A 55,999-nucleotide genomic window follows, 5' to 3' on the forward strand; every position below is an offset into this window, starting at 1 on the left:
CCGCCGCCCCGCGCGCGGGAGCTGCTTCGCGCGCCCAGCCAGCTGCCCCTCCCGCGCGAGCCGCCTCCCGCGCCCCGCAGCGCCGCCCGCGCGCCCCACCTCCCGCGGCCCGCCGCCCCTCCCGCGCCCCGCCGGCCGCGGCCCGCCGCTGTGACAGTTCATGTGCTTGTAAGCTAGGCACATAAATTGCTAGTGTGAAGTATGTGTTTGTTAGTGTAAAGCTGGTGTGTGTTTGTGTGAAGTTTTTGAAAATTTAAAGTGCAAGTAAAAAGGGGGTATTTTTGTAATTACAGAAAAACCTAGGGTTGTTTTTGCAAAATTTATTTGGAGAAGGATAATTTCGAAATAAGTGAAAGGTGGTTTTGATAAACATGTTTTTTTCTTATGTTATCCCTTGTAAAAAAATGTATATTTATTTGAAAGTTGTATTTGAAATGTGTGTGTTGAAGTGTGTAAAAATTTTGGGTAAAGCGGTGAAAATAAGGGTGTTTATGTAATTTTATAAAAGTACAAGTCCTTTTATGCAAATGTTTGATTTACAAAAGTAACTTTCAAATTTACTCAGGACTAAAGTGTAAAAGTGCAAGTCATCATGACATGTCTATACAATCATTATGACGAGTCTATCCCGTCGTCATGACGTGTCATAAATGCTTGCATTTAGGTCCTGAATTTTATAAAGTTTCATTCTTTAGGACAAAAGCAATTCAAATCCGACTTTTGTTCAAAGATTCACGTGTAAAATATATAAGTTTTGAGTTTTTGAACTTGAGCCCTAAAGCAATGTTGTAGAGTTTGAAAAACTCTCCAATTTTCGTTTTGGGCATTCCTTCATTCGGATTTTAGATTGATGGGAAATTTTGTTTTACAACTAGGTCCCTGCAGTTCACTGATTTTACGTATAAGCCCTTAGGAAATACCATCTGTCCTCCTCTCCTCTTCCTTATCCTGGCGTTCCCCTTCTTTTTCTTTTCCCTCCACCGACGGCAGCTCTGTCATATCCCTGTTCTTCCCCTCTCTCTCTCTCTCTCTCTCTCTTTCTCCCTGCTTTTTTCCCCTTTCTGTCTCCTCAGTACAGGCACCAGAGCGAACGGGCGGCCCCACGCGGGGCGCTGCGAGGCCGGCGGCGTGGCTCGGCGCAGGTGCGCGCGCGAGCGCGCGGCTCGGGCGGCCGGCCGCGGGAGGAGCGGCGGCTCGCGGCTAGCGCGGGACGCGCGGCTGGCGAGCAGCCCCTGGCGGCGCCACGCGCGTGTGCAGAGCTGGCGGCGCCTAGCGGCTCAGGCGCGCGCAAGCGGGCGGCTGGCGGCAGCGGCGTTGGGGCGAGCGGAGGACTGGCGCGGGGGAGCGGCTCGGCTGGGCGCGCAGGCGGCGCGTGAGTGGGCCGGGAGCAGGCGATGCGGGTCGGGCGCGTGCGCGCAAGCGAGCGTGCGGCTCGGCCAGGTGCAGGCGGCGGAGCGCTGGCGCGCAGCGCGTGAGCGCGAGCAAGCGGCGGCGTGCGGGACGCGCGCGAGCGCGGCAGGTGCGGGACCCGGGCGGAAGCAAGCAGCCCGGAGCGAGCAGTGGCGCGCGGAGTGGCCCAGGCGCGCGGGTGGAGCAACGCGTGCGCGGTGGAGCAGCAACGCGGGAAGGCGCGGTTGATGACGGCGCAGGAGTGTGAACGCGCGAGCGGCTAGCAGTGCAGGCACGCGGCGCAGACGCAGGTGGAGCTGCGGCCGTAGCGTGGCAGCGTGTAAGCAGAAGAAGGGTGGCCGCAGCAGGCGTGACGCGGGCCAAGAACGCACGCGATTCGGGCGTGCACGGAAGCGACGTGGCAAGACCAGAGTAAGCGCGGATACGGCAACAGAAGCAGGAGGAGCTATGCAGAGCGACGACGTGCAGGGCGGCGATGCCGTGACCGAATTGGTGTACAGGAAAGTCGCTCGCAGTGCGGGAGGTGAGGCCGTCGAGGCGAAGGCAACGGATGAAGTCTGGTGGCACTGCAGACTGCTCGTGGAGAGTTTAGAGGTGGCCAGGTGCGAGCAGACCTCGGTCCTCGCGGAGGCGGAGAAGCGCTTATGGCACGGCAAGTCGGAAGGAGAAGTTGTGGAGCGAGGGCGGCAATCGAGCGTGACGAGCTCGGAGGAGCCTCGATGCAACCAAGCATGGCAGTTCTACAGGGAGCTACGCGGGTGTGCCGGCCGGGTATCAGTGGCACACGTGCGTGAGCAAAAGAAGGTTTAGCTCGTGAGCAGTTTGACCCTGGAGGTTCGCGGAGGAGTTGTCCTAGCGAACCAATCCGGCTCTGTCGTCTCGTCCCAGGGTCCACGACATCCAACAGTTCTTATCCCTCGTGGCTCGCTCAACCGCTATCACCACGAGTCACCACGAAAACTACTCCTTCGGCCATCTTCCACCCACGGCAACCCTGCCCGGCAAACTTCTTCGTCACCCACGGAATCTCGTCATTGTCGAGCTCATCTTATCGCCGATTCTGTTCACCGCGGGAATTCAATTTCCGCCCATTCTCTCCTCTACAACCAAGGCTACCCCAAGGTTTGCCCTGATTCACTGAATCTTCTTAATGCCGGCGACTCCTTTGCCGGAATATCGTCGTTAACTTTCTGTTATCTGTTTTCCCGGACCAGGGACTTAATTGCTTCGTTTTAGAAAGTTCTAGGGTGTTTTCTGTAAGATTTCCAGAGTCTTCTTTATTTCAAATCCGTGAACCTCTATATTTCATAGATTTTCGTAAGAAGTTCATAAAAGTACAAAATCAGTTTTGTTTGAAACCATAGGTCAAAATCTACAAGTTTTATGTTGTGATCTTGAGTTGAAGTCTTTGATGTGTGGTCTAGGTCATATATTAGGGAATGAATGTTTTATTGTGTCTTATAATGTATGCTTGTATTATAGCTGAAAAGTAAGTCATAGAATATATGTCTTAAATAGAGAGGTGTGATATCTAGTTAATCCTATCTCCCTGGTGCTCATATCCTTGCCGTGAAGACGTTATCCTTGTCTTGATTGCCGTTTCCGTAAAATTCTCTTCGTATAAAGATCTTTGTTAATTCATGTGCATCTGTTGCTTAGCTTATACATCTCTGCAGCTGCATTTCAACATCAGCTTTTGGTTCAGCTGCTAAGCATCCGTTTCCTTAAGTCTATGATGTTCCTGTGTAACAGCTGTCAGTCGATACTTCTACCATCGGCTGGTTAGCTGATACGGTTGTTACCTTTCTAGTATCGGCTACCGCCGATACCACTCTTTTGTTCTATCCTACATCGGCTGCACATAGTCGATGCATCGAAGATGCACCCACAATTTTAGGGTTCTTTCCATCGGCCGACCCAAGCCGATTTTGGTTGCTTTTCCATGTCGGTCAAACACGGCCGATCAATCCTTAGTTTCCCCATCCATATCCACACACTTCTATCAGTCGATTTATCGACTGAGAGGTCAGTTTTATACTTATCGGTCACATACCCTTAACCACACTCCAATCGGCTATATGTCACTCAATTGTTGTATTGACGTAATCGAGCCGATACAACCACACCTAGTTACCTAGGATAACACTTAAGCACATCTCAGTTAGGACACAGCTGCTTTAGGAATCATCCCTCTATTGAAGTAATCGATGCTTTCATCGATCAATTAGGGACCCGATGCACCTCTCAGTCAGCTACCCAGACCAAAGTACACAACCCTAGGTCAGTAAGCTAACACATTAGACATGCCTCTGTTAGGCACGACCAAAGCACATCAATCGGCTAAACCCTTATTGTTCCAATCGGCTCTGTTGTAATCTTCAACAAGTAGCCAATTCTAATCAGTTGTCCAACTAAAGCCCTGTCTAAATTAGTTTCTGATCTTTTTGGTTGTTATCTGAGTAGTATGTTAAATGAGTGTTAGATTGCAACTTTATCGTGGAGTTTTATGTGCACACTTTGAATGTAGTATTGCATTGCATGTAGATACGACTGCTTCTGCAACGGTACCTACGAGATCTCCCAGGAGTCTACAGAGGATATTCCTTAAGACCAAGCAAATGTCACCAAGGGATATCGGAAGCCCCGAACCAAGTTCGGAAGATAACAACACTAACATCTCTGACTTCAGTCCCACCAGTAAAGGCAAGCCCCGGTGCATAACCCAGAATTTTAAATTACTACATTATGCAATCTTATACTTATATTATACCTTGCATTAAGTCTAAGAGTTGAGATGAAACCCTAGATGCATGAATCCCAGGAACCAATGTATTGCACCTGAGTTCACATCGAATAAATGCTCTGCTAATAGGACCGATAGAAGTTGGGTGATTTCCTGTCACTCGCGCGATATAGGAGTTGTAATGTTTACATTCCTGTTATCACTGTAAGGATGACGGACGGGAGTTTTGTGAGGTATCATGGTTGAGGTGATACCCCGTCTGTGTTGTTGAAATTGATAAGGTCGCGGTGTGTGCCGATCGGGGTTAAGTGTTTGAAAGTACTAACCACATGCCGTAAGTTTTGGGTAAGCGGTAAGCCTAGTAGCCAATCGGCCCGAGGAGTGGACATACCTCCCACCACTCGTCTTGCTTCTTCTGGTTACTTATGTTCGACGTGTGGGAATACGTGTTGCAAGGGCAACCAGGAGTACGGGTTTTGTAGTCGCGCTACAGACGTACGTCCTGCACTTTAGAAGTACGTATGGTCCTGCAGTTGCTTGTGGTGGACCTGTCCACGAGTCGGAATGAAAGGCAAACGGTTGCTTCGGAACAATCGTTGGATGTTCCAAGCGTGTGAGTTAGGTTTACCTTGCAAGGTTAAATTCGATTCAGAATCGTCCGCTTCTCACGATGATTGAGACTGCTTGACCCCTTTATCACACAGAGTAACAAGAGCAACTATATGATGAGTAATACTGATGGTTGAGATAAAGAGCTCTACCTTGCTTGCTTAGTTATAAGTGCTTATCTAGAATGGATAATCACATAGAACTTGAAAGCTAAAAGTTGAAAATAAGGATCTACTCTTAGTTGCTTTTCAGCTGAAACTAAACCCAGAACTATTATAAGCCTTCATAAGTCTAGTTATGGGCTAAAGTATACCCAATCCCGGGTAAGCCTTGCTGAGTATTAGTATACTCAGCCTTGCTAGCTATATGTTTTGCAGATAATGTCTGGAAAACCCTACTCTTCTCTGCCTTGGCCCTGTGCTCTCCCAGAAGGTTGGTCCGTGGAATGGGATCCGTCCTCGGCCAACATTGATGATGCCGAGTGATGTCGTGCCCGGGCTTAGCATGACATCCGTCTTGTCGACGTGCTGTAGATCATCGCGTATGTTTTCCGCTGCTAAAAATCATAGCTTAAACAGTTTGTATTGTTTTCTCTAAGTTCGAAACTTTGTACTACTTTTATAAACTCTTGTAATGTAATTCCCTGTTATGTAAATTGTGATGGTGATTGTATCTCTGGACTCACCTTCGTGTGAGGTAACCTTATTTGATCCTGTGTATCGGTGGTTTATCGGGACGTTACCCGACAGGCCAAGGCATTATACCGTTTGAAGCGCGTTGGAGCCCTCGGGAGTGGACTCGCGTACTTGAGCCGGTATAATTCAGGTTGGCTCTGCCACAGCCACCCCTCCCGCGCCCCGCCGCCCCGCGCGCGGGATCCGCCTCGCGCGCCCAGCCAGCCGCCCCTCCCGTGCGAGCCGCCTCCCGCGCCGCCCGCGCGCCCCACCTCCCGCGGCCCGCCGCCCCTCCCGCTCGGAATCGGTGGTCCTCTCGCGGCCCGGTGGCCCGCCCGCGCGAGCCTCCTCCCTCGTCGTGCACTGCTCGGGAGCCCATTGCTCCCGGCGCCCCTCCTCCCGCGCTGCTCGGCTGCCGCTGCCCATCGTCCCGCGCTTCTCAGCCTGGTGCCGCCCCTCCTCCCGCACTATGGACTTCGAGGACTGGTTACAGCAAACGGAGATGGAGCAAGATGAACATAATGGAGATGGAGCTAGACGATCTGGAGGACTTCACCCTCCTGACGATGTCCATGGGGGGTCCCCAGGTGCCTCGCGAAAGGGTGCCTCGCCAAATCGTGCCTCGTGATCACCATGAAGGATACCGTCGGATATGGGCAGACTCCTTCGCTCTCCAGCCGGTGTATGGCGACCGGCTGTTTCGACAACGTTGCGTCGCATGCATGTGTAACATAATGTGTCTGCGGTTTCATGGCGAGTGAACTAATACTTCCTGTCTTTGACTCCGCAGCTTCCGTATGCGACGGCATGTGTTCCTTCGGATTGTCGACGTGGTGCAGAGTGTGGATCCTTATTTCATCCAGCGTCCGGACTGCACAGGCCTTATGGGAATATCTGCCTTGCAGAAGTGCGTGGCCGCCATTCGCATCCTGTCTTACGGATTACCAGCCAATGCGGTCGACGAGTATGTGCGTATCGGTCCCTCGACAGCTCAAGAGGCCTTGAAGCATTTCTGTCGAGCAGTCATCGATGCATTTGGTGGATACTATCTGCGAGCGCCAAATGAAGAGGATGTCCGCTGCCTCGTCGAGGAAGGTGAACAACGGGGATTCCCGGGAATGCTTGGCAGCATAGACTGCATGCATTGGACGTGGCATAATTGCCCATCATCGTGGAAGGGCATGTTCACCGGCCGTGGGAAGTCACCTTCTATGATTCTAGAGGCTGTGGCGTCCAGGAACCTATGGATTTGGCATGCTTACTTTGGAATGCCAGGTAGCTGCAACGACATCAACGTTCTTAACAGATCGAGTCTCTTTGACCGCTTCACGCAGGGGACCTCGACGCCGGTGAACTTCACAGTCAATGGGCATTCATACAACATGGGATATTACCTGGCAGATGGAATCTACCCAGACTGGCCCGCATTTGTGAAGACCGTCCGTCAGCCGATGGAGATGAAGACTCGCCTCTTCGCCGCAAAACAGGAGGGTGCTCAGAAGGATATTGAGAGAGCATTTGGTGTGCTTCAGGCCCGGTGGGCAGTGATTCGTGGGCCGGCCTATCCATGGGACAGGGACGAGGTGCGGGATATGATGACCGCATGCATAATTATGCATAACATGATCATCGAGGACGAGGGTGACAGGGCAACGAACACCATCTTTGAAAATCCCGGGCAGCATGTCGACCTATCAACGGGGAACTTGGGGGACCGACATGCTTTTGTTCAAGCACATCACCGGCTACAAGATCGTGATGTCCATTTTCGCCTGCAGTCGGACCTAATTGTGCATAATTGGAACCTACATGGGTCGAGGGTTACCAGTGCGACGGATGTGCCACATGTGTGACCCCATGCACGGCACACCCAATTACATGAGCTAAGAAGGTATGCAGTTGCTTTTCCATCTTTTGTTGGGGCTATGATCGTAATGTGCTGTTTGTTTATTGCTCTGATTTTAAAGGTTGCTAATGGTAATGGGAAGGCTGGGCCATCTGCATCTTCAGTTCAGGAATATGTGGATATGGGTTTCCCGGAGGAGATGGTTCTGAAGGCCATGAAGGATAATGGTAGTTTTTAATAACCCATTCCATCTCATTTATTTATGTTATTGGTGATTTTACATACTCTATTCGACTGCTGCTTTTGCTTTCAGGGGATAACGGGGCAGATTCATTAATTGTACTTCTTCTTACGTACAAGGTATTCATCTACACGCCTGCTTTTATTTGAGGTTCTGTGTTCAGAAGCATTCCTATTTCACTGTAATATTGAACTTGTCTTGTACTTTGCAGCCTTGGGCATGTAATTGTCTGTGTCTACAATTTAGTTGTATTAGACCGCAGCTGGGGTTCTCATCTTTTATCCCTTGCAATCTTTTTCTCAATCAAACAGCTGTTTGTTTTCCTGACTTGTCCATATTTATGATGATTCATGAATTCTATTTTTGTACTTTGGTTGTTAATGTTGCTAGTTTATGTAGATGCATCAACTGTATTCTCAGTGCTTTCCTGTGCTTTTTGTACAGTTTTTCTTACATGAGATGTCGCAGATCGAAGAGAAAGTTGATTACTTGGTGAAAATGGGATTTCCAGAAGATGAGGTCAACGTGGCTGTTACTAGATGCGGTATGCTCTCTCTAACCTCCGTATGCCTAAGATTCTTCAGCAAAACAAGCAACTTTTTTTTAGAGACCATGTTCCTAAGGTTAATCTCCAACCTTGAAACTACTTTGGGCAGGATGCATCTATTTCTGTTTTGGTTGATTCAATCTATGCCTCGCAAACAACAGGTGGTTACTTTGCCAATTCTTCTGACCATGAGGTGCCTTTTGGTTTAACTGTCAATTTAAATATGCAAAAATGTGCAGTTCTAATGTAATGGGCTGACAATGTAATTCTGCAGGATAATTCCTATGGAGGGAGAAAGAAAGAAGGCCCATGGAAGGGAACAAAAGAAAGAGAAAGAGGTTTGGAGATCAAGCACAAGGAAGTAGAGGGCCCTTAATGATGAGCTCATGCGTCTCCCAAAACCAATGGTTGGTTATAACTTGCCAAACTTGCCAATGGTTGGGATGAAATATCAAGATTCCTCTATGATGTTAGGATTTTGGATGCTGCGAAGGATATCATGGCTCGTCCGTAGTTTCTGTGTATCTTTGTTGTCTTGTTCCAGAATTTTAGCATTTTTCTTTTTTGTGAATTGGGAATGCTTACTTCCCCTATAATGAAATTATGCAGCTGTACGCCTGTACCAATGCAGTAGGTTCCTGGTGCGTGATGCCCTAACATGTCAAATGGAGCAAACATAGTCATTCAAAATTTTGTCACTTGGCAGAGGTGACTGAAACAAACCATGGCACCCTTCAACTTGCCACTTGGCAGCTAGTCAAAATGGTGTAACTAATTTGGTGCCCGATGACTAAGGTTGTACTGGAGCAAACATCTCAATCAATTGCACAAAAGGGTTTTTTTTCTTAGTCTTGAGACTGCGCTTTTGGCAGTCAAAATCACTAGGAAAATGAAGAGCTTTGTCATCATGTGATTCAGGCATCCACAGCATTCAAGAAAACAAAGACCGCGGAACATAGTTACTAGCATGAAAACTTATTTACTGGCTACCACAGGACAAACTTACATGAAAACCAAAGCTGACGAAGACCAAAGAACGTCCATGTCTACCAAAGCATCCGCAGTTATAGCGACCGAGGATCTTGGAATTGCTCTCACATCAATCTAATTTCATTCTCGCTTCAAGTAAACTAAGACAAGGGCGGCCAGCCCGCCACGCCGACTGACTTTCTTCAAATTTACTTCTCCCGATTCAGACACCTTTCCTTACTTTTGTCAAGTCACTAGTCGCTCTGCATTGGTGCAACCACATGACAGCCTGCTCACCTAACCCAACTTCATTTGAGGTCCAAGTTTAACCTTGTCCAATTCAGGTCTGGACGCAAGCATACACTTGACTGCATGTACATTCCCTCGTGGCCTCATGTTGCATCCTAATGGTCACGCCTGAATGAAGCAACTGATGGTAGGAGCCAAATTATCTTCAGCAGGCAGGACAAAAAAACAAAAACAAAAAACTGATGAGTATATAGAACTAGGCAACAAGCCCACAAGGAAAGGTTACTTAATGTGATGGACCAGATCGTCAAGGCCGAACTGATTTAATAGGCAGTGTATTTATTTTCTTTTGGATGGCATGAACGAATCATTATCATTCAGTGGGATCAGCAGTGTGACAGCAACAGGAAATGAAGGATTGAAGATGATGACAGAAAAAACTGGGGCATGCGGACCAAGGAAGATATGCAGTTCCATTCATTTGAAAGATTAATACCACCTAATTTTGATGCTTTTGATTTGGGAAGGTGAACAGCAAAATACTGTCAAATGCCATTCAATGTTTTAACGTACTTTGTAACCATGGGAAACACAAATAAGCATCAGTATGCATTGCATTTAAGATTCTGGTGAACAATGCCATACAAGGCGCAAACAGTGGAAAAGAGAATGCTATCAGCATGCCAAAGAAAGTGAAGTGAATGGTGGTACTATAACAGATCACTGAAGAAGACATAACAAACAGAAGAACTAATTGCAGGAAAAAACTAACAAGAAATGCAATTGTACCCTGGTAATATCTAATGCAGATGACACGAGTAGTGGTAAGTCAGTCAGTGACAACAGAACTAGAGGGTGTGGTTCTCAGAATAGCATGTATAATTGCAGCAGAAAGCAACATGGCACTATGGCAGTATGTTAGAAGCAAACGTACAATAATTACAGCAAGTCGGTGGTAACTAGTTCAAAATGGGCACTACAATTGGATTTGATCTAAAGGTAAAGCTGCAAAACACACACTTGGACATGGCTTTCCTACGTATGGGGAGCTGCCAGCCTTTCTTTTAGGCTTACTGATCAAGCCACCAGTTATTAAATCAATCAGGCAGCATTGTTGGCATCATGCATGGAAAAACATCTCAACACAAAGCAGATTTTTCCTTCTATATTTGATACACAGAAACTACGGACGAGCCACTGAGGGTGAGGAGCTTGTGTCCTGAATTTGGGCACACAAGCAGAATCTCAAATTTCCAACACACAGTTCATTTAAACAATAGTTCTTGCAGTTCATACAACACTCAGCACTAAAAGTTCTCAAACATGTAGCAATAGTTCTACGATCAGGAATACACGCAAAGTTCCGCAATCGTACACAAAGTTCTCAAATAATACAAACAACGCAGAGTTGGGAAGGCCGATACCAGTCAGGGAGGAGGCAACGAGTACTTTGCAAGGATCTGCTCCTGCTGTCGCTTGTAGAACAGCCGTAGCGCTAGCGAGCATTTGTCGAGCTCTATACTAAGAATACGTTCCTCTTCCGCGCGTTCTTCCTTGGCGGCCCGAGACCGCTCCATCTCCATCCGACTCTCCCAGTCATTCTTCTCCATCTCCAGCCGCCTCTCCTCAAGCGCCAGACGACGTTCCTCCAGCTCCCTTTCCGTAGTCATCTTCTTCTCCTGCAGCACAGCCATCGTGGCGTGGTGGCTGGCCATCTCAGCATGACTCTCCTTTATTAATGACAGCTTGTTGCCCCATAGATCATTCATTTGTGAAATGTATTCCGACGAGGACGACGATGTGGCGGCCTTTTTCCTCGCTGCTTTAGTGGCATCCCTCCCAATCGGCCTCTTGCTCCCGCTGGAGGCCGGGACATCAGACTCGGCTGGACTGCCCACTTCGTTGGCACCGCCAGCTGCTGCATCGGAGGAGTCGTCGTCGAGCACATGTACCTTGGGGTGAGCCCCAATGCACGCCTCCCACTTTGGCTCATCCTTCAATAACTTCCAGGAGTGCATCTGGGTGAAAGGCTTCTGCAATGCCCCAGCATACCGAGCCATTGCCTCCGTCGTCTGCAGATGCTCAGAATAGACAAAAATGAGGTGTATCAATTGTATAAATTGGATATCTCTATATAAGTAAAATCCAGGTCCATGTTGTCCATGAATGCAACCGTAGAGAAGTTGAGAAGCATGTCAAGTACCTTGTCCGCGTCCGACATGCCGCTGGGATTCAAACGCAGAACACTACTGTAGAACTCGGAAAACTTGGTGCAGCACTCTTTGATGTAGTCCCAACGAGTCGTGAGCGACTTCTGAGATCTCTCCGGGTAAACCCCTCGAGATGAGTTGTAGCCTTTCATGATCTGTAACCAAAACCCTTCTTTCCGCTGCCCGGTATTGACAACCGGGTCAGTACTTATGTTTAGCCACCACTTTGTCAGGTTTACGTCTTCTTCGGGATTGAAATTGGGAAGCTTGACCTTCGGACCACTTTTCCCAGCATCGGGGTCGCCCACTCGGACACTCGGACCTTCACTGAACTGCTGCATTGGGGGTCCTGCTGGAGGCGGCATGGTTGGTGGAGCAGGGTAAAAATAAGGAGGTACTGGTGGCGGCATGGTTGGTGGAGCAGGGTAAAAATAAGGAGGTACTGGTGGCGGCATTCCGTATGGATGGAACGATCCCATCCATTGCTGCCGAGAGGCAGCATTGGCAGCAGCTTCAACCTCCTCTCTCTCGTCATTGTTGCTGCATCCTTGCATCGCGTAATTGGTCACGCGGTCCATGACCCTACAAATCACAAAGCACAAAAAGTTGTGTGAAGAAGGGTTTATGGCGACTGAAACACCTTGCAAACATATGTGCGGACAGCAAGTTGTGTGACTTACAGTACAAAAGAGATATATATGGCAAAATAATAATGATACCTCTTTTGGTCATCGGATATGAGTAGGTTTGCACACTGCACTCTTTAGTAACAAACATGCCCAGCTACCTCTTTGTTTCATGTTATTACGCCATGTTAATTACTGCCTAAAACATAGTCATTCGGTTTAGAGGCTTAGAGCAATATGATTAGGGTACCTTACTAATGTCAGTGTTTCCTTCAGTCTAGATTTAGAGGTTAGTGCATATTTCACAAGTCAGTGCCTATATTTATGAAGTTTGATACTTCTTTTTCAGATCATTTCTTGCTAATATAAGAGAAGTTCATTTCTGTCAGGTTGTTTTTGCTGCATTCAGCTGTTTGTTCTCCAAGGATTTGTAAGGGTCAGTTCATCTCTTGCTACCCTAGTATTTGTGTTTTACGTCGTTGTGCTGCATTTGTGTACTGCACAGAAAGGGCCCTATGTAGCATGCTTCTTTTCTTATCTTTCTAGGTGACTCTCCCTAACTTATCTATTTATCTGCTCATCTTACATCTCTAGGTCTTATCTATAGACATTCTTTCTCTTATGTACTTATCTTATTTTTTTTCAAATAAGGCATTTGGCCATATGTGGCTACAGTCAATCTATCAATGCCTCTATTTCATTTTCATGCTTTATGCTGCAGTCTACTGCTAATCCTAGCGAATTTAAAGATAAAGCTGCTAATTCTGCAACCAAGACAAAAGATTATCACAAGAAAAAGATTTGTCTTCTGAACAAAATTTCATTTTTCATAACATGTTAAATAATAACCTGATATCTAGCATATTTATTTTCCAGGTATCGCCTTTCACCTAACAAGAAAACAGCAAGGAAGCTGCTGCTCGAGGAAGAAACTGGAAGCGAAGACGGTGGCTGTGAGCATGATACTCCAAAGCCTAGGTATCTTCTTACTACAAACTACAAAGGAAACAGATAGACCAACTAGACCATTGCTGCACTTGATCATAAAGCAATATCTCTATTAGCTGTCATCAAGTTAGACATTTGCTAGATATTTGTTCAGTTCAGAGATCCTGAAATCCCCCCCCCCCCCCCCCAACAAAAAAATGCTTGGTTCTTTCAAAATGCAAGTTTGCTCTTTAGTTGAACTAAACACTAAAGACTAAGCAGAGGCTAGGTAGGTTCCTGAATATTAATTTGAAGCTCAATATGATGTTCCATTCTAACGTAAAAAGTACTAGCAAGGTTAAAACACAGCTTGAAATAATTCTCTCTCTCTCTCTAAAGCGTCTGCTTTCTTGGATTGATCGTATCTAGCACTAAAACTGTGCCCATGCCTCCATGGAAAGCAGATGGACTGGATCAACCAAACAAGTCTCACCATTTTATTCAGGCATGTAACCTTATAAATACAGGATGGACAGCAAGGAATGTTGGTAGAGTGCCTAGTCAGTGTGCAACCCTATCTTGTCACAACCAATTGATGATGCTTTTAATCAGTTGGCAATCAATTTCAAGCAATCCATCAAGGACAAAGTAATGGACAGACTATCTAAACAACACCATGCATGCATGTAGACAAGCTCAGCATCTGGTGTTGCAAGAACGACAAAGTGAGGTTCCATCGCATCCCAGCATTGTTGATTGGTGAACAATTTCATCACTTCAGAAAAGTACGAGAGGTATACCTTCCCCTCCAGCGCCGCTTCGAGGAAGACGGGATGTCGGCGGATCTGGAGATGAACCGCCGTCGAGGGTGTGCCGACCGCCGCCTCTTTCGTCTCCCTTCGCCGCTGCCCCCTCCCTTTGCAGATGACGGCCGAGAGTCCCTCTCGCCTTCCCCTCGGCCGGCCCCGAAGGAGGAACTGTCGCACTCCTCCAGCCGGTCGCCATACACCGGCTCGGGAGCGAAGCAGTCTGCCCATATCCGACGGTATCCTTCATGGTGATCACGAGGCACGATTTGGCGAGGCACCCTTTCGCGAGGCACCTGGGGACCCCACATGGACATCGTCAGGAGGGTGAAGTCCTCCAGATCGTCTAGCTCCATCTCCATTTGTCGCTGATGTTCATCTCGCTCCATCTCCGTTTGTTGTAACCAGTCCTCGAAGTCCATAGTGTGGGAGGAGGGGCGGCACCAGGCCGAGAAGCGCGGGACGATGGGCAGCGGCAGCCGAGCAGCGCGGGAGGAGGGGCGCCGGGAGCAATGGGCGCCCGAGCAGCGCACGACGAGGGAGGCGGCTCGCGCGGGCGGGCCACCGGGCCGCGAGAGGACCACCGATTCCGCGCGGGAGGCGGCTCGCGCGGGCGGACCACCGGGCCGCGAGAGGACCACCGATTCCGCGCGGGCGCGTGGCGGGACGGGCGGCTGGACGCGCGAGGCGGCTCCCGCGCGCGGGGGGGGTGCGTGTCGCGGGAGGGGCGGCGGGCCGCGGGAGGTGGGGCGCGCGGGCGGCGCTGCGGGGCGCGGGAGGCGGGAGGCGGGAGGCGGCTCGCGCGGGCGGGACGGCTGGCTGGGCGCGCGAGGCGGCTCCCGCGCGCGGGGCGGCGGGGCGCGGGAGGGGCGGCGGGGCGCGGGAGGGGCGGCGGGCCGCGGGAGGTGGGGCGCGCGGGCAAGATGAGAGGGTGGGAGCGTGCGCTATATTAATTTCAGCTTCCGGATATGAATGCACGCATGTATGCTGAGTGCTTAACTTGCTTCTTGTGATTGGTTCTCTTGTAATCAATGACAGCCAGCTATAGCAGCTGTATGCCTCGGTAAGCTGGTCCGCCCAACATTTTGGCCAAAATGAATGCTAATATGCCTCACAAATCGGTCCGGAGGGAGCATAGGAGAGTAAAATGGAAGGCTTCTGTAAAACTACACTAACAAGTTTTTTCCAAGTGGGGAATAGAGAGGCCAGAGAAATTCAGAGTTTCAGACAACTGGATGACGTTCACAAACCAGACCAAGATAATCAGAGCCTATCAGCTTCCACACAGCCTTGATCTTACACGATACAACTAATAACTCTATCTCATCAGCATCTTTGATCGTCCGCAAAAAGGAGAAAAACAAAATTGTTGGCATCCTTATCAGACAGTCCTGAGATGCTACCAACATACAAAGGTTCGTCAGGACCCTTATTTTTGTTATCAGACCAATTCATACCAACGTACTTCTGCTCTCTGCTGAATTTCTCTAATCTCTATTCCTCTTTCAAGACAAACCCTGCAGCCCAATTCATCATGGAACCAAACGGCAAAAGCCTTCCTGTCTTGTCTGAAACTCTGAATCGATCAGCCGGCACTGAGCAGAATGACGGCCAGTCCGCCCGCTGTGCTAATCCGGGGCTCCTCTGTAACCATGAAAGGTTCACGTACGGATTCGTAACGTGCGCCGGCCATCCCCTGCTCCAGTCCTCCGGCGGCCGCCGAGCATCGCCACGCCAACTCAAGCCCCGAGCACCGGTTCGCAGCCAGCACCGGGAGTTACGCGCCCTTGAAATCAGATAACGGCGAGGCGTGATACCGACGTGTACGTACCGGTAGGGGGTCTTGAATCCGGTAGGGGAGCGGGCGACGACGAGGCGGCCGTCGCCGGACGGGAAGGGGAGCCCATCAGCCGCGGGGGAGAGCGCCGAGGCAGGAAAGGTCAGCGACAGGAACTATTTCAAAAATATGCCACCCAGGTAAGGGTCTTTATGTAAATATTCGGATCGCGATTATTAATCACGATCCGAATGAGGGGGTTATTTGTAAATATTTGGATCGATATGTTACAAATAGACCCTTATTCGGATCGCGATTACCAATCGCGATCCAATCTAGGGGTTTTATGCAATATTTTCATCCCCATTTTAGGGGGTTTTCTGGAAAGGTAGCCTGCTGCTGTCGGATCGGAAGTGTGCGGCTCGGATGGGAGGGGTTCAGGATCTCCGCCGCCGCCGGCCGCCACCTCGACCTCACCACGGCCATGGAGGCTCCGGCCACTAAGAACCACCTCGGCGCTAAGACCGGACCTTCTCCATGCCCAGCGGCCAGAGAACCTCGGCGTTCCACCATCCCCAAATCGCCCATTACTGAAACGAGAAGAAGGTAGGAGACGAAATGGAGGCGGCGGCGGGCCGCAACTGGCCACCCCGTTCAAACCACATCTGATCTCTGAATTGGAATTCGAGGAGGGCCTCACAATTTATAAAGTCGACGGATCAACCTTAGTGAATACTATAAATTTCATTGTTGTCGGTATTGACTTGTAGAATGGGATTCTCTCTTTATTCTCGTAAGACTTGAACCTAACGAAAATAAGGTCGGGGACCATCGTGGATGCAGGCCTCCTGCTGGACATCCTCCCTGGCGGCCACCTGCAGCCTGCTCCACCACCACGATGCATGTTCCTCATCTGGATTCAGCAACCTACTGATTTGCTCTGACCCACCGAATCAGTTCATCAACTGATCAGCACTCTTGGTGAGCAGGCGGGTCAGAGAGCGCCTAGGCGCGGTTCTGATTGGAGTTCGACAGGATTTGGGACTATGGGAGATTGGAGGAAGCTCTGTCTGTCGCGGGCCAAAATCAAACCACAAAGCAAAACAACCGACCAAACATGCCTTCGCTTCTATGGTTTTGTAGCCCCACTTGAACATATTCAACTTTGGAGCATGCTCGGTGGATGCTCTACCCAAGCCAAAATCAAGCCTTGAACAAAGAATTTACCCGTCGTTTAGATTGAGACTGAAATTTGGCCGTGCTAGTAGACTTGGTTCACCAAAACTACTGCCTGTTTAGCCGGCCGTATTCGACCCGGGCAACGCACTCGAATTAGCTCACCCAAAATTTAAAAAAATACAGAATGGTGATGGAGCATGCAACTACTAATTGTAAATAGCCCTAATAATGTTGAAAATAGGTACAAATACTTTGGATTTAGTACAAACTAATAGAAGATGTACCAAAGAAATGAGTAATATCTGCATTGCTGTTCTAAGGATGAATAATAGAAGATTTACCAAAGAAATGAATAATAGAAGATGCACATATTAAAAATCTTGCATCTGAAAACCATAAAAGAAGCTCAAATAACAAGCATTCAGAAAAAGAAACAAGTAGAACACCAGCATATCGTTACTGTTCCATGTTCAGTCTCAATAAAGAGCTTGAGTGCATTGCCAGCCTTATTTGAAGACTAGAGATAGTAGGATCCTTGATGGGAGCAAGAGTGGAATAAGAGAGTCTTTGATATGGTGACCCGGATAGGAACTCATCATTATTCAGCGCGCTACATAGAAGCAATGGTTTTCCCCGTGAGGAGAAACCTTATCTCCAAATAGAACAGACTAACAGAGCCTCTGTATAAATATCATGGATATGACCTATGCTGTCCAGTGCCTACTAGAGGTGGCTGAACCTAAAGACCAAAAGAGAGAGAGAAAAGAGACGAGTAGGTACATCCTGCACACCATGGTTTGAGGTTTGGACACACCTAGGAATTTTCTGGAGTCAAATGACATATCAACATCATAAGATACCTTTCGCAAAATTTATTCAGCAAGCAATTCATCTTGCGAGGGCTAGATTTTGACCATGTACAGCACGACATATAGATTACCAAAGTAAACGCACATGATTAAGTTCATAAAAAAAAGATTCTGAACATGGAATGGACAGACAAATTAGATTCTGAACATGGACATAAAAACTAGATCTGCAACGTGGATTCGAATCAAGCTGAAACACAACACATTAATCAAAGCGAGCGAAAAAGCCAGGGTAGCCTTGCAAAGAAAAGGCAAATCGGCCACGCAAATCAATTCCAACCAACAACGTTCAAAAGCGAACGAATCACCAGCCCGCTTAAGGCGGTAAAGGCCCGACGTGTTTGCTGGGCCATGTCGATCGTGGGCTAAAAACGGCCTCGTTAGTCCTGTGGACTCGGTCCATACTACATCAGTTCAGCCCATGAGCTTCACCATGGCGACCGGGTTCCTTTTCCCATTTTCCGGCACAAGTTCGACCATGTAGCAGCCCAGAGAGGAAAAAAAAAGTTGGGTCGAAACATTCGACCTGACAACGTGAGAACAATTCACCTTTGTGCAAAAGCTCTGTGGCTCGTAAAGCTTCTTCAATCGACTACTCACCACACCGCACACGTCGCCATCGCAAGTTGATAAGGCGGCGACAGATCGACGACAAAAAAAAAAGACAACTGAAGATGATCAACAAAGCACAAAGCACACCATATATACTGCACGTACAGACCGGCCATAAACAAGCATTGGTCACGGTCCCAAAGGTGCCTACCATCGATCCCCAACAAACATCTCCCACCCAACCCATGTAACAACAAACACGAACACCACACACTCCCCTGCAGCTAGCCCTACAATAATCGGCCCTGCAGGGTTTTCTTTTTTTTTTTAATCGTCCTTAGCTTAACCCAAGGCTACACAATCACTGGTGCAGAAAAATAACTTAATCCTATCATCATCGTCGCCATCGTCGGAGAAGGAAAGGCCTAAGCGGGTGCTAATGATAATTAAGCAGCCTCAGAATGGCCGGCGGGCTCTCTTCTTTACTACGGCGAAGAGGCCGGCCGGTTTCCTTCCCCGAACGCAACGCAGACCGATGGATCCTCGTCGTCGAGCGGCGGCGCGGGGCCGGCCCGGCTAGAACTGGCCGCCCTCGAAAGTCTGGCCGAACTGCCAGCCGGCCGGCGCGGCGTTGTTGCTGGTGACGCAGCGGCCGTCGCTGGCGGTGACCTTGAAGGAGAGGGCCTGGCCGTCGAGCAGCGAGTTGCTCTGCCAGTTCTGGCCCCAGTTGCGGGACATGGCCTGCCACCCGGTGGAGGAGCCCTTGATGGACACGGACTGCACGTCGCCGGCGCCGGCCACGTTGGTCACCAGCACCAGGTTGAAGTAGGAGTGGCCGTTGATGGTGAACCGGATCCCGCCCTTCTTCACGCACGGCACCCTGCAGCAGCGCGCCAGAGGTATCGATCAGTAAAAAAAACTGCAGTGAAAAAGTTATCCAGTTCATAAAAAAAAAGGTTCATCCCGGACACGACACGGCATGACATGAGAGGCGAAGCGTTGCTGTCGCCGATCGAGTGCGATGCTTGCAACTTGCAGAAATCACAATCAAATTGTAGCATAGCCCACGTAACATGGCATGCAAGCCGGCCGTGGTGAGGGCGTGAGGCCCAGGCTCCATCCGTTTGCTGGTCCGAAGAACTTAACCGACACCCGCACGGGGCGCACAAGAAGAAGCTAGTAAGTCTGGACCCACGTACCTCCTGTACGCGACGGGCACGATGCCGGCGCGGTACTGCGCGATCTGGAGGAAGGCCGGCTCGGCCATGTCGAAGTGCGGGCGCGGCGGGTTGCACCAGCCGCCGTCGTCGCTGGGGAGGCCGTAGTTGGGCGGGCAGAAGTTGGTGGCCGTCACGGTGATGGTGCCCGGCAGGCACGACTGCCCCGCGTTGTCGCACCGGAGCTCGAAGCACTGCCCGCACGAGGCGCCGTCGTTGAACAGCGCTGTGCTCAGCGCCGCCGTGTTGGTGCCGTACCCGGTGCTGTACAGGTTCCCGTACCCGCACGCCCCGCCTGCAAATTCCAATCAGTGTCAGTTCAACGGCGCCGCCGGCCTAGGTACGAACGACGATGATGAGTCTCTGCTTGTTCTAACAACGCAGCTCGACCAACCGACTCACCCATTGTGCCGGACGCGTCGCCGCCGCCGTAGAACGTGGCGTGGGCGCTCTGCCACCCGCCGTAGTCGCCGGCAGCCCGGCGGGCGAGGAAGCAGAAGGTCGAGCAGAGCAGGAGGAAGAAGACATTGGCGGTCGCCATTGCAGCACACACACTGCTTCTCGAGCTAAAGCGAGCTCGAGCTGCTGATTAGGGATCGAGAGTTGCTTGGCTGTGAAGGGAGCGGCGCGCCGAGGCCAGCTACTTATAGGCCCAACCCAACCAACGGCCAGTGCTCCCGGCAGTTGGAATCGTTAGCAACTTTCGTGGAGGGCCAGGGGAAACCGAGACAAAAGAGAGAGAGGCCAGGGAGGTGGTGGGGGACGACTGGGCGGAGCGGCCGCCGACCACGCGAGGCCCGGTGCACGACGGCGGTTAGCGCATACGAATCAGGCGCACATGCGAGTGCCCGTCGTCTCCGCGCGCAACTAGCCAACTAGGGACCAAACTGCTCGCTCGCGTGTGCGCAGGACAGACCGGGGGTTGCCCGGGCCCGGCGTGCTCGCGTGCCCACATGGATGGATGGCTCCCGGCCGGCGTCAGCCGTGGGTCTGGGCTTATTTGGCCAGTGGCGAGCAGAGAGGGGAAAAAAGAGAAAACAATGAAATGTGCGGCGGATGGGTACGTCTATCCATTTCAGGACGCTGCTCGGATCATGAATTGTTCGAGAGATCATCGCAGGGCGCACGCACGTTCTCCTGGCCCTGATTGCCATGAGTCCCGGGCTCCCGGCTGCACTGCATCATGGCCTGTCTGCTGTGGATTCATGTGTATGCCATGCGCGCACGTCAGTAGTGCTCAGTGTGCAGTGGATGCTGCGCATGGTTTCGATGTGCAAGGTCGTATGTATGGCTAGGTCAAAAGGTAAGAAAAACCTGCGATGCAATTTGCTCAGGATGCTCATCAGCCAAGTTGCGTGTAGAGTAGCAATGCTAGCTAGCAGCGAAAAGACGGCGAATGCGAACCAACCAAACCGTTTGAGCGCTGCACATGCTCAGGGATCAGATGCCTGATTGCCCTCCCTTTTCAACGGCGGTGAAAGCTCCCTGAGATATTCGAAACTTGCGTTCTTCAGTTAAGCACCTTTATTTGGGCGAACTCATCAGTTAAGCACTTTTTAGCTGTGCTGTGCATAATCTCCAAAAGCTGCTGGATGGTCGATTTCCGAGAGGATTTAGCTGTACGTTCGCCTTCTCATGGGTTGTAATCAAGCAGTTAAAACTGAACTGATTCGTCGATCAGCATAAAGTAATCTTCCTGATGACTCCCGTTCGTCGCGCGTAGTATGAACACTAGCAGCTAGTGTCACAGCCGTTTATAGCCGAAACGATCAGACTAACCACCGGAATCTTCAGGCAGCAGGCGCATAAACAACTTATGTTCCTTACCAAATACTCAGCGCTACGTGCGAAAACGTCGCTCATCCCAATGATTAGCAGTTGAGATTACAGTGTCGTTAACCGGGAGCCTCTCTGCCCCTCGTCGGCGCGTGAAGAGCGCTCACATGCTCGCATGAGCGCCTCGACATGGCCACGTAGCTAGGGCGTCGGTGGAGCATGACTGCATGACCCCGGAGATAGTTTAAGCCCAAGTCCTGAGACAAACCTGCAGGTACACTGCATGCGCGCGCAGGCTAAGTCCAAGATTTCGTCTGATCCGGCTGACGCCGAGGAGCAGATCGAGTCGCTTCAGCGATCCCCGCCATGTGGGCTGCGGCGGCTCCTGCAGGACAGGTGGTCGCAGCAGCGCATCTCTTGCTTCATCAGACTTATCCCCCAAGAGGCCAAGACCTGCTCAGACATGGAGCTGCCAAAAATAAAACTAGCTCCAACCAAGTCAGCATCGGCACAGACATTTGCCATGTTTTCTGGCTGATTTGAGTTCAAGCGCATCTTTTTCTCCGGGCACCAACCAAAAACGTGACATGCTTAATGCCAATGCCTCCCTTTCTTTCTTGTTTGTACAGACAGAACGGTTGAAGCAGGCATCAAATAAATGCGTACTGAGCACATTTGAAGCTCAGACTTTAGAGAAACAGCTGACGGGTCATTCTTGCCGGGAGAGCAGGCAGGCATTGAGAATTCAGACGTTTCTCCTTTTTTCAGAGCACGGGAACAGCGGTCAGTGGATGTTCAGCTGGTGGAACGCATTCACGCGAGAGACAAGAAAGTTCATCGGGTTAGCTTCCCTGTCATGCTCCGCGCCTTTAAAACGCGATATGAGCATCGTCACATGCGCGGCGAGGCTGCTAATGCTAGCAGCTTCACGCTTTCGCAAAAGCAACAGTCTCTTCCGGGCCTGGTGGACCATCCCTTTCGAGTCCCCACGCCATGTTAGTTGCACATGGGGAGGGAGGGAGGGAGGGGCGGAGGGCTGGCCATGGCCAGTGGCCACCCGGAGATCACGGGCAGGCGGGCCCTGTCATCAGCGCTGATTCTGAATTGCCTGGTTCGCCTTCCCTTGGAAGCATTCTACGCAGCAGCTAGTCCCCCCGGCACCGTAAGCTGAGTTCTCTGAAACGGGAAAAGGTGATTTCCCTGACGAGTTTGGATTAGCTTCGGTTGTGTCGTGATTTTTACTTTTGACGGCTGTTGCCTTCTAAATTAAGGTTAGCTTAACTCTGTTGTGCGTGCGCAACTGCATGAGCAAAGGGTGTATTTTGGTTTTCCCTTTTTTTCCCAACCTTATTAATAACCTCATAGTCCAAAGTAGCATGAACGGCACAATGTATTTGAGCATCCTTTTTATCTCTCTCCGTGTGTTCCTCAAAAACAAATTAAAATGGTTCATCCTTAGCGGTAGATGAGAACAAAACCGGATGGAGGCGTCCACGTCCGGTAGCGGCGATGTGATGGCTGCACGAGGGAGTGAGGGGGGAACCCATGTGGGGAGCACACCAAAAATAGATCGCAGGATCGTCCCCTGACAGCGACCCGATCGAGCTCCGGAACTCATCAGGTCGCCCCGCGCGGCCCCACGCGAAAAGAGAGAGATCTCTGTAAATCCGGGAGAAGGCAACAACCTGCCCACTGTAGTGTAGAGTAGAGAGAATCCCGTAGCAGGATCGGCTACCGGTGTCGCGGATTCGCAGATCGGCTCCTGTAATCCATGCATGATAGTAGCGTCTTCCTTCGCCAAACCCCTCGACGTGCGGTGAGAGATCGTAGCTGCAGAAAGGCCATCATGGTCTGCTGCTGCCATTGCTAACAGTTGGGTGATCGCGTGCCCAGCTTGATGGCTGCTGTCTCCTCATGATGGCCGGAGGAGCTATGGAGAATCATGGTCGCTTCCGCGACAGGCGTTAGGGGTACCGAGCGCATGCATGCAGGCGTCGTCCTACCGCCGGCGTTAGGGGAACTCATCAAACGCCTTGGAGGAGAGACCAAGAAAAAAAAGCGAGATCAGGGCCGCCCCGGTTGTGGATACCGACGGCGAGCCGGAGGGAGGGAAAGCGCGATCGAACCGACAGCGACGGGGCGCGCGCGCCCCCGGCCATGTCACGCAAGAGTGGGTGGGTCACCGCCGCGCGGCCGCGGGTAACGAACCACCGGGCCTCCCTCCCGTTCGTTAATGGCGCGCGAGGCCCCCCAACCGAACCGACGTGCAAGGCATTGCCGCTCCCGCGTCGCTCTCCGGCGCGAAACCCTGCCTGCCAGTCGAGGCGGGCGGGGCTTCGTGGCGCGTCCCGTCGCGCGCCAGTTCGGCCCCGTGCCGGTGCCGGTGGTTAGCTGCCGCCTGCACGCTACCCCCGTCCCGTCGGTCGCCGGTCCTCTAGAATAGACTCTCGATCGGCCGGTCGCCCGCCCGACGGCCAGAGAGGTCGCGGTTGCGCGGCTGTTGCGGCCATGTGCCCGCGGCGCGTGCCGAGGCGACACCGCCGTCGCCGTCAGGTCACGCGTCGCTGGCTGCTGTAGAGGGCCGATGGGGAGGGAGGCGTGCCGGCGTGGCCCGGCCCGTCTGGGTGCCGGTCCTACTGCGTGCAGGGTGCTGCGAGCGCCGCGCGGTGCGCCCGGCGTTTCGACGCGTCTCGGCGACCCTGTTCGTAGTTGATACTGCACTTTTTCGTGGGCTCCCGCAAAGAGTTTCTCGAGGAGCCCAATTGCTTTTTTCGTAGAGACTAACTTTTGAAACGAATAAGCCCAGTTTCCCGCAGAAAAAGGCCGAAGGCGTAGCAAATCTACTGGCGGAAAGGCGCGAGCTGCTTTGAAGGAAAGCTTCTAGCCCAATAATCCCGAACCGGGCCAATCGCGCACTAGACAACGGGCCGGGCCTCTGGTTCTGGAGAACTGCGGGCCGGCTGGGCATTTGTCCTAAGTGCCCACTTAGCGGCGCAGTAGGCCGTAGGCCCGTAACACGCAGCTCACCGGGCTCCAGCCCAGTGTGCCAGATCATATCTGGATCAGCCAACATGACGTGATTCCGGTGTGGCTTTAGCTGTTCTGCACAAATCTGGGTACTGTAGCGTGAAATAATTTTCTAAACTTAATCCAAAATATATTAGAAGCCGGTTAAAATCAGTTATTTTTACTTCATCGAGTTTGACCGTTTTGGAAGAAAGCTCTCCCAAACATCTCCTTCTAATCCTCGAAAAACAAACACCACCTCGCGCTCTCCAACCATCCGTGCAGCGGTGCAGAGGCTACAGTGCCGGCTGGATCGTCAGGATCGAACACCCCCGATCGCCTCGAAATGAATGGCGGTGCAGTGGGGGCAGTTAATTCTCCCACCCCAGCCAGCTGCCAACGACCTTCGAACCACTGCCATCAGTGCCATGTGTGGTGCTTGCACAATTCCGTCAGAAATCGCCATTTGCGTCCACAGCTCCTCGACGAGGAAGAAGATTAGAGGCCCTGCCCAGGGCCAGCGGGCTTTCGGAAGCTACTAGAGAGAGATCGGCGCGGCGCGAGGGCAAGTAGAAGTAGGTCCGGGGGCATTGACGGCGCCTGCCTGCCGCACGTCCTCCGCCGACGGAGGCAGAGGCAGAGGCAGGCGCTGTAAATGGCGACGCAGCGGAGTGGCTCTCACATGGCTCCATAAATCGCCGGCCCGTCCGCCCTCCTGCAATCCTGCAGCGGCCTGCCGCCGACGACGCATGCCATGGGGATGGGGCCGCGGATCCAAGCCGCAGCAGCGAGCAGCGTCCGCCCAGCCTCGCCTGCGACTCCATTTACGCTCGAGCGCAGAGATGATATATATATGCAGGTGTTGGAAACTTGTCCGCCACCCACACTGCGGATCGGACTCGCTAGCTGCGCGGATTAGCGATGGATGGTTGGGACCAGATCGCTAAACCCTAAACCCTGGTGGTCGTCGTTTATTTAGATCGGGTAAATCAGTACGTGGTTGATGCCCGTGGTAAAACAAACGCAACACAGAAGGACCGAGCGTTTCTACAAACAGACATGGTCCACAAGTCGAAAGGATTTAGTTTACCCCTCCCCACGAAAAGGTTCCTATCCACGAGTAGTCGAAAAGGATGCGACAGGCTGAGCCACGCACTGACGCCATGTACAGTGCACCGTGGGTACGGGTTACGGGGGCCGTATGGGTTTACCAGTGACACCCACATGGACGGTCTGCATGAGCCAGGAGCTGCTCTCTTGCCCAATCCATGGCAGCCAAGTAGCCGAGCTGGCCAATCCAGACCGGGCTCTGGCTATGGCTGCCTGGCTCGCTCAGTCGAGAGTGTGTGGATTATTGTCAAACATGTACGTTGGATTCCTTGTAATCTTTCAGACTTTCACGGTGCTGTTTTCTGAAATCTTTTCGAAGCAAATAGTAGGTGGTCAGGAGCTATTTGAGCTGGCCGAAATTAACCCATGACCAGGCGAAGCACTGAAAGATGCTACAGCTTCTCGTAGTAATTTACCCCAGCGATGCATCTACCAGCGAACCACGTCTTTAACTCCTCCCCTGAATGCACTCAACCACCCCCGTAATAGTAACATTCCCCCTCCGCTATATAAACCCCTCCACGGAAACCCTCGTCTCCCCCACACCACCAACCAGCGAATCACAGACCACGCACCACTGCACTCAGGCCATCTTCTTCTTCTCGTACGAGTAGAGAGGTAGCTAGCAGGCATGGCTGGTCCGAGGCTCGCGACGCTGGCGCTGGCCGTGCTCCTGGCGGCGGCCGTGGCGGCTCCCCCGGCGGCGGTGCGCGCGGCCCTGTCGTGCAGCACCGTGTACAACACCCTGATGCCGTGCCTGCCGTACGTGCAGATGGGCGGCGCGATGCCCCCGCAGCCGTGCTGCGGCGGCATCCGCAGCCTGCTGGCGCAGGCCAACAACACCCCCGACCGCCGCACCATCTGCGGCTGCCTCAAGAACGTCGCCAACGGCGCCTCCGGCGGACCCTACGTCACCCGCGCCGCCGCCCTGCCGAGCAAGTGCGGCGTCTCCCTGCCCTACAAGATCAGCACCGATGTCAACTGCAACACGTACGTGCCGCCGCCCGGGCACGATGCCCGCTAGCTGCTCTCTACGCTTTGATGTTCTCATCGACTCATCTCCTGCCCGTCCTGTGTTCTTCTGCGTTTCTGACGTGCTGTGACTGTCCATTTTTTCTTTTCTTCCTTCTTGTCTGTGCATGCAGGATTAACTGAGGCGTCCCGTGCGAGGAAATTCATGGCGGAGAATAAATGAAGTGCTGCTAGTATTTAAGAAGCTAGAACGGACTAGTAGATCGAGAGGTGTGCTTGTCTCTAGTCGTCGTCGTTGATGGTGTTTAGGAATCGTCTGAAGAAGTTCCTCCTGGTGTCTCGTGGATGTTCGCGCGAGCAGAGTACTAGTCATGATTGTCATGAACCTGTGTGTGCGCTTCTGTGCACCGTGCCTATGTATTTCCTCGTGAAACTACCTATTGTTGCAGTTTCATCGCCGTGTGCTTTGTTTACGTGTGACTCTAGAAAACACCCCCATGAAACTGAACTATGTTATTGGCATGGTCCATTTCAAATTTTCAATTTGCCATAGTTAGAACACAACGGGAACACAAGGTCCTCCGATGACTGGGAAACTCGCTAACCTTAATGTGAACTTCCTGTGGTAGAAGCTGCAAAGGACAAACTTCAAGTACCCTTTCTTGGTGAACCGGTGCTCCACGAAGCTAACAGTCATCTTCTTCCCGAACCCCAAGGACGCCGACTTCCTGGACGAGGAGTTGGAGAAGCAGCTTCGACTTCCAAAGCCATTTGGGCCGGCCGTGTCACGGGAGCTTTCCGTCAGCCGATGTCAAATTTCAAATCCACAGACGTCGTCCTGTTTCCGGATCGAAGGCGTTGCGCTGCCGGCCGAGGCGTGTCGCTCTACGAACCATGCAGGCCGGAGCTGCTTCTTGATTATGAAATTTGAGATGGCCTGCCTTTTCTTTTTGAATTTCTAGACAGCAGACGGCTAGTTTCTGTGCATGCCTCTAGCGGACTCCCAAGGCAGCACGACCGCTCCCGTTGCTGAATCTACGCTCGGCCGTAAGTTTCAAAACTTACAGCCGATCCAACTTCGTAAGAGTTATTCTATAACGGAAAACACTCTCCCCCAGCATAATTTCCTCCCTTTTTATTTTTCCTTTTCTTTGCCTAGCTCCTGTCGGTGACTAAGTTTGTTTCCAAAAATTTTCTTCCAAATTAGATATTAATTTTTGGAAGAATTTCTGATTTTTTATTCTACAAAAGTTATTACTAAAAACTTTGTCTACCAAGTTTGATCTTAAGTTCTGCTTTCAATTTTTTTGCTTCTGAATTTTTGTTCCCAAAATTTGTTCTCCAAAATTTGTTCTTAAATTTTGTTTTTCAAATTTTTTTCACCTGAAATTTTGTTCCAATTTTTTTAAATTTCATTGAAAGTTGGTTTCAAAAATTTTCCCAAACTTTTTCCCTATTTTTTTTACAATTTTTTTATTTCTAAGCTTTTATATAATTTTTCTCTTTCTACAATTTTTATCTTTGCGATTTGATCAAACTTTGTGTATATAAATGTTTGTATGTAATTTTTGTGTATATAATCTTTTATCAAATTAGAAAGGGAGAAAGGGACATACGGACGGTAGTTTGGTCGGCCTGTCGGAAATCGATCGTACGGAATGCTCCGTACGGTCGCCCGTAAATTAGGGTGCCCCACGACCGCTCGCCCAGGTTCTTTCCTTCACGGCATCCAATCCTGAAGAAGTTGAAGCCGTGAACCGCCGGTGCCGCTCGGTACACCATCCTCTGCCCCAGGTTGGGCCTTTTCATTTCGTTACTTGTTACAGTCCTGGGCTTTTGTTTTGCTTTGTTGCTGTTTTAGAATTTGGGCTTCCATTCGTTTTCGGCCCAGTTTGTCCCTCTTTGCTGCTGCTGATTCTGGCGCGTCAACACGTTCAGCGAAGGATCCCTAAGAAAAGAACAAGTTGGGTTTACACCTTTGAATCTAATTTACAACCTTAAACTATAAAACCAGATAAAAAAGATCATCCAAATGTTGAAACCGGGCAAATTTGGCCTTTAGGGTGGTTTTGAAGTTGGTTTTGTATCTTTTCAAAAAAAATTTAAAAAGTCTAATTAGATAAAAAAATCAAAACTAATTTATTTTAAATCAGAAAAATACGAAACTAGTACAAAAATTTTTCTAAAAATATAACCTATCTATTATTTCTCTATTTTAATCTTATTTATTAAAAATAATAGATATAACTACAAGCAACCAAATACTATGAATATAAAAAATAGATCCGAATAATTGGCAAGTATAGTGCCAATAGATAGGTTACATTTTTAGAAAAATTTTGAATCTCATTTCATATTTTTTGGATTTGAAATGGATCAATTATGAACTTTTTAGTTTAAATTTGAATATTTTTAATTTTCATAAAATGAAAAATCATCTTCAAAACCACCTAAGGGCCAAATTTGTCCGATTTTGACAGTTGGATGGTCTCTCTTATCCGATTTTGTAGTTTAAAGTAGAAAAATAGGATTTTTACGATAATTAAAAAATGTAAACCGAACTTTTTTAAAAAAAAACGTTTAGCGAAGGACAGTTACAGGGCGGGGTCGACGAGCGCTGATCAGATGAGTCTTATCTCCGCCTGCGGCTACAAAATGCTCGTCCTCCTGTGCTGTTCCTCGCCACTGTCGCAGCAACAAGCACCTAGGCCCAACAGGCAGGGCCACCATAGACCTGCAAGCGAGCCCCCAAGAGTGTCCTGTCCATCGAGTGTTTAACCATCGAGTGCCTGAACACTATCAATGATATACGTACATGGCACCTCTACGTTCCGTCGTCTACAAAATGGACCTTCGAGATTTAAGTAGGCGACTGTTTAACAAAACCATGATTTAACTATGTGGCATTCTCCTCAGATGGTGATAATAAATATTTATATATTTACATCAGCTCACATCCAATAGATTTAATTTATAGCATGATAGTATCAACCAATTTCATGCGAGCATCAATTTCAGGGTAACAAAAGTGGCAATTTCTATTCATAGCGCGCGTAGCAGCGTGCTGTGGCGTCGCAGGAGGTCTTTAGCCCCCCGCCCCCGCCGCCGCCACCCCCCCCCCCCCCCGCCCGCAATTCCTTTCGAGTTTGGACGGCGTGTCCGTGCAGTTTTTTTAGAGGTGTCCCGACGGGCTCGTGTCGGTTAAGGCCCGGTCCAGGAAGGCGCATAGTTTGGCTGGCGCAGATTTTTCTTCGGTAAGGTTCAAGTTAGACTAAAAGTGAGAACATTCTGAAATTTAAGAAAAGTCAACATTTTTCGAAAAACTTTCAATTGTTTTCAAACAAATATGAAATGTTTCAAACATTCGGAACATTCTGAAGTGTTTACAAAACTTTTAGAAAAGCTCGAAACTTTTTTTGGGAAACAACATTTTTTCAGGACACTTTTAATTGTTTTCAAACAAATCTGAAATGTTTCAAACATTCGGAACATTATGAAGTGTTTACTAAATTTTAGAAAAATGCGAAATATTTTTTGGAATTATTTGGTCAACATTTTTTTTTGAAACACTTTTAATTGTTTTCAAACAAATTTGAAATGTTTCAAACATTCGGAACATTCTGAAGTGTTTACTAACTTTTGGAAAAGTGTGAAATATTTTTTGGGAACTATTTGGCCAACATTTTTTCGGAACACTTTTCACTGTTTTCAAATAGTTCTGAAATGATTGAAACATTCGGAACATTCTAAAGTGTTTACTAACTTTTAGAAAAGTGCGAAATATTTTTTGGGAACTATTTGGTCAGCATTTTTTTCGGAAAACTTTTAATTGTTTTCAAACAGTTATGAAATGATCGAAACATTCAGAACATTTTGAAGTGTTTAAAAAACTTTTAGAAAAGCATGCAGCAAATGGCAGCGCGGGTTAGCTTTTGGTCAACGGCTTAATGGGCCTCCAGTTAGCTTCCGCGTCCGCACGCGCGCGCCGCGCCCTCAGCAAATTCGTTCTGCGATTGAATCGACCTAAATCGCTTAACGCGACAAGTAGACGCCCCCAACAAAAGTAGTACACGTCCACGCGAACTTTAGATCCTGTTTGGATTGGAGGATTTTTAAAGGAAAAGTGGAGGAATCTGAAACGGAGGAAAGGAAAAATCCTCAATTCCTTTCCTCTGCAAGCCTGTAGCAGACCAACCATTTCACAGGAAATAAAACATCCACTCCAATCCCTTGTTTTTCTTCCCTTCGCGTATGCCCGAGGCAGCGCACGCAAAGAACATCAGAAAAATCGAGCTGAGCCGCTGGAGAAGAACATGTTCCTTGCTGATATCTAGATGTCTCCAACTTCTTCCGTCTAGAGTAGACCCTTGCTATCGCTCTCCCATTGGTGGCCGCCTACCGGCGCTGGCGTGCTCTCACTGAAGCTCGCCGCTGTGGACCTGTGGTGCTTATGCTACCTGCCTACCTTGCTCCGCTCAAGGCCAGCTGCTTGGCTTCTTCATCGGAAGGGGAGAGAACGAACGAAGGAAGAGAATGAGAATGAGTGGACCAGAATGAGAGCAAGAGACGGGTTGTGAAGTTTTTCCTTGTTAGCCAACGCTGATGATGGGTCCTAGTTCATTGGGTCCCTATGTCAGCAGCTCAATAGATGAGAGATGCACATGGCGATAGCAGGTTGCCGGGTTTTTTTCCCTCCATTTGCGGGATCCACATGAGCTCGAGTTTCCTAGGTTCTTATTCCTGCGTTCCAAACACCAATTTCTATATTTCCGTCACGATTTCCTTTCCTCTGTTTTGCCAATACACGCAAACCTTATTCCTTCGTTTTTTTTTCCATTCCTCTGTTTTTCATTCCTTTGTTCCAAATAGGCGCTAAGATGAACTCGGTGATGTCATGACAGCATCAACCAACTTCGTGCGAGCACCAACTTTAGACCAACAACAGTAGTACACGCCCGCGCAGGTCAAGATAAACTCGGAGATAGAATGATAGCATCAACTTCGTCGTCCCGAATCTAATCTAGCTGCTGATGCTATCATAATAGATTCGTAGATCAAATTTAAGTTAGTACTTAAGTGTGAACTACGAATCTATCAGTCTCTACTTACTGCTAAAAGAAAGATCCAAACAAAGAAACAAGAGCAGAGGCGGATCCAGCGTGAAGGAAGGGGCCCCGCCCCTATGATACATTCGACGGATGGTGCGGACGGCACACCGTGAATGAGCTCTGGAGCTAGTGGAGGTGGAGCTCGGCCATGTCGTGGAGGCGCTGAGCGTAGCGTGGCATCATGCGTGCATTAACCGTGTAGGGATCCCTGCGGAGCAAAGGAGCTGGAGAAGACGAAGGAGAGCACTGGTTGATCAACTCTGCGGAAGTACTGGACGTTTCGGCTCAGCCAATACAAATACGGCGCACCGGACGTGTAGACCCTCAGTGGCCAGCGGCCAGCGCGGTGACTTGTCCAGGTACTCCATTCCAAATAGGTACTCATCCCATTTGGTTGCTTGGGTGAGAGCCATTCCTATGAACGCTGGCACTCAAACACCGGAATCCTCGTCAGGCAGAAGAGTCTCCCTGATCGCGCCGGAGCATACCAAACACTGGGACCTTCTCTTCGCCCACCTGGGCTGCTTGTTCATTACGGCCCAATTCAATACGGCCTATCACCATGTGAAGGTTAGGTGAATCGGGTCTCTATGAGCCAATTTCAGAAAAACAGCGGCTCTGAACATTTTATGCTCTTTTATACGAATAAAGAAAGGGAGTGTCTACATGTCACCTGGTTGATTTTGTGTTATGTTTTCAATCACTTTTTGCACCAACAGGATGTTGACATGCGAGCAGTAGCCTAGGAAGGAAAAAATGATTGATACACACAACTAATATCACTCGGAAAATCTGGAACAAACTGCATTGCAAAACTGATTGATAATGAGCACGAATATCCTTCACATTATTTTGTGCACATCTAACTGTCCCCACTGATTCATGAATGAGCTGGTCACGTGCTGAAAGTGCATCTAGGTCTAATGACCTATTTTGGTGATTAATAACAACCTAAATAAGTATCTAATGTTTCATTTGAGTATAATGAGCAGGGGTCAAAGAAACCAAAAAGAAGAAAAGAAAAGAAGTGAATCTCGACGATCATTCAAAGTTGGAGAACGGTACCGGATCAAGAAAACAGTTGCAAGCAGAGAAAATTATTTGTTTTATATTTTTATTAAGTTTAAGTATACCGTACTATCAAGGGGGATGTGAAAAGTGTGTGGAAGATCACCAATAAATCAAATCCGGAGTGTAAGTTCTGTAGGAATTTATGCAAATGCGAGAGCTCCTGGCGGACAGTCCGCCAGGTCGCTAAATCAGCCTAAGTCCGAGAGCTCCTGGCGGACTGTCCGCCATCCGTCAGGTCACTAAAAACTGCCTAACGGCTAGTTTCCAGTGAGACCAAATAAATACCCCACGACCCCCAAACAAGAAATATCTCTTGCCTAACCAGTGAAACCGAGTCTCAAGCACATCTTAAGCACTCTAAAGCTTCCCAAAGTGAAACTCTAACTTCTCCACTCCAAATCCTTGGTCTAGGGTTGGGTTTGAGCAAGATTCAAGCAAGATTGAGTTCTTTCCAAGAGATTCACCTCTCTTGGGAATCTCTTGGCACTCTCCATCGCTTTCCACATCTATTATTCTTGGAGCTTGGCTCCTAGACGGTTAGAGGTGCTCAAGAACAACCAACTCGTGGTGTGGTTGTCTTGAGAAGTTTGTATTACCCTCGTTGCTAGTGAAAAGCTCAAGTTTGACCTTTGTGGTTGCTTGAGAGAGGAAAGGGTTAAGAGGAACCCGGTCCTTTGTGGACTCCTCAACGGGGACGTAGAATCCTTGAGTGGATTCGAACCTCGGGTGCAAATCTTGTGTCTCTTGTGCTTAATTATCTTACTTCATTCTTGTGTTTTTGTTATTCTTACCGATGTCTAGTATTCTTGCCCGATCTACTCGTGTACTTACTTTGTGCTAGATTGCTTCCGCATTTAGTGTTCCTCACTTGTATTAGAGTCTTTCTATTCAAATAGATTTTGGAATACAAGTTTTATTCTTTGAAAGATTGCATTTCTTTCCCGAGACCTCCCAGCGGACGTTGGAAGTGCCCAGCGGACACTCCCAGCGGACAGTCCGCCAGGCAGCCTCGGGCTGAGTTTTTGTGTGCAGGTTTTAAGCGACGATCGCCTATTCACCCCCTCTAGACGTACTTTTCACATGCCCCCTCCCTGTGAAAGTGAATGGAAAGATGAATAAGCGAATTCATCTAGAAGTTCCTAAACTGAACACTGACTATAAAAGTATGGAAATTAATAAAATATGTAAAAGATACACTGAAATTAACCAAAAGAAACTGATTGAATAGCATAGATGACATATGAGCATACTGATTATATTTTTAGAAGAATAATCCATTATACAAAGAAATAGATTATCCCCTAGCTAGAGAACTGGAACCAAGCATGGAGGCATGAAGCAAAGGAACTAAGCATGATGCTAGTTAATGTCACACATTATTCAGTTAATCAACCTTGACATTAAGGTGGAGACATGAAAATGAAAACTAAATAGATGAACACTGAATATTCAGTTAATGAACCTTGACACTAAGGTGGAGACATGAAAATGAAAACTAAATAGATGAGCACTGAATATTCAGTTGATGTCACAAATGATATAGCACTGACTAAATTGGATAATGAATAAGACTAAGATGGTGGAGACAGAACACTGAATAAGATTAAAATTGACGGAATATGGTACTCAAAGTTGAACCATAACACTGATCAATTAACTGAACCACCTTTAGTACTGGATGATCCATGTAGTTAATATATGTGGTAGGGTTGTAGGGACTACAAACTAAACAATGAATTAGATCTAAACAATATTAACTGAAAATGAAACTCAAAATTGATAACACTTGACCAAGCATAGGTGATAGGTGTAATAGAAGTGGTTTGATACAGAGCATAGCAGCTTCAAATATATGGTACTCTAAATCATCACTCAGGATACAAGAGGAGACCAAACTAATTATCATAGGAGTTGTGCCAAGAAAGAAATCCCCAAATTAGAGTTTAGACAAGGTAGATTGTATTGCATACATGGATCAATTCTCCAAAGCCAGTACACGTGTTAAGGATGTATTTAATCAGTTAGTAAAACCTTCGGCCCATGATGGTCTCCGCGACGGCCTCCACGCATGTCACCGCCGCAGCAGCTTGACCATAGTCGCTTGCTCGCTTGCTTGCCCCTGGTGATTCCTATGCTCCGGCTCCTCACTTTCTCCTCACTTTGCGGCGGGCGCTGAGTAGGAGGACTTGTTTTACCTCCCAGCCGCCGCACCAGCAAACGAATCACGAATGGCCGACACGGAAGGATCGGCTGAAAGGGCCCCTCCCCGCGCCTCCTGGCCAAGAGCGTCCATTGCCAATCGGACGCCCCTTTTTTTGGCAGATTGCGAGGTCGTGGTTCGAGGGGATAATTCCCGACGCGATTGATTTGCCGCCGGAAAAGCAGATCGACGGTGCCGCGACGGGACCCGGGACGGGAAGTCGAGTCCGGGAGTGAGGTTTCTGTTGGCTCGATCGATCGGCCGGCGACGAGACGGCCACCGATGGCCGATCCGCAGCCACAAGCTGCGGCCTGCGCGCTGCGCCACAAGCTCGTTGAGCTCGTCGCCTCTGGTAATCCGAGCGACCGGCCTCTGATCGACTGATCATCCTGGTGGATCCCGCTACTCCGCTAGCGCTTCGAGTCGAGCCTATCTCGATTCCGAGCACAAAGGAGCTGGGGGGCCTAGCTCTGTCTCGCTCCCCATTTGTGCAGAGTAGAACATTCTGTAGAGGACGGATGCGACCTGCTTCCGCGTGATCCTTGAACACACTCTCTGCGGATTGCGAAACGGGAATGGATTCCTCGATCAAGCACTCACCTAGCTCCTTTTCGCTTCTTTTTTTTTCCCCCAAGTCGATCGATCGGTTGGCGTGTCGACACCATCGTTTAGTTTGCTGCTACAAAGTACAAACCATCGGCCTCTCTTTTTTCACTTCTCCACTAGGTCAGGTGGCACGTTCAACGCCAGCGCGAGGCCGATCTCAGCACAGTAAAAAGTTCACGCAACACAGACTGGGTACTTTACGCCAACTGCACTTGCTGAGGTGCGAGGCTTCGATCCCGTGGCGGCTTCTGAATTGCTGGCACGGATCCTGACGCGTAAGAGGCATCGCCTTCTGCAGGGCGCGGCCAACGGAACGGGCACACATCCAACGTAGCGCGCGTAATCCCCTCCTGGAGGCGGGGCCCGCCTCTTTGGCCTGGTGCACGCAGGATATTTTCCACTTTATTACCCCTGGGAAAGGGGAACAGCAATAGCAAGATACAAAACGCCCCGGGCCCACCAATAAATATCTCGCCGGTGGCTCGGAAAACCGCGCACGGCATGCATGACGTAGCATCTGCGCAGAGCTTACACGCGACAAAAAGGAGACAGTAACGGCACAACACGGCAGCACTAGTACATAGGATTAGGAAAGCTTAGTGTGGGTCAGTGGGGGATCTGCATCCTTGTTAAACTAGAATTTGGTGATCAGCTGATCCTTATCGGAGAACGGGGATGCTCCTGAGATTATCCCTGATGCATGCATGCACGGTTACTCCACACAGAGTTGAAACTGGAGCTGAAAACTTGGGTGCTTGATGAGAAAACCACACACAAGCTAAGCCGCAGATGACGACAGGTGCTAAGGAACCTCGTTCCATCGTATTGGGCTGGAAAAAATAAATCTGATCGCAAATTGCTGACACCATCTTATAATACAACGTACCTGCCATGTCCAAACACATTCTGCGTAAGCTATGCCTGGACAAGAGGAGGCAGACTAACGAATGAGCTACCAGGAGCAAGTTGATAAGTCCAAGGGCACTGTTTCAGCTTTCACCAGCACCACCAAACCAAAGCCACCTTTGAAAAGGAACGGTGCCATCACAAAAATGACAGTACCATCAGTGGTTGGCGTCCATGTCCATGCACGGCTTTTCAACCTCGCAATCGGAGCTGCACATTTGCAAGGGCTCCGGATTAGTTAAACGGGACACACACTGACACACAACATCTACCTGACCAGATAAACTATATGCAGATCACGACAGGAGGTTGCTGATCCTTTTGAAACCTTTACTGCGCACCCGTTTAATCTGGAAGCTAGGAAAGGAGGAGTTCGTGCTGCACTGACGGCGCTTTTGTGGCTCTAATTAGTTGGGGGCGTGTTCAGATGAGCACGCACTACGGCTGCGTGCGTGTGCGGCCATTTCTGTATTGGCGCTTTGCCATCGGACAGTGACAGCCTGAGCTAACGTAGAGTAGTTGAGACCAGAGATAAGGCTGCGGCTGGGCTGGGCTGTCTCCGGAAAAGCATCCTGTTGCTGCCTGAAGCGGCTGATGGCACCGCCTGTCACAGGCGTACGTATTGGTTGATAAGCAAAGGTTACCCTTTTCTTTTCCCTCTTAGTGCGCCTCCTAGGGTCTAACTGTTTAAGGATAGATTAGACTATACTTTACGGTAGATCGGCGGAGTGTCAGGGGCTGATACGGTGATGCAATGCACGCGCACTACGCAGAGTTAACCTTCGATGAAAGGAACTGCTACGGAGCTGACAGGAGCATAAGGCACGGCGCAGTGCGGGTTGCGGCCGTCTTTGGCCTGTTCTGAATCCTGATATTTGCAACTTTTTTTAACATTTACAAAAGGTACATATTTAACTGGCACACCGGATTTCTCATATGAAAAGAAAGATTGCAGGTTCGGAGGATTTTTTCACTAGATAGCGGCGCCCATCCATGAACTTCCAAAATGGTTGCTCGAGCCTCTACACTACACTACACACGTCAGCAATTCAGCAAATGTTTGCGTGCAGGACTTGCAAGTGCAAGCCAACACCCCGCCGCTCCGCGACAGTACAGCCGAGCGGAGGCCGACACGCCGGAGCCCGGCCGGGCCGCCAGCCAAAGCAAACCAAAAGAGCACGCGCGGGTTTGCATCACCGCACGCGCGTGGCTAGCGCCAGGTGCACGCGCGGCGAGCGCATCGGACACAGATATTTCTCATGTGAGGCGCGAGCTTTCGGGTGCCCCCACCGTAACGTGACCCGGTGCCGACCGGCCCTCCGCCCCAACCGCCGCCGGGCGGCCCTGCTCCGCGATCCTCCCCGGTCCCCGCCTATAAAATCTTCCTCCCACGGCCGCTTCCGCCGGGGAGCTTTCCACTTCACGTCCGGCCCTACCTGCAGCAGCCGGCCCGGTTCGTCGCGCGCCACGCGAGACCGATCAAAAGGCCGGCTCGATCACACTGATCACAAGCATCAAACTTTTCCGGGCCAAGACGGATAGATACGGAGCGGGTGCTAAAGCGAAGCGAGAGCGCTCTCCACTGGTGGAGTGGTGGTGACCGCCTATCGTGGTGGCTGGAGCAGCATCACCTGTACCGCCGGCGCGTGATTGCACCACGAGCCGTGTTGGCGGAGACGGAAGGTGAAGAGGGAGAGGAGGGTGGTGGACTGGTGGATGTCCGGAGATCGAGCGGCGGCGTCCATGGGCGTGCACGGGCGGTCGATGGGCTGGTACCTGGGCCCGCCGGAGTCGCCGGCGCCCGGGAGCGCCGTCGCGGGGGCGCAGCACGCGCTGAGCAGCAGCCCGGGGAGCGGCGACGCCAGCTTCGACACCAACATGGTCATCATCCTCGCCGCGCTGCTCTTCGCGCTCCTCTTCGCGCTCGGGCTCAACCAGCTGGCGCGGTGCCTCATCCGCTGGGCGCGCCGCGCGTCGGAGGCGGAGGCCGGCGCCGGGGCCGGCGGCAGGGGGAGAGGGCTCAAGAGGCGCGCGCTCCGGAGCATCCCCGTGGAGGTGTACGGCGCGTGCGGCGCCGACGGGGCCGCGGCCGTCGCCGCCGACGTCTGCGCCATCTGCCTCGGCGAGTTCGCGGACGGCGAGAAGGTGCGCGTCCTGCCGCGCTGCGCCCACGGCTTCCACGTCCGCTGCGTCGACACCTGGCTCCTCTCGCACGACTCCTGCCCCACGTGCCGCGGCACCGTGCTCGAAGCCGCCGAACCCGGCAAAGCCAAGGCCGCGTCCTCCGCCGCCGGGGGGAGCCGGCGGCAGGGCAGCGAGGCTGCTGCTATCGCGGTGGTCATCGGATGACATGGACAGGAGGGGCCCGCCTGCCGATTGTTAGCGGGGCCACAGGTATGCGAGCTTCTTTTGTTCCGTGGCCGTGAGATATTTTGCGATCAGAGGCCGATCCGTGGGCCCTGTACCAGTTGTTTATAGTACTCCTAGTTTCCTAGGTCGCACTCGAGTGAAGATTGCATGTCGTTCCATTATCCGTTCGGCATGTCCTCTGCTCTGCTCCTGTGCAGTTGCGCTTGCCTTCCTCCTGGCGGTCGCCCCGGTTTGTACATAGAGAAAGTTTCTTGTACGCCATGCGAAATGATAGCTACCTATCGTCAAGAAATCTGAGTTTCCTTCCATGGCATTCCCTCGCCTGCCCACTCCCGTTACGTTTGCCGAACGATGTCTCTGTAATGGCGATTTTGGCCGTGTACGGTGAATCCACTGACGAACTGAACCCAGCCAGCCTCCACCCCCTACGCACCAATTCAATCGTCATCCCAGATCTTCCCAAAGCATTAATTGATGTAACCTTCTTCGTGCAAGCTTCGAGGTTTCCTCCGGCGGTGGGCTCGCGCCTACCGGCATGGCAGCGGAGTGCAGAGACATGACGAGTCCTTTGCAGCGGCGGTCTCCTACGACCTACGGTCCCTCGCATACTCAGGCAGAGGCAGTGGCTGCAGAAGAATTAGCCAAAAATTTGTTCCATGCTATCTTAAGGGCGAAACTGTTTTTCCCGGTGACGGACATAGTTTGCTATCATGTAAAGGAGCGCAAAGTTAACAGATGTCGATGAAGGGAAGAGAAGTTCTTAAGTGGCATATAAAATGATAGCTAGAGTAGCTGTTTAGTATATAAGGAATTTACTAGTTTTTATTGATTTTATTACTCGGGTAATATTTTTTCGTGACCTTCACTCTGATTTTGTCGTTGCATCTTCATCGTCTTCTCAACATGTCGGGTTTTCAGGCTTTTGGGGAGGTGATCCGACGGATGGGAACTGTTGGGGACCCGTGGGCCGAGGCGTTGGTGCGGGGACTGGTGGAGGCTCTCGTGGGCCGTGTTATGTTTCGGCCTCTGCTTCAGATTTGTATCTATCTCATAAACTTCTTTTAGGGGAAAAGAGGGTTCAAGCCCATGGGTCGGCCCAATTACTAAATTCGCCTATGGAGATCCAGCAGGGATCGATCGCCCAGCAGAGAACTGAAAAGTGCTGCAGAGTCATGCACGGGCTAGTTTCGGCCCATTGAGTTTCAGTGAAGTTGGAATGCAAACTCGATCCATGGTCATCCCAGTCCCGCTCGAGCCAAAACCTTTCAGCGGTTGGCTATTTCTCTCACGGTTGGTTGCAGCTTGAGGTGCGCCGTTATTCGCGAGATTCGTCGGTCTCGGTCATCAGTCGCTCAGTCAATCGTCCAGTTTCTCGGTTCTCCTGCGAAGAAGGGAAGACGGCTACCGTCTCATGCTACCGCTACACCGGTCTTCCGCTGAGACCAAACGGCCAATCTCATGTAATTATATAGACCATTCTTACAACTGAGGTGTTTGGTTTCAGGGTGTTTATCATAAACCTCACCAATAAATCTCTAATAAGCTTTTTTTATTCAAATATAAGCGCTTATAGGTGAGATTTATACACATAAGTCCCTCCAAGGGATATTTATGCAACTTATTTTCTGTAGACTCTATCAAAATATCCATTCTTTCCTTCAACTACTCTTATCTCCCTCACCTACCCCGCATCCCGCACACTCGCGCTTGCAGCGTCTCCACCCCTCGCGCTCGCAGGTCCTCCGCCTCGGTCTGTTTGCCGGCCGCGCGCGGTCCCACATCTCCCTTCCTGGCAGCCCTTGTCGCTGCGCTCCAGCTGCCGCCGCGCTCACCCGTCCCTGCGCGCCGCCGTAGAGCTCCCTCACCGCTGCGGTCCTCCCGGCACTGCGCGCCCCCATCCCCGCCCCTGCTTGCCGCCTTCAACCTCATTGGGAGATGGACAGAGATGGGCATGACGGCTACCCGGACAACCTTTTGCAGCCTGATCCCGCCACTTGCTTCGATTTGTTCTCTCAGGCGGTTTTCTCGGATCCGGTCATCCATGATCCCCAGAGAGGTATGGCGGCGCTGGATCTCAACTCCCAAATGGATTTTCCTTACATGGATCAATACCAACAAATCCACCAGCCCACACTGGGAAGTGGAGGTGCCACCATGAAGATCCCGTCAGTGCGCCCGCAATGCGCTGCTCGATCTGCTCAAGGTGGTCGTGGAGGAGGTCAGGTTGGTGAGGGTATCGCAAGGTCCCGGGATTTCGGAGCTCATCCACGTGGACATGGTATTGGCGGGCGTGGAGTGGACTCATGTGGATCCGTTCATGGATCCCGTGTAGGACTTCGCGCTGCTCGATCTGGTTCGGACAGTGCCGGACCTGCCGGCAGCAACGCTGCTGATGATTGGGATGGCGATGATGATGACTTGGAAGAAGTTGCCCAAGGGAGCTCCAATGTAAGTTTGTCCTTCACTTCACATTAATACTTGATGCAGTTGGTTGTTTCATGCTTGCTGTAGATTGTTTGATCCATGTAGTAGGTTATTTGATGCTTGGATTAGTTTGTTTGATGCATGCAGTAGGTTGTTTGGTCCCTACAGTGATTGGTGATATTCAGTTTTTTAAGTTGTTCATGGAGGGATATTAATCTTTACACCTTGCGTGAATTGTAGTGTTACCAAATAGAGGCAGGGAATTGGAATAATGGCACTATGAGTGGAAGAGGATATAAGATTGTGTCTGACAAATATTATGCAAGAACTGGTTTGAGGTATGATAACAACTCAGGAACCGTGTTAGTATACTCAAACAATTCTACCTATTCTGAAAGATGTGTAACAACTTTAATGATATTAACGGTGGTCTTAGCGGGGAAGTAATAGCCAGTCATCACTGGTGTAAGACCAACCTTTAAGGTAAATCATTTGTTTGCCTGTTCAAAGTATTTTTATTACGATGAATTACATTTCCCTAATTGTGAACTTGTTTGTCATACTACATGGCAAGTAAAATAAAGCTGAGTTGAGAAAGCTAATCCATGTGGAGGCTAATTATTGCTCTCATCTTGAGATCATGTTCAAGAATGTGGCTATTGATAGAACCACCTCATACATACCAAGAGAGGAAGATGAGGAGGAGGAAGAAAAAAAAGAGAATGATAAGTTTGATACTCCTATGAGTTCAGGGAGCAAGAGGAGATCAACCAGTACTAGCACAATAGCTTCAAGTTCTCGAAGAAAAAAGCAAAAGGAGATTTTATGAATATGATGAGCACAATGATGAATAAGTGGGGAAGTGTAGAGAAAGGGACCATGCTGTGAATTTAATTTGTTTATATGGTTATAAAATTAATTTGTTTATATGGTTGTGAATATTTTTTGTTTGTTGCTTATTTAGTTTTTAAATGGTTTCATGTTATTGTTGGATTAATATATTTTTATTGTAGAATGATGCCGAAAGAAATTCTGAAACTGATGGAAATTGTGAAGCAGCTCGTTTAATTAAAGAGCCGCCGTTCACACGGCCGATTCGCAGCCTGCGTGCGTGTAAATCGTCTGGTGATCGCCCACGTGATGCTTTGCAAGTGACTATGATCGTGTGGAAGTCGATGGCAGGACTGCACGCCTGCACTGTCGCTCCGGCAGCCGGGCCAAACAGGCAAACGCAGGTAGCAGAGCCAGAATTATGGAGTGACCAGGCCGGTTTCGTTTCAAACTTGGCATGGATACCGCATCGGTGCCTGTTGACCCCAAGGACTAGGATTTGGACCTTGGACCACGGTTTCCAGCTCGTGATTATCCGCACCTTATATCTTTTAATTATCGCAAGCACGCAGCGGGCATCCAAACGTGGCCGTCAGAGCCGCGCGCGCGCACAATGATGATTCTGAACTTGGCTGGAACGGCGCAGGTCCAGTATGGTATCCCTGGTCATCAGAAACCCAAGGCAGAGAAGGCCTGCTACGAATTTCGCAACATGCCAGAGCGTGGAGGAGGTTGCGAACTGGATTGCCGCTAGTACTGTTTGTGAGCCCGCTACACGGCAGAGAACGCCGCCACGGGCGAGAGGACCCAGAGCGGCACGTGTCGCTGCTGCCTGGGCAGACCGCGGCCACGGAAGGCGACTTGCTATCGGAATGTAGAATACCGGGGGGCGTGCTGCATCGCTCTCTTCCCGAGCCTTCCGAAGCCCCGCTACGCTGCCAAGGGAACGGTTCGACGGGCCGTTACTGTCAGGCGGGCGGCAGTGGTGCGGGCGGGAAGGCGCAGCGGGTGACTTGACGGCCACGCCGCCGGGAACGCCCCGCCCGCACCCTTGTTTCTGTCGCCTGCCGCCGGCGACGAATCCAACGGGGCGGCGGATGCGCGATCGGGACCCGGAAGCCGCGCTGGCCGCCAGGCGGAGGGAGGCGGGCCATTCCGCTGCTGCGACTGCGAGCCCGCGACGTCTGGACGCGCCCCGTCCCTTGTTGCGTAACGCACGGGAGCTCCAGGAATCGTCTGCCTCCCGCCCAGGGCTCTGACCCCTGCCTGACCCGGCTCGGCCGATGATGCAATGGCATTTGGCAGCGCCCGCGCGCCGACGGCTTGCGGGCTCCGGGAGCGCCAACGCCAAGAGGAACCATGTGAAAAGGGGTCAGGTTCCCGAGACGGCCACGGGAACGGTGCGACGGCGACGCTCGTGAGTTCTGTGACGCCGAGCGGTCGGGCGGCGCCACACTATACTGCTCTAGCCGCAGACAGAACAAGTGGCCGTGGCCGTGAGAGGCACACGACCGGAAATATCTTTTAGCGGCAGGTGACACGCGATGCACGTACGTTCTCGTTTGGACGGGAAATGCACGTCGTACCGGTACATACGGTGCGTGCTAGAAGATGTGATCATGTGAATGGAAACCGAGGCAGGCGTTGAGAACACCGGACATTCTTTTGGAAAGTACAGTACCACTCCTGCTCCTGCAAACTGCAAAGAAAGGACAAAAATAAAGTACACACTTTGGGTGCTCCTGTAATCTAATCGAAACTACTGGTTGTAAAGGGACCGGAGCTTGGGGCGTGTCCAACAGTTTGTCTCTCATATACTTATCGTCTGCGATTATATTCCCGCCAATAATATACAGTCTCTTCTTCTTCTTCTTCCGCAACATTTGAAAAATCGAAGCCTCGCAATTTCAAAAGTTTAATAATATTAGATAATGCATACATTTCCTAATAGTCTGACAGACATCACCCGTAAACTAGTGTAGTCTTCCCTTTTTAGATACTAGACGTTCAATTTAGTTATTACTCGTAGATAGTTTTTTTTGTTTATTCTCATCGCCAAGTAAACAAAATTTAATGCAGATGTCTACGAATCCATATGTTTCAACAGTCAACACAGCCTGATTGGTCGCACCAACCAGATCCAATCGGACACGACCAACCAGGATGCGTCACAGTCGCGCGCTCCTGCCCCGCCACGGCACGCCTCGAGATTCGTGCGGGCGCCTGGAAGCCCCGGATGATTGCCCAATCATGGCGTCCCCGCCAGGCAGCTCCATCAATGCTCGGGCGCGTGGTCCTCACCCTTCGCTCCCCCTCGAGCTTTACTCCCGACCGACCGGTGGCGCTGGGCCGATCACCGCCGTCGGTCGCTGTTCGGACGGTCGGGATGCGGTCAAGCGCCTAAACCCTATCGCCCCCTTCCCTTTCTTTGACTCCAGCTACGCCCTTGGAAAACTAGAAAATCCCTTGTCTAGTTATTTTTTTCTCGTCTTTGACCGGCCTGTCAACATCCGCGTGGGCCCCGCTGCCACCGCGACATATCTATGACTATGCGGCATGGTAGAGCTGCATGCCCGTTCCTCCCCCTTTGACTAATTTATGAGGAGGGGCCTTCCGCATGCGCGCATTTGCATCGCGATCCTTGGATAGTACTTCTCGCCGGTCACGCACTTCACTTGGACTTTTTCTGTGGGACTGCCCCCTGGAAAATTCTACTCTGACAACCACTGCTACGTTTTCCTTGCAGAAATTTCTGCCGAAACCATTAGGATACTCTTCGCAGTTCTGTCAAAACCGGAATTCAAATTTGCGCTAGATTTTGCGGCTGTGCCGGTCTGACCACAATTTCCATTTAGGTTCTGTTCGTATTTTGTCGAAAAAACACCAGTACAATCTGAAACACGTGGCTGATTTCGGTTGGTCTGCCTGGTGTCGTACGGTTTCGGGGCCACCATTTTTTAGCTGCACCTGCACTGCAAACTGGCTGCTGCACAGCAGTCTTCAACACTCAACTAAGCACAAGGCAGCTGGTAAAACCTAATATGTAGCTGCTGGTAAGCTCACTCTTAATCCTATTCAACGCCAATGTCGGGCTGGTACCATTCGATTAATAAGGGAAAACAATAACTAACTTTAGAACGATAAGACCAGCACTTCACGCTGTTCTGGTATGGTATCTTAAGAGTAGATTTTCCAGGTCATCAGTGCATGATTTTTCTAGAAGGATAGCTGTGTGTTCCAAGGCTTGGATTCTTCCGTTCAATTCAACAAGAGGGGCATAGCGGCGCGGCAATGACTTCGAGAGATGCCTGCACGCGATCCTTTTCATAGACGGCCAAGTAATCCAGTCCTCCGACGTCAACAGTGCCTTTTTCTTTAGTACTCACGTCAGTCGAGAAGAACGTGGCTGTGCTAATAAGAATGTAAAGCGAGAGGAATGATCAAAATTCTCATTTGAACAAGGAGGGATGAGCTAGTGTACTTTTGCTAGTTCCTCCGTTGTTTTGTTTATTAGAAGGGAGAAGAGGCGATTAAGCATTGAGATGTCAATTTTCAAAGCCGCCCCGGTTGCACTTTTGCCTTAACCATCTCTAAGAAACAAAAGGAAGACTGAGAGAAAAGACTTGATAATTGCCTAGGTAATCTTATGAATTCCGAAAAAAGCAAGGTCCATCCAATATAGCGGCACCAATTTTTCCAAGAAGGAAAATAAACGTAGGAAAAAAAACTAAATCCTTAGTGCTTGTTGTATAACCTTAGAACTTGGACCAATACCTTCGTGTTTGCAAGGAATTAAAACTATCCTTTTTCTTATTAGGAAGCAGTTATCGTGTGATAGGTGTGACATCATCGATATCTATCATCTATGAAAAAACAGTACGAGATGACATATTGGATGCATTGTCATGGCAATATCTCACATACTCGGTATAACACCCTTTTACTCTGGTTACTGTCTTAGTGTTTTCAAAATCCATGTACCAGTTTACTCCATGTCTTAACCCTTTCATTGAAAAACTACCATATCTTAACCCTCATGGCCACAATCTCCTGTGCTCTACTTGCTACTGGCTATTCCCTTAATCTCTTATGCGTCACTATCAGTGAATGTGTCAGGTTCCACATGTCATAGACATATCGGTGATATATAGGGGATTATGTGTTTTCTTGAGGGTATATAAGGAACCTCTTTCTTTTTATAAGGCTGAGCTTGAATCTACGAGGATGAGTATGCACGCCTATACGAGCATGTATATTTGTATAGAGTTTAAATACAATCTTGCCAGTTTATAAAAAATACAATCTCGACCTTCATGAAAAAAATCCCGCAAAACTATTAGGGAATGTTTGGTCAAGCTGTCCGGAAGGCCTGGACAGCAGCTCCCCAATTTTAACATCGGTTGCGTCTCATTGTTACCCCTTTACCCCCTCTTCTTAGTACTAGTTGCCGAACAAACCCTAGCGACGTTTTTAGTTATATAAAAGACAGGCTATGGTTAGGAGGGGATCCTTGAAAAAGCATCATTAAGAGGGTGGAATATAAACGGCCGCCTCGGAGTTGCTATCTCAATCTCTCTCTACCTTTGACCGGTGCCGCTCTTCTTCAAGTTATTTCTCGCCCTCTCTCTCTCTCTAACCTCCATTTACTTTTCTCGCCCTCGTTTGCCCCTATATCTCACGCCCTACCATTTGCTTTCCTCTCCGGCTCCCTCCCCATTCCCGTCCCGCGCCCCCCTAGATGCCAATCCCTACCTGAGCAGCGAGCGAATCTCACCCCGTCCCATTCGCAGGTGCCGCCGTCGCCGTGCCGGAGGAGCCCCAGCTCCGCTGCCGAGGTTCGTGCTCAGGCCCCCGCGCCGCCTCCTGCCTGTTCTCGTGCTTCGCTCGTCATCTCGAACTGTCACCTGCTTTTTCGGCGGTGTTTTGAGCTCGCTGTTCGCCGGGCCGGCTGCGAGCTGTTCCCGCTTCGGCTTGGATCTTCTCCTCGTCTGGCTAATCTCGTGTCATTCGGTTCTCACGTGCTGCGGGTTCATCCGAACATCTGCTGTCCAGCACCTCGCATTGTAGATTTCGCGGAACTGGAGCTTTGGATTTGGGCGTATAAGCTCTGGGTGACCGTCTGTATGGTGTCGAGGGCCGTCCCGATTGCATACAGGCCGAGTTCACCGGGTTTGTGTCGAGTCATCCTTGGTTGGTAGAGTCAATTGCTTAGTTGTGCACGAACGCTTATTTTAGATTTTTAGTTGGTCGCGTGACCGAAATGGCTAGTTTGGTTTGAGTAGGTGAGAGTTCGACTATTCAATTTCATCGGTCTTAATGCGGGGGTAGTTGCGGGCACGCGCAGTTTCTGCGAAATTGAGCTGCTTACCAACTAGTGATGTGTTCAGAAATCGAATGATGCATATGTAGACCAATGCTAGAAATTACCCGCAGGTTGATGTAGTATGTATGGTTGCGTCTAGACTGATTGGTGATAGTACTCTGCAAGGAAAAGGGCCTTTGGTAGTTCAGGTGTTATCTCTACTTTGCTGGTGATGGTTCCCTGGTTGGTTTATTCAACCGAGATATTTCTTCTTGCATGATTTTGACTGTTGTTGAGGATTTAGCTTCAATAAGTGCGGAACATGATACATGACACTAGTTTTGTGCTGATATTGACTAAGTATCACAATGTAACAAGGATCTGCCTAATTTTTGCAATATGTGCTAACTTTTCATTTTTTTGGATTCATGCAGAAATTTTCCCTGGTGTACGGATGATGGGTTGCTTCACTGTTCTCAGATCCAAGAAGAAGAAAGGCCCTCTTGATAATCCTTTTGCTCCGAGCAAGAAATCGGTTGATGCTAGGGAAAGTACGTCCTCTAGACTTCCGGAGCCAGAAGTTCATGTGCCATCCTTGCAATCAGCTCCTCCTAGTTTTAGGGACAGGGCTAAAATCTCCCAGTCGGCAAATAAAGTTTATAACAGCAGAGCTCGTGTGTTGTCTGCTCCATCAACCCTTATTGTGGTTGATCAGTTTGGCTTTCCATACGCTGAATATGGAGATCAAGATGACTCCAGGGATAAGGAAGGTTCGACAAAGGGGCACCGCTTTTCAAATCCTTTGCCCCTTCCTCTTCCTTCACCGGAAGGACATTCTTTGAGGAACTTTGGTAGCTTCAAAGCCAGCAACGTAAGTGGGCCACTGGAGATGTCTGGCCCTCTCCCACTGCCTCCAAAGAAATGTGATGGACTTAGAATCTTCTCTTATGAGGAAGTTTCATCTGCTTGCCAGTGGTTTTCTAGTGATCAGTGTGTTTCAGAAACACTTGGTTCAACATCATATAAGGCAACCTTCAGGGATGACTTTAGTGATACAAAGACCACAGAAGCAACAGTAGCTCGATTACTACCCTCCACTCAGGTACTTTATATTCCCGAAACAATTTAGTTACATATTTTCTTAGCTGTTGTTGACATTTGGCTTTTGGTGTGCAAATTGCTTATAAGGCGAATTTCATTTGCTACTTTGGCCAGCTTGCCGACAGAGATGTCTGGCATTTTATGACATAGCTTGATACTGCATGGATATATCATTCAGTAATTTTACAGCATTTAATATTCTATCAAGGACCTGAATTCATGCTATAGTATCAGACTCATTTTATAGGCAGGTGACCAAAAGCCTATTCTACTGACATATGCTATGCTGGGGCCATAATAAATATACCATTCCATTTTTTGAATGCTAATTAGGATTTAGGACCACTGCAGATGTGGGGTGGGTAACATGTTTCTGAAGCGACCATGTGTTTGTTCTTGTTTCTACTATTTACTGCAAACTGCTTTCTATACTTCACTTCTTGGTTTTGTCTCCGGTCAGTTGTTATGTCGCCCTACTGATGTTTATTTGGTTATTTGAGATTTCATGCCTTCCGTTGCATGCAATTTATAATGCATGGTCCTCGATGTAGAGAACTTTTGGTCTAGTACCCACTCCTAGGCAATGCCTTATTTGCGTCAGAAAATATTTTGGAGTGAATGTAGCTACTAGCCTGCAATGGTTGATAGAACATAAAATTCTATGTGATAAATTGAATATCGTTACCTTTTATCATAGGCTGATGTGTCAATCAAGTTTATTGTGTTATACTAAAGTAGTATTCACAATCGAGCTCATTATTTCTGCTGATGCAACACATTGACATACTGTTTATCACCAGCAGAGTTTGAAGGAGTTTAAAGCGCAAGTGAACACATTAGCATCGCTTCAGCATCCCAATTTATGTAAATTAATCGGCTATTATGCAAGAGAAGATTCCAATGGAAGGATGTTGGTCTATGCGCGGCTTCATCATGGCAGCTTAGATAAGCTACTCTTTGGAAGAATGGATGGTCGTTTCATGGACTGGTCTAAACGTTTAAAGGTTGCTCTTGGTGCTGCCAGAGGTCTAGCTTTCTTACATGACGAAGGACCTTTTCAGGTGAGAACTACTTGATTTATTGTTTTATGACGTTACGTGTAAGTTGTGGTTTTAATTTTGCTTGGCTTCAACCACCTTATCCTGATGTTTTGGCTTTAACTTGTATTTGTGTTTCTGTTTGTTTCCAGGCCATGTACAGTGAGTTCTCAACTTCGAACATCCAAATAGATAAAGATTTCACTGCTAAGCTTTCAGGCTATGGTTGTGTTGGCTTCAGTACTGAGGAGGAGATATCTAATGCACCTGTGGTATGTTTTGTCCTAATGCAATGTAGATGTTTATATTATCCCTTGAGTGGCAGCGACCTATTCACTGTAACATATCATATCCTTCCATTGGTTTGAATAGTGTGCTCAGCAATATCTATTTCTTTATTCAGTTTGCATGGGTTCTCTCATATGTTTTTTTTTATTATAAGAAGCACTGGGTGCAGTTAACAAATATATAATACTGTGAGATAAACTAGCTGCATTGTACCTATTATTTATCAGTACCATATTGTTCACTGGAGATTTGTTTTCTTCAGTCTGCAGCAAACCTTTCAGTGGAGACCTTGGAGAAAGGTTTACTCACTCCCAAGAGTATTGTGTGGAGCTTCGGAGTTGTGTTACTGGAGCTAATAACCGGAAGAAAGAACCTTGATGCCAGGTCCTCCAAAGAAGAACGCAATATTGTCAAGTGGAGTAGGCCTTTCCTTACCGATGACAGTCGCCTATCCCTGATCATGGACTCCCGTATAAAAGGGCGCTTTCCTACTAAGGCTGCTCGGATAGTAGCAGACATAATTCTGAAATGCTTGCATAAAGATCCATCAGAGAGGCCAACGATGAGGGATGTTGTGGAGGCCCTAGCAGGAGTCCAGGAAATAAAGGTTCCGTGCCGATATCCTCTGCAAGAGCCGTCTGCCGCACCAAGAAAAATAATGTTAAAATCTACATCCCTCAATGGAATTGTGCCCCAGCATCCTATTATAACCTTCTCTCCGTCGCCACCTTCGCATAACCAACACTTGATCTCACCAAGGTCATCGACATCTGCTTTGCTTCATCCAAGGATGTGCTCCCCTACTCTGGATGATCCCAGGGTAAGCTCTACGAAGAAAACGCCTCCCCCTATCATGCGTAGGTCTAGCGTAGAAGGCTTTTGAATGTCCATACTGTTCTTTTATTTCCTTTTCTTCGATTTATTTGTTTCTTTGTTAGCCTAGTGATTTTTAGTGCTATGTGCTGTATTGTAAGACAAGTGGCCTTATGTAATGCCCTTGAGTAATAACTAAGCAGAGCAGGGTGAATTGTAAATAGGACCAGGTTGTAGATACCTTTTTGTGCTCTAATTGGATGGAAGCGAGCGTGCTGAGTGGGCCATGTTACCTCATTATGCAATATAAACTCGTGTTACCCGGTTTCTGTTCGCCCGTACGCCAAACCTTTCAGCTGGTTCCTTTGGGCGCCAAGTGTTAGGTGCCTTGCATCAGTTGCTTGTCGGCAAGCACTTTGTGTTATCGAGTGTCGCTATCCACATGACGATCTCATGTGACATGTTGCAGCTGGTACAAGGAAACTGTTCATGACATCTGTTTCAGTAGTTGGAGATGCTGAATTCCTGTCTGTGGAAAGTTTGTTCGTTTAATCTATCGTCGCAATTGTTGACGCTGGCCCAGCCTGATTGCTTCTTTGCCTGAGATTTCTCAATAGCGAGTCGTTGCTCATCGCGCGCTTGTTGTTCCGTTGCATTCTCGATTTCTTTGTCCAGCACGCGTTTCGGAGATGTTATATTCTGAAATGGAACGTTTTTGTTGGTGTGTAGCTCATGATGTTGTATACGTTTTTGTTGGTGTGCAGCTCATGATGTTGTAACGGTAGGTAGTGCAGATTTGTTGTACCGTCATTGGCATCTGCAGTCAATCGACTATTCGTAGACCATGGTTCAGCCGTTTCTGTCGAATGATCTGAACGACGGCTGCACAGTCACGGCGCGTTCTGTATTCAACTGCACGCCTGGAAGATTAGTCCATCTGCAGATTTTGTTTGATAACAAGGTTGTCTAATGTGTCCTTTTTGGCCTGGGGCAGGCAGGGTGGGTGAAAATTTCTCCCCAGATTCAATCCACGTTCTTCACCAGATCACCATCTGTCTGCCGGTTGGTGATGCGTGCTCTTTTTGACCGGTTTGTTCTCTACCGGGATGTGAACGACCAGAACTAACCGTGATTCTATGAATCTGGAGTGCATGACTGTGAACGGAGAATGGCCGAACGGTGTCGCTAACAGCTGTGCAAACACGACTGATCTTCCAACCGAAGCCTTCGGCGACCTAGCGTCACTTTCTCGGCTTTTCCTCTTTGCCGGCAGCGAGGTTGTGAAGACATGGACATGGGAAGGTCCCCGTTGCCGTTGTTCAATGCCATCATTCGGTCCCGCGGCCGCGGAAGGCCCGAACCAGATCAGCTGTAGTGGTCGTCGGGTCGATCAGGTCGGGGTTAGATCCGTCCAAGGGGAAAAAAGTTCAGCGTGCACGAGCCCGTACTAGCTTTGTCACTGTGCGTGCGTGCGTGTCTAGTGTCTACCACCACCGGTGCCGGCAGGAGGGCACCGCCCACGCCACCATCGGTGCCGGCGCCGCAGCCACCGAGACCGAGTGCATACTGCGATCCGCCCCCGGATGAGATGGCGGCGTGCTGGCCGCCGGCCGCTCGCGCGCTCCTCTCATCTGATCATCTCTCGCTGGAGTCTTCGGCGACTCGCGCGCACGCAATGCCGCCAGCCGCCAGGCCCAGCCATCGTGGCACGGCAGAAAGGCCCAGCAGCGAATTCCCCCCGGCCCACCAATTTAAACAGCGCAAGACCTAAAGCGCGGTTTGGGGAAAATTTCCCCAAAAATCAACCCAGAACCGCAGACAAAGCACCACGGCACGCAAATTCTCGAACCCCGTACTCCAACGAATTCCCGAATCCACTACCTGTTCGAGCACCGGCATCGAAGCGGAGGAAACGCGCCGGAATCTGTCGGCCATGGTGGCCATGCCCGCCCGGATCCACCGCTCGGATGAGAATCCCGGTATCTCCCGCATTAATTTTGCCCTAGATCGACGGGGTGTCTCGGATCTCTTACGCTGTTAGCTGAATTGTTCCGGAGACGAAGGAATCGCTGCCGCTGGGTACAGATGAGGCCAAGCAGCAGCCACCAAGCCTCTCCACGGCGGCCCTCTGCCTGGAAGGGTACCACTGGCTTCGACTCGTATTTATGTTGTTTTTTTTCGAACAATAATCGTACTCATAGTCGCTTAGTTCTGTTAGACTATGCGGGCCAAATTACTGGATGAAGTGTTCGAATCCAACGGCCAAGGCTTGTGCCAGGCCTGAAGTTGTGTTTGGGCTTGATACAGTGCCGGCCATATTGTGGTGTAGCACTCAAATTAGTGGGCATTATTGGAATACGGGCCGATCGTTTCTCAGTGTGATAAATATGACAGTACTAGTCCTGGTTTACGCTGCTATTGCAGCTGCATTGGTCATATGAAGGCTAATGTCAAATTGAAAAGGATAATCTAGCAAGCATGCTAATGGCTAACTGCGTTTTTCCCTAAAAAAATGGCTAACTGTGTTTGCAGCTCATTTGTTGGCTAATGGCCATCAATATATCACTGTTGTTGTTCTATAGTTCCAGATCTTCAAGCAATTGACTGGTTTAAGTGTGTACTATTTGGAAGCATCGGGCATCACTACCTGAAGTTACAAGATTGGTGGTGCAGAATGCAGAGTGCAAACTGCTCTCTCTACTGCTTGTTCTCTAGTCCTTTCGTATCAGGACTGATACACATGGACACATGGTCGTATTTGTTGGGGCTTTATGAAAATCTGCTATATGCATCAGCCGTAAGGAGCTACGTGCTCATCAACAGTTGCTCTGTTTCAAGTTACATGTCTTACTCTTATAGCTTCGGTATCCTTTCTTATCTGCAATTTGAGTAGCGATTATTCCAAAAAAAAAAGAATAGCTATGTTTTGAATGACTGTTTTCATCTTGGATTCCTGAACTGCAGATTGCCAATCTTCATGCTATCTTCGTGGCTTTACCGTATCAGGCCCTACTGCACTGCCATTGAAGTACACTTCATGTCTCAGTCCAAGCAGATCTCTTATGTGATACTGATTAGTCTGTACCTTCCCGAACCTGACATAGTCTGTTGCATGCTGAACCAGCTTGTCTGGGAAATCACTCTGAAGTTCTGCATTTAAAAGTTAAAACCAAGCACGTCTCTTATGTAAGTTTTTAACCTTTTTGACTGTTTTAATAGAGATTTTGCGGAATTGAACTTACTACTGTTATTTCTGGGTCCTGGGTTCGAATGATAACGGGACCTACTTCAATTATTCTCTGTTAGTCTGTTATAGATGTGTGCTCTGATCCATATGTGCTTGTAAAGCTTGTGGTAGTCATATATGATACTGTCGCTTGGGAGGTGTTGGGAAACAGCTCTGGTTCTCACTCTATGTAGGTCAGCACTGCCCACTGGTCCACACATTCCTTTTCCCTTTTGCCTTTATGTCTCTTTGCCTCTAACATGATGTCCCTAAGGCCCTAACCCTGCTGTCCTGCTTTTGGGCAATATAGTTGTCATGATCCCTAACAATGTGTTTGGTCATTGACTCATTAGGTCATACTGAAGCTTGTTGGACCAATATGTGCTTGCAAAGGGATTTGTGGTTCAATTCACAGCAGTATTGTTTGCTTAACCAAATCCTGTATTTGAATTTTCCACTCATCATAAAAGATGTGAATACTTTTTTTCCTCTATGGTCTCAACTTTCAACATTTAACCAATTTATTCATTTTTTCTCTATTCAGTGCAAATTTTTAGTATTAAGAACTATTGTAATTGATGTTGTGGCCTGCTATGTTTTTTTAACTTCTAGATCTGCATTTTCTTGCCATCACGTCCTTTAGGAATATAGTGACTGGTGGGTGCAGTGTGGCTCTCCTCTCATGATGCCTGCCCATCTATAGACTTCACTTGATATGAGCTGTTGGCAACAATAATTCTCTGAGTATCGGTTGGGCCACGACATTCTATTTGCATATCAAATGTTCCTGACCATATCTATTTCGTTTGACATTTTTCTTATCATCAGTGATACAGCATTTTTACCAACTACTGGAACACTTTGAGGATTTGAGATAAGATTTGGTGAAGAGCATGGATTTGTCTGTAATATACTATATAGTAGTAGGTAGTCTTCTTGTGGCTAGCATGTTCTTTCTTGTGGTAAAGAATAGGATGTACAGTTAGCGGGGCTATTATTCTACATGCACAATTGTCATTTGGCTGGTAGTTCACGCCTGCTACCTTGCTTGATTTTTTTTTTTGAGGACTTACCTTGCTTGAAGTTGGTTGGCACCAGTCAAGTACACTATCCAATACTAATTCCTGTAAACGTGACCTGGCTGGAAAGCTGCTTGGCTGATTCTCCAACATTTTGATGTTTCTGATTCCTGTTTTCCGCAGGTGCTAGCCCTCTCTTTGGAGAGCCTTCTGGTTAATCTTGCTTCAATGAAGATGCTACTTTGCTGGAGAAAGAAGATGCCAAAGGTGCAATCTCTCACGATGCTGTTGTATTTTGATTTGCTTTTGTTTCTGATTTAATCGTTGCAAGAATGGCAGGAACAGATAGGCCTTTTGCTATCAAAGTCTAACAGAAGTCGCAATGTTCTACTTTTACACTTGAAGTTCGAAGTGGTAGGAAGGCAGTGTGGTCCTCATAAAGCAAATCAAACCCTCTTTTTTACAAGAAGAGGACCATATAAATATATGCTTTTCCTTTTTATTTTGTCCAGAATCTCAAGTTTCTTTTCATTCTTCTTTGAGGCAAGTTTCTTTTCATCGAGAGTTCAGATTCTTGCAACTATCCATAACAATCTGTTACCATTCATCCAACCTTGAAGCTACTTTAGTATTCTTGCTCCAACTATTACCTGACTAACAGTTGATACCAGTTTTCTCTATGACTGACGTCTTCTCAAAGAATTGACTGGGTCTTACAAATTTAAGTAAATACTATCAGTCACCAAACAAAGTGCCAAACAAATCTGCACATGCCACCTCTCCACACAAAGTAGCTACAGGGTACAGTTAGTGGTCTGTAAAGTCAATTAGTAGAAAATCTGCTGTTTACAATAGCATAGTTTAAAGCAAGGTGACAGAGCCCGCTATTGAATCATTCTTTGCATAAAGCTACAGGCATCTGCATGTGGGTGTGGATCTCAGAAGGTAACTTGTGCACAAAGACTAATTGAGACTGCATCATGAGAGGCATCAGTAACACAGGCAGCCTGTGGGGGACACCATCAGCAACCCTGCATGATTCTCCTCTCACCGCAAAGCATTCCGGTTTGCTCTCCTGCCTCTCTTATTATATCCTCCCTTTCTCATGCTCCTTGTATCCTAGTCCCTTGCATAATCTATGACACAGTTGCAACAATGAAACCGTATCTTGGATCCACATGTCAGTAACATAATATTATTGTGTATTCCATTGCGTATAGTATACTCTACGCTGAATGCAAATTAACTGCCATTGGCTCTAAGCAATTTGTTTACTTATACTCCACATAGAAAATTTACAATGGCATTGCAAGGAATCTGATCTCACTTGCATGCTGGATGTTTAAAACTTGACTGCCCATATCACTGTGCGACTGGATGTA

The 55,999-nt window shown here is 49.1% G+C and overlaps 7 protein-coding genes across 12 annotated transcripts; 5 read left to right on the forward strand and 2 right to left on the reverse strand.

Moving 5' to 3' along the window:
* Window positions 1-5,704: 5,704 nt before the first annotated feature.
* On the forward strand, window positions 5,705-8,909 carry LOC112891972 (probable inactive DNA (cytosine-5)-methyltransferase DRM1B). Of its 4 annotated transcripts, none has more exons than XR_003228630.1 (5): window positions 7,335-7,509; window positions 7,596-7,642; window positions 7,992-8,067; window positions 8,180-8,263; window positions 8,345-8,896. XR_003228630.1 is itself a non-coding variant. In XM_025958988.1 (5 exons), the coding sequence occupies exons 1-4, from the start codon at window positions 7,362-7,364 to the stop codon at window positions 8,203-8,205; spliced, it is 321 nt and encodes a 106-aa protein (XP_025814773.1). In that variant the 5' UTR covers window positions 7,335-7,361; the 3' UTR covers window positions 8,206-8,231; window positions 8,345-8,909. The 4 variants fall into 4 exon arrangements, 1 of the variants encoding a protein (XP_025814773.1); XR_003228629.1 differs by having other exon boundaries at window positions 7,968-8,067; window positions 8,345-8,892; XM_025958988.1 differs by having other exon boundaries at window positions 7,968-8,067; window positions 8,180-8,231; window positions 8,345-8,909.
* Window positions 8,910-10,533: 1,624 nt separating this feature from the next.
* On the reverse strand, window positions 10,534-14,671 carry LOC112891973 (glutathione S-transferase T3-like). The gene is made up of 3 exons (XM_025958989.1): window positions 13,852-14,671; window positions 11,492-12,080; window positions 10,534-11,360 (listed from the first exon to the last, which is right to left on the reverse strand). Exons 1-3 carry the CDS (start codon window positions 14,277-14,279, stop codon window positions 10,716-10,718), a joined length of 1,662 nt encoding a protein of 553 aa, XP_025814774.1. The 5' UTR covers window positions 14,280-14,671; the 3' UTR covers window positions 10,534-10,715.
* Window positions 14,672-18,669: 3,998 nt separating this feature from the next.
* Window positions 18,670-20,210, reverse strand: LOC112891974 (expansin-A4-like). The gene is made up of 3 exons (XM_025958990.1): window positions 19,854-20,210; window positions 19,434-19,746; window positions 18,670-19,114 (listed from the first exon to the last, which is right to left on the reverse strand). Exons 1-3 carry the CDS (start codon window positions 19,990-19,992, stop codon window positions 18,811-18,813), a joined length of 756 nt encoding a protein of 251 aa, XP_025814775.1. The 5' UTR covers window positions 19,993-20,210; the 3' UTR covers window positions 18,670-18,810.
* Window positions 20,211-25,869: 5,659 nt separating this feature from the next.
* On the forward strand, window positions 25,870-26,805 carry LOC112894438 (non-specific lipid-transfer protein 1-like). Its single transcript, XM_025962158.1, has 2 exons — window positions 25,870-26,333; window positions 26,489-26,805. The coding sequence occupies exons 1-2, from the start codon at window positions 25,975-25,977 to the stop codon at window positions 26,496-26,498; spliced, it is 369 nt and encodes a 122-aa protein (XP_025817943.1). The 5' UTR covers window positions 25,870-25,974; the 3' UTR covers window positions 26,499-26,805.
* Window positions 26,806-37,497: 10,692 nt separating this feature from the next.
* LOC112895004 (RING-H2 finger protein ATL74-like) lies at window positions 37,498-40,128 on the forward strand. Its single transcript, XM_025962863.1, has 2 exons — window positions 37,498-38,600; window positions 39,495-40,128. The coding sequence occupies exon 1, from the start codon at window positions 37,923-37,925 to the stop codon at window positions 38,553-38,555; it is 633 nt and encodes a 210-aa protein (XP_025818648.1). The 5' UTR covers window positions 37,498-37,922; the 3' UTR covers window positions 38,556-38,600; window positions 39,495-40,128.
* Window positions 40,129-40,348: 220 nt separating this feature from the next.
* Window positions 40,349-41,927, forward strand: LOC112895003. Of its 2 annotated transcripts, none has more exons than XM_025962861.1 (2): window positions 40,349-41,024; window positions 41,241-41,927. In XM_025962861.1, the coding sequence occupies exons 1-2, from the start codon at window positions 40,512-40,514 to the stop codon at window positions 41,445-41,447; spliced, it is 720 nt and encodes a 239-aa protein (XP_025818646.1). In that variant the 5' UTR covers window positions 40,349-40,511; the 3' UTR covers window positions 41,448-41,927. The 2 variants fall into 2 exon arrangements, with proteins under 2 accessions (XP_025818646.1, XP_025818647.1); XM_025962862.1 differs by having other exon boundaries at window positions 41,650-41,927.
* A 4,532-nt stretch (window positions 41,928-46,459) lies between these two features.
* On the forward strand, window positions 46,460-50,711 carry LOC112894881 (probable serine/threonine-protein kinase PBL1). 2 transcript variants are annotated; one of them, XM_025962715.1, is made up of 5 exons: window positions 46,460-46,666; window positions 47,568-48,235; window positions 49,035-49,295; window positions 49,424-49,543; window positions 49,822-50,711. In XM_025962715.1, exons 2-5 carry the CDS (start codon window positions 47,588-47,590, stop codon window positions 50,440-50,442), a joined length of 1,650 nt encoding a protein of 549 aa, XP_025818500.1. In that variant the 5' UTR covers window positions 46,460-46,666; window positions 47,568-47,587; the 3' UTR covers window positions 50,443-50,711. The 2 variants fall into 2 exon arrangements, with proteins under 2 accessions (XP_025818500.1, XP_025818501.1); XM_025962716.1 differs by having other exon boundaries at window positions 49,038-49,295; window positions 49,822-50,442.
* The last annotated feature ends 5,288 nt before the right edge of the window (window positions 50,712-55,999 follow it).

The sequence above is a fragment of the Panicum hallii genome, chromosome 5, assembly GCF_002211085.1.
Source record: "Panicum hallii strain FIL2 chromosome 5, PHallii_v3.1, whole genome shotgun sequence".
NCBI lineage: Eukaryota > Viridiplantae > Streptophyta > Magnoliopsida > Poales > Poaceae > Panicum > Panicum hallii.

Bases quoted from the DNA above. Each gene is read 5' to 3' on its own strand.
- LOC112891972 (XM_025958988.1), top strand. From the start codon at position 7,362: ATGATCGTAATGTGCTGTTTGTTTATTGCTCTGATTTTAAAGGTTGCT. The intron at 7,643-7,967 runs GTATTCATCTAC...CTTTTTGTACAG, and splicing joins TACTTCTTCTTACGTACAAG to TTTTTCTTACATGAGATGTC. The intron at 8,068-8,179 runs GTATGCTCTCTC...TACTTTGGGCAG, and splicing joins CGTGGCTGTTACTAGATGCG to GATGCATCTATTTCTGTTTT.
- LOC112895003 (XM_025962861.1), top strand. From the start codon at position 40,512: ATGGACAGAGATGGGCATGACGGCTACCCGGACAACCTTTTGCAGCCT. The intron at 41,025-41,240 runs GTAAGTTTGTCC...CGTGAATTGTAG, and splicing joins TTGCCCAAGGGAGCTCCAAT to TGTTACCAAATAGAGGCAGG.
- LOC112894438 (XM_025962158.1), top strand. From the start codon at position 25,975: ATGGCTGGTCCGAGGCTCGCGACGCTGGCGCTGGCCGTGCTCCTGGCG.
- LOC112891973 (XM_025958989.1), bottom strand. From the start codon at position 14,279: ATGGACTTCGAGGACTGGTTACAACAAACGGAGATGGAGCGAGATGAA. The intron at 12,081-13,851 runs GTATACCTCTCG...TGTGATTTGTAG, and splicing joins AAGCGGCGCTGGAGGGGAAG to GGTCATGGACCGCGTGACCA. The intron at 11,361-11,491 runs GTACTTGACATG...GAGCATCTGCAG, and splicing joins GCATGTCGGACGCGGACAAG to ACGACGGAGGCAATGGCTCG.
- LOC112895004 (XM_025962863.1), top strand. From the start codon at position 37,923: ATGTCCGGAGATCGAGCGGCGGCGTCCATGGGCGTGCACGGGCGGTCG.
- LOC112894881 (XM_025962715.1), top strand. From the start codon at position 47,588: ATGATGGGTTGCTTCACTGTTCTCAGATCCAAGAAGAAGAAAGGCCCT. The intron at 49,296-49,423 runs GTGAGAACTACT...GTTTGTTTCCAG, and splicing joins ATGACGAAGGACCTTTTCAG to GCCATGTACAGTGAGTTCTC. The intron at 49,544-49,821 runs GTATGTTTTGTC...TGTTTTCTTCAG, and splicing joins AGATATCTAATGCACCTGTG to TCTGCAGCAAACCTTTCAGT.
- LOC112891974 (XM_025958990.1), bottom strand. From the start codon at position 19,992: ATGGCGACCGCCAATGTCTTCTTCCTCCTGCTCTGCTCGACCTTCTGC. The intron at 19,747-19,853 runs GTGAGTCGGTTG...TGGAATTTGCAG, and splicing joins CGACGCGTCCGGCACAATGG to GCGGGGCGTGCGGGTACGGG. The intron at 19,115-19,433 runs GTACGTGGGTCC...GCGCTGCTGCAG, and splicing joins GTGCCCGTCGCGTACAGGAG to GGTGCCGTGCGTGAAGAAGG.